This window comes from Ctenocephalides felis, unplaced genomic scaffold, assembly GCF_003426905.1.
Source record: "Ctenocephalides felis isolate EL2017-DRISC unplaced genomic scaffold, ASM342690v1 CF-g0.4_SCAFFOLD_03571, whole genome shotgun sequence".
Lineage (NCBI taxonomy): Eukaryota > Metazoa > Arthropoda > Insecta > Siphonaptera > Pulicidae > Ctenocephalides > Ctenocephalides felis.
Window position 1 is genome coordinate 36,712,909 of NW_020539725.1, and position 72,089 is coordinate 36,784,997.

At 27.6% G+C, this 72,089-nt stretch overlaps 4 protein-coding genes and 1 pseudogene across 7 annotated transcripts; 2 read left to right on the forward strand and 3 right to left on the reverse strand.

Moving 5' to 3' along the window:
* Positions 1–5,189: 5,189 nt before the first annotated feature.
* Positions 5,190–9,246, forward strand: LOC113385273 (dual specificity protein phosphatase MPK-4-like). 4 transcript variants are annotated; one of them, XM_026623113.1, is made up of 10 exons: positions 5,190–5,311; positions 6,581–6,752; positions 6,815–6,946; positions 7,529–7,628; positions 7,693–7,779; positions 7,884–8,032; positions 8,125–8,280; positions 8,517–8,768; positions 9,020–9,076; positions 9,143–9,246. In XM_026623113.1, exons 2-10 carry the CDS (start codon positions 6,659–6,661, stop codon positions 9,244–9,246), a joined length of 1,131 nt encoding a protein of 376 aa, XP_026478898.1. In that variant the 5' UTR covers positions 5,190–5,311; positions 6,581–6,658. The 4 variants fall into 4 exon arrangements, with proteins under 4 accessions (XP_026478898.1, XP_026478901.1, XP_026478899.1 ...); XM_026623116.1 differs by having other exon boundaries at positions 8,520–8,768; XM_026623114.1 differs by having other exon boundaries at positions 5,239–5,342.
* Positions 9,247–10,977: 1,731 nt separating this feature from the next.
* LOC113387072 lies at positions 10,978–41,304 on the reverse strand (annotated as a pseudogene).
* Positions 41,305–43,299: 1,995 nt separating this feature from the next.
* On the reverse strand, positions 43,300–46,639 carry LOC113385134 (cell cycle protein kinase spo4-like). The gene is made up of 10 exons (XM_026622945.1): positions 46,438–46,639; positions 45,866–46,091; positions 45,708–45,801; positions 45,438–45,580; positions 45,250–45,370; positions 44,918–45,163; positions 44,406–44,829; positions 44,065–44,214; positions 43,781–43,890; positions 43,300–43,478 (listed from the first exon to the last, which is right to left on the reverse strand). The coding sequence occupies exons 1-10, from the start codon at positions 46,523–46,525 to the stop codon at positions 43,344–43,346; spliced, it is 1,737 nt and encodes a 578-aa protein (XP_026478730.1). The 5' UTR covers positions 46,526–46,639; the 3' UTR covers positions 43,300–43,343.
* A 179-nt stretch (positions 46,640–46,818) lies between these two features.
* On the forward strand, positions 46,819–47,575 carry LOC113385342 (leucine-rich repeat-containing protein 57-like). The gene has a single exon (XM_026623183.1). It carries the CDS (start codon positions 46,859–46,861, stop codon positions 47,573–47,575), a length of 717 nt encoding a protein of 238 aa, XP_026478968.1. The 5' UTR covers positions 46,819–46,858.
* Positions 47,576–48,434: 859 nt separating this feature from the next.
* On the reverse strand, positions 48,435–52,425 carry LOC113385993 (paired box protein Pax-6-like). Its single transcript, XM_026623808.1, has 3 exons — positions 52,194–52,425; positions 49,540–49,787; positions 48,435–48,932 (listed from the first exon to the last, which is right to left on the reverse strand). The coding sequence occupies exons 1-3, from the start codon at positions 52,423–52,425 to the stop codon at positions 48,435–48,437; spliced, it is 978 nt and encodes a 325-aa protein (XP_026479593.1).
* Positions 52,426–72,089: the final 19,664 nt, after the last annotated feature.

Below are 72,089 nucleotides of genomic sequence, written 5' to 3' on the forward strand. Positions count from 1 at the left end.
TAACAATTAATAATATGACTTCGACAATATTGCTATCGTTTTTATAGAAATTTTATTTACTTTATGAAAATTAACGAGTTTATTAAATACGCACAACGTTTGTCTTCAATCACTAATCTTTACGAATCTTAAAAATCAGAATAACTTGATTTATTTAAAATATAAAATTAAAAAATAAACAATAATTTAATCTATTTTCACTTATCACTACTTAGTCTTCTTGGAGTTAGAATGTCGTAAAAAATAGGCAAAATTATAGTAATAAAAATTTTTTTTTTTTAGAATTTTGTAAACTATGATGCTTTAATCAACCTTACTTTATTCCCCAAAATTATTTCAACTTATTTCTTGTTTGTAATCTTATATTTGAGAGATTCTGAGTAGAATCAATTCTAATTCTCATATAAGATGCAGTAAGAACACATCAGGTGTACTTTTTCCAGTAATTTCATTTGTCCAAATTGGTGGTGTTTGGTGGGTAGAGGAGTACCAAATGGTATCGCTGGTGCCCTCCAGACAGCCACCAGTTAGTTGCTACGACCTGAAAAATAATTAAAAAAATGCATTGTACACTTATTTACATATGACTTATACAAAAAATTAAAATATAATATATAAAAATAATAGATAATAAAATATACGATATTCAGAATAGATTAAAGAACAAATCTTTACTGTATTTACTGTATTTTTTCTCTACTACTAAAGTTAGTTATGAAAATTAAAGTTGAGTAATAAGCTTAAAATTTTCACACGATGATTTAGAAAGTTATATTAGTAACTGATACACAGACTCGTCTTAGTTACTTAGCAGAAAATGACCACAATTTTACATTGAATTATAAAGTAATTGGTGTCATTACCGTTTTCAGTTGTGAAAAAACATGATTACTTAACATAATTTTCCTAGTCATTCTCTCGGGTTTTGTATTTGTATTTTTGGAACACGTTTTGTATTTCAAAACATATTAACCCTCCGTCGGTCGGATATTTATTCACCTTCGAACGGTCGGAGTGGTCTGGCTGGACCACCATTCATTTTACATGCATTTATATATTAACGATTATTAGTAATAAATATTTATAGTTTTGATTTTTTCTTTTTCTTACCGTCTTTTGCATGTGTTGAGCTTGCTTATACTAAAAAAAAAAATATAATAATTATATTATATAAAAAAAATCAAAGAAAATAAAAAAATCGTTGCTTTTTTTATTATTTTTATTTTTCTGTTTTATATCAATGAAAAACAATATTTATTCTTTTTGGGCTCCTTTGAAATGAATGTGAAATTCAAATGAAAACGAAATGAGGTGCGTCGCCTTTGAAATGAGTTGTAAAATTCAAGTTGAAAATATAATTTCACTACAGGTTTTCCAAAAAAGTTTTCGAACGCAGTGGGTAGAAAAATTGTTGATAATGTGCGCATTACTCATCCGATTTTCAATGTTTGCGATGACAAATAAGTTTGGTAGGTTTTCACAGAACTCTCGTCGTGAAAATGCTAACATTCATGTTGCAACATATAGCAAAGAATATATAAAATGCAGTTTGAATAGAAAATACCAAAAAAAAGACAAAATACTGGTTTACATATATCAAAAAGCGTATATTTCATACAAAATGTATGGGTGGTCTAGACAGACCACTCCGACCGTTCGAAGTATAAAAAGTTAATATCCTTATAATTATCCTTCTGTACATTTTTTCGTCCTGATTTTTTCATTGATCGACAGCTAATGAAATTTTAGGGAAAGTCAAGAAATTTCAAGTCGATAGGATTACTAGAAGTATTTTTTTTAAATTGAAGTCGAAAAAAGTCTGGCCAGACCACGCCGACCGACGGAGGGTTAAAATGTGTGAAATTCAAAATTAACATGACTACAACGGTTCATAGAGTAGTCCGACAACCGCCAACTATTGATGCTCAAATTTCTTCATTAACTCGCCCATGTAATTTCTAATTAAGTAATTATATAATCTTAAACAAGTCATTTATATATTCATTCCCAATTGAGTTTGAGGGAACAATAGCGTTTAACCGAGAAACCAATTGAATATTGGCAATGCCCAAAGATCTGATTCAGGTGCAATTGAATCTTTTTGCAAAATTAAAAGTGCAAGATAAAAGTGTTTTCGGGGTTCTAGTAATTAATATTCGTCGTACGCACAAAAATCTGATGAATAAGTGTATGCTGTAAGCCCAATTGCAAAATTATACATATTATACGTCTTGAGAATTTTGTTTTGTTATTGGCTTTATAAACTTGTACAAAATGGCCAAGCATAGTTGTGAAATTCTTTAGATAATGGCCAATGTACAAGCTTACAAAGAAAATAAAAAAAAAATAAAAAAAAAATGGCCAAGCAAAAATTACGAGACGTAATAAAAATTTTGGATCAATATTATCTGTGCAAATATAAAAATCATTACAATAGTTACAACTGTAAGAATTTTAGAATAAGAATTGTAATTTATTTTCTTTAATTATTTAGCAAACATCATTACTAACACTAAAGAGACTGCGGTTTTCTTTAAAATATAAAAATTTCACTTTTTGTGTTATTCATTTGTTACACTTAAAAAAGTTTCAATGTTGAATGAACCAATCTATATGCATAATTAATTAGGTATATATATATATATATATATATATATATATATATATACATATATATTATATACATATATAATTAATGTATGTTAACATATTTTAGTAATTTTGATGTTGTGTGAAATTAAATCATCAGACCCATACATCAATTAAAAATTGTAGAAATTTAACTTTTTTAATTTTTAGGAAAATCGTTATTATTTCCATACGTTTCGACATATTATCTTAAGTCATCTTCAGTAGACTAAAAACCAGAATATAAAATAACTAAACTATGTGACAATGAAACAGATAAATAAAACAAATATATAAAGAAGTAATATGGTGTAAAAACATGTATATTGGAATGTTCCTAAGTATTTTATGAACATAATAATTCACTATAGCACTAATAAAATAATTCTTGTCAGTTTAAATCGGAAAAATATGTATTTTATAATTTTCTACAATTTTCAATTGATATATTGCCCTATATATATATATATATATATATATATATATATATATATATATATATATATATATATATATTGATTGTTTCTTTCCGAACAGTTCGGAAAAGAAACAATCAATATATTGAAAAAATCCAGGACTTATCTATTGAATATATATATATATATATATATATATATATATATTAATATATATTATAGAATTTTGCGATATGAGTGAAACGAATATTAAATGTAAAATATGAACAGATTTTTAACACACTTTATTTAATAATTACAGACGTTTCGAGACCATGGTATGCCTCATCTTCAGTGTAATTTCAGAACTGTAAAAATTATATACTAATACATTATATAATATTTTATTTAAATTATATTTAATTTTTGAAAAACATAAAACGCCACTATCTCTTACAATGCTCGCGAGTACTGTGTCAAGCATTGTAAGAGATAGTTGGTGGTAATTATTAAAAATCTGAGTGTTGTTCATATTTAACATTTCATATATATATATATATATATATATATATATAATAATTAATTATCAAAAATTATTTCCCCTGGTCAAAGTTTTAGCAACAGCAACTTAATTCAAAGCAGGATTCTAACTAGAATCACATTGATAAGTTGCACTCCCAATCCTAATGTGGTACCTGTAATATTTTATAAATATGGCATGGAAATAACCTTGTAATATAAAAAATTACTGATATTTCTAATGCTTATATCATTCTAACAGTGGTAATGAACTAAAACACCAAAAGTACAAACTGCATTAACATATACAGATTTGTTTATATTGATATGCTGTTACATCTTTATTATTTGAAACAATAGAATTGCGTTTTTGTATTTGAATTCGTCATTAGCATATATATCTAAATTTTATTACCTAATAACTGGATTGTTTACATTTTCAATGAAAGTCCAGTATTCCAATACATATAACAATTATTATTGTTAAAGATATTGTATGAAAATTCTTACCTTGAAAGTTTCAAGATTGAAGTATGACTTCAGAAATAAAGACAATTAAAAATGTATTTGGTAATATGTTCTAAGTGAATTCTAGTTTAAATATCACTCATTGTTCGTATTTCGAATAATAATACACTATGGCTTATCCTGTAATCTTGAATAAAATAAACATAATATGAAGATAAGGAGGTGGAGAATTTAAAAGATAAGATTATATAAACAAAAGCATAGTGTCGGGCAATTTCATTTGAAAGCATATATTTAGGGTATGTGCACGCTAGAAGAATATTAATTTTGCAATACAAAAATGGATTGAAAGGAATTTTGTGTCTCACAAATAAAAACCAAGCTAATGGGATCATTTTTTCCTTCCGCATATTTTATAGTCATTTGCAGATTAGCGTTAATAGTTAAACTAATGATCATAATTTCGTATAGTAATTTCCTTAAAATGTATCATTATTCTCAAATTATTTTTGAGGTATTATGGTTTCTTACATGCTGCAAATGCGATATTTTAATAATGCCATTGCACTGTTCCGATTGATTATTTATTACAACTAGTATATCAAAAACCACTGAAAATCTTTTAAACACACTTAAATAGCATTACCAAACATATTGCTACAATAGTTTGGATTCAATCGCACGACGATATACCAAATCCATCTAGAACCACAAAACAATCACAAGCCTAAATCGACCACTTTTTCACTCAAACTCAACCGGTATTTTGTACATTTGAAAAGCAGGAAATAGAACACTACAAATTCTCATGATTTCACCAACAATGAATACAATTTTTTCAACATGAAACAAATTTACTAAGACCATACCTTTTACAACATATCACTTTGAATTTTTCCATGTAGGCGAATTGTAAGACCGCAATTTCGACGATTTAGATTCGAAACATGCTCGGAGTCACAGACGCGTTTTGGAAGCACAGCTTTTAAAAAGCGACATTTGCATAATAAACATTAAAGTCTAGTTCGGACGTCTGACAAGACCAAAAGAAGTGAAAACACTAGCGGCCATTTTTAATAATTACGATGCTTTGTGTGAAAGTTCTAAAGATGGCACCGCCTCTTGTGCAATGTTTTGACATTTCAACAATCGACTGCGAACTTCACGATGACAGTTCAACTCGGATCTGAGATTTGATTTGTAATACAGCAATTAACTGCAATGTGTAATTAAACATCAGTTTGATATTAGTTCGTTAATACATGAGTGATGTTTCTAATTAATTATTTGATATAAATCAAGTATTTCGTTAATAACACTGCATTCGTTTGTGTATTTATCATATCTTCATTTGACTGCATTTCATAAATTACAATTACGCCTGTTTGTTTTTAATTCACAATTATTTTCACCAGTTCTGATTCTAGTCTTAATATTAGAACATCATAGAAATTATTTTGGATCTTTATTTCTTATGTCATTTAACTATGTAGATCTACTCTAAGCAATTTTGATTAAACACCCAATAATTTTTTTAGTGTTGACTCAAAAACTTGCTTTAAAATAAGTGTTTTGTTTAATTTTATAACTGAGATCTGAGATTTGATTTGTATCTACAGCAATTAACTACGATGTGTAATTAATCATTATTTTGATATTAGTTTGTTAAAACACGAGTGATGTTTCTAATTAATTATTTGATATAAATCAAGTATTTTGTTAATAACACTGCATTCGTTTATGTATTTCTCATATCTTCATTTGACTGAGTTTCATAAACTACAATTACGCCTGTTTGTTTTTAGTTCACAATTATTTTCAACAGTTCTGATTCTAGTCTTAATATTAGAACATTATAGAAATTATTTTCTATCTTTATTTCTTATGTCATTTAACTATGTAGATCTACTCTAAGCAATTTTGATTAAACACTCAATAATTTTTTTAGTGTTTACTCAAAAACTTGCTTTAAAATAAGTGTTTTGTTTAATTTTATAACGATATTATAATGAATATTGAAGGAGGATACGTATATACATTCATAAAATTACTCCTTGTAACAATAATTAATCTTGATTATATTCGATAAGATTTTATTATTTAACTCTCCCGAATAATAAAATAAGTATTACGTATTTCAAATAAAAACTAATACATTTATCATATTATTTAAGCACTAGAGATATTTCATTCTGCTTTTAACAAATATTACGTTTATTCAAGTGACTAAATTTGGGCAAAGTTGTAAATTATATTGTTCGCCTTTATAAAACTAGAATACCCAATTGAATGTTCATTTTTTGTGCATAAATAATGAAATTTATATAAACAAAATTCATAAATATTTCATATATATTCTAATAATCAAATATATTGAAAGAATTATGAATAACTATAAAACTAGAATACCCAATTGAATGTTCATTTTTTGTGCATAAATAATGAAATTTATATAAACAAAATTCATAAATATTTCATATATATTCTAATAATCAAATATATTGAAAGAATTATGAATAACTCATAAATAAGCACAAACTATATTAGCAAACTTTAAATGTATGAAATAGAATGCGGCAAAAGATGAAAAAAATACTTTGTCACCTGAAAATGATCTCTTCCTATTTTTCATTAGTATATTAATTGAAATGGAAAAAGTTAGGAAAGAAGCTGTGTTAACTCGGGATGATTTTGATGGTGGGCCGGTTAGCCTTGATCTAATAGAAGAAAATTTATATTTAGGTGTGATAATATATCCCATTATTTCATAAAAGCATGAATAATAAGTTTAGTACTTTCAACAGGTAATGTTACAGCTGCATGTGATATTCCCACTTTAACAGAATTGAATATTAAATATATTTTGACAATAGATTCAGTTCCATTACCTCGACATATAACTGAAAATGAAAATTTTATTACCAAATATATTCAAAGTAAGTAGCACTAGATATCATTTATAATATAAATATAAATTTTATGTTGACTGAAACAGTTTGAGATAATTAAATTTAAATATATAAGTAAATATTGTGAATTTTATATCGAAAAAACAACTACTGAGTTGTTTTTTCCAACATGTCAAAGTAGTATACAATGTACCTTTTCGGCAGACTATTGTAAAACCATTAAATTTACTGAATGTCCTATACTGGACAGTTGTAAATAAAAGAGTTAATAAGATATAGATATACATATATAGATATATATAGATAGATAGAGAAGATAGATATATATATATATATATACATATATATATACATATATATATATATATATACATATATATATAATATATATATATATATATATACATATATATATATATATATATAACAAATAATAATGGAATAATTATTATTTGATATAATTTCACTACACTTACAACATAACGTTAGTTACAATATAATGTTAGTTACAATATAACATTAGTTACAATATAATGTTAGTTACAATATAACGTTAGTTACAATATAACGAATACATGTTGTTTTTAATTGCTATGCATTGAATTTCAGTTACTGATATTCCTAAAGAAGATATTTTATCAGTATTTGAATGCACAAACATGTTTATATCTGAAGCATTGGACAATAATCTAACAATATTAGTACATTGGTAAAGTAATCACATATGGATTTCTGAATGTATGAAATAATAATTCATATTATATTTTATTTAGTTATTATGGAATGTCTAGAAGTGCAGCCATAATTATTGCATATTTTATGAACAAATACAATTTACAATATGAGGAAGCATATCAAAGGTACATTTAGACATATTTTTTTGTAATGAAAGCACACAATTTTCAAGGTGTTTAATGTAAACCTCTTTCATAAAGTCAAATTAATATATATTTGTGTTTATTAGAGTTAAATCAAAAAGAAACCTCGTAAGCCCAAATCCAGGGTTTATTACGCAGTTGAAGCTTTATGGCAGTATGGGTTCGAAAATAGACAGAACGAACAATAAATATAAAATGTATAGGCTTAAAATTGCTGCAGATAAAGTTAGAAAAGGTAAATTATCTAATTGGCTTATCACTGCATGCCATCAAACTGTTCCAATACTTAATATTTATTACTAAAAAATTCTTTTTTTTTTGTTCTAGTTAAAATATTACCTCAAAGTTGTATGGAGCTCATACAACCTGATCCAGCATTATTGCAAGAAAGGCCTGATCCATTAGTTTATAGATGCAGAAAATGTAGAAGAATTTTAGCTTGCCAATCAAATGTAATTACACATAAAAAAGGAAAATCAGTAGGTAATATCTATAATTTGAAACTATGTGCATTAACATATTTAACAAAAACGAACGTTATATTTATTTTTAACTATTAAATAATATTTAGATTTTACCTTCCAAACGTTTTAAGATACTCTCATAAAAATATTTTTCGATATATAAAGTTATAAATGCTATAGATATTAAGTCAAAGTGTTATTAGATTGATAAGCATCAAACATCCTTCTGAAATATGTTGTTTTATTTATTTCAAGAAGATATGAGCAACACATCTCAAAATGATGAAATAAAAACTATGTCAGATATGAGTGCATCAGAAAATGAGATAACTAATTCTTCAATTAGTGGAGATGATGTTGCAACAATTGGTTCTAAAACAAAATCAACATCAGAAAATAGTCAGTCGAATGAGAGCATAAACATTCCAAATATGAGATCAAACTGTTCCCAAACTTATTTCGTTGAACCAATTGCATGGATGAAAGAAGTTACTCATAACACTCAAGGTAATTTTTTGAATGGGCGAAAAAATATGATAAATAATGAAAATTCATGAAATCATAACCTCGCCTTTGATTTTTTCACATTGTCAATTACGGTAATTCTTCTTTACATAAATTAATAACATAATTTGAGTTATATTAGTCTGCATGAATCTTCATCTATTACTATCTTTGCATCTATATTTGAAAATTAAGAACAGGCAATAAATCAAAGTTTTAAACAATATATAAATTTATATGAATATTACTTACAGGTAAACTGTATTGTCCTCATTGTAAAAATAAACTTGGCAGCTTCAATTGGCTTATGGGTAAGATTTTTCTTGATGCTTATTTTCAACCATAATATGTGTTCTTTTATGTTTCCATATCGATAGGATGCCAATGCCCTTGTGGAACGAAAGTGTCACCTGCATTTTATCTAGTCCCTTCAAAAGTAGAATGGTCAAATGTTGTTCAAAATATAGAATCTACAATATAGGCTCTTATTGATGTTGGTTACAGTATTATTACGAAAGTATGAAAATAATTTTAAATGTTTTCATGAGTGTTAATAATTCCTGTAAATTGTTGTTGAAAAATAAAATTATTTGACAATTCTGTGAGATTTAGTGTATTTAAATAACATAATAGATTTATTTATATTTTAAATAAGCTACAATGGAAACAACGCTTCTCATGCATGTCCACTAATCACTTCAATAAGCACACATTAAACAATACAACTTTGTTTTGATAACCCCAAATATTTATTAATAATTCTATACATAATTTATACAAATTATATATATATATATATATATATATATATGAATGTATATATATATATATATATATATATATATATATATATATACATATAGAATGAAATATAATAACAAAATTAAAATAATATGTAATATACGTCGCAAGGCTTGACCAAAATCATTTATAATTCTGATAAAAAATTGCACCTTTTTCCTTAGCTAAAAACTTTGTATTCTTTTTATAGATAATATTATGATATTTTACAAACTCACTTTGCCGCAGCTAATGATCACATTCTTACAAACCTCTTCGATTAAGGTAATTTAAATAGTTTTGAAAATGAATATGTTCTACAATCACTCAATTAACAAATAAAAAACTCTCATCAGTATCTGCGCAAAAGTGATCATTTATTATTTTATAAATGGCTTCTAGATATAATTTAACTACATAAAAATTTTAATATACCCAAAATATAAGTCATTGTCAGACGCAAGAAAATATTAAATCCAACTCAAACGAGAAAATATCGCAATTCACAAATTCTTTCGGGTCATTTCGGAATTCGTGCCAGCGCTTATTCAAGACAAAAGTGAAAAAAACTCTTTACATCTATTTAAAACGAGATTCCTTATAATTATTTAATTACGCTAACAAAAATCTCAAGTATTTGAGCTTCATGTCAACTTCACAATCATATGCTAATACAGTGATTCATTTATTTTTATTAATATAAAAATAATTCAATACTTCAATATTGAATTTGTCACAGGAATGATAAAATATTAAATTGAATGCTCCCGATTTGAAAAATATAAACCCCCCAAGCATTTTAAACACAAGACATTTTAATAAATTAAAAGTTTCTTGTAAAAATAAGATATCTAAATCTATATCTACCCAGTTTTATAAATTAAGATATTTTGGCTGTAATTGTAATTTTCCTAAAAACAATTTCATAAACTTCTAAATATATTACATTTATAAAAATAACAAATATTAAAATTTCCTTCAATATAAAACATGGATACTCTTCATACACATCAACCACACTTAAAGGAAAATAGAATCCAAATTATTAAAATAAGTTATTAATACTCTTGAAGAAAAAAATGATTGGATATACTAGCATATTATCAATAGCTTAATAACATTTTCTAGAGCTGTTTATAGAGGGACGAAGAAAAACAAATTGAGAAGTTCAATTAGTTTAAATTAAATAACTTAAAAGAATCATTGCTTTTTAACTTTATATATATATATATATATATATATATATTTATTATATATATATATATATATATATATATATACATATGTGTGTATACGTTATGAACAAGAATAACATTACACTTTTTGTAACAAAAATATAAAAATTGGAAGCTCTGAATAATAAGCATGATGAATGGTAAATTTATTTTAATTTCTCAAAAAACATTTACATTTTTGTTTTTTTATTCTCTCATTTTTTACTATTCAAGCAATATTGTTCCATGTTTCTTCAAGGGAATTAAGAACTTAATGCAATATATTAAAAATAACAATAAACGATACGTCCTCTTGCACTTAACGTTTATCAGTAAAATTATTATTTACATATACACATATTTATACGCATTAAATAATTATATGCAATACCAATCAACGGCGCATGCACTTACGTGATTGCATATTTAGATATACCAAAGTATATATTATATATTAACAAATTATTGTATATGTGTTAAGATACCCCATACACTCAGTGACAGTGTTCTGTTACATCAACTATTACAGATTTCTTCCAACCGAACAGGAAGTAACCAGTCGAAGCCCGGCGACCACGGCCAGACATAACCAGTAATTGTACGTCATGAACACCAACATAAGGAGAAAGGACACTGTTACCTGGACCGCATGCAGGATCGTTTGTAGGACGTTCATCCAACTCAACATGTGTTGCCTGTTGAAGTCAGATTCGATTAGAATGTGTCAAAATTAAGAGGAATTTTTACGAAATTAAACGCACACTGATATACATATTGTGATCTGATGATAATTTTGGAACTATTAATTTAGGAAGAGACTGCCAATTGGGTAAATGACAGATGTGTAATGTTGCAAGGCGATTTTCACCAGAACTTTAACGAATAGTTTGTTAGGAATTGTAATATGAACCAAACTTTGAAATACTATTGCTTAGAATGAGTCAATTATCAATTAAAACATACATTCGATCATGTTTCTGGATATAGTGACTTTATATAAAATTCAATCTAAATTCAATTTAGAGCAGGTCTCCAACAGCTTATGCTAGACTCAACGATTTATAAAATTCAATTATTTTACTACACTACAAAAATTAATCGATTAGTGTAGCTGCGTTTTTGAGATATATTCAGTTTTCATAATACAAATAATTATGAGAGAGGAAACGGTTTGACCTACCCTTACATAAATGTGAATATATTACCAGACCACGTAAAAGATTTGTTTATTATTATTGTCACTCAAATCAAAGTAATTTACTCGAAGCAACAATAACTAAATTAGACAATAGGCAAAATATGACAATATAGAAAAAATAATAATAAAAAGTATATTCATACCGAATAAAACAAATAACTTATATTTGAACTAGTGGTGCTTTAAGGCAAATATTGCTGGAACTTCCCGTTCCGTAATAAAATATTCGAAGAAGATATGCAAGAATTTTCATTTTCAATTTTTGACTCATTACTAAACTTATCCTGCGGGAAGAAAAATATAATTGCATTTGATTATTTTGTCTTAAACTACAAGTTTATATTTAATTTTTATTCAAATCAATATTATTTTAGATTTAGTTTCTTTCTATCAATTAATATATTCAAATATTTGTCTCTTTTCAATCCAAGTCTTATAAGATGCTTCAAAACGATTAAAATTTGTTTTTCGGGCGCACAAAGATTAAATTCTTCAGAAATCCATTAATTAATTAAAATTTAATTACGAAAAATATATTCTATCATCAGTGTACGTTATTTCGACATATGTAAAATATTAGTTATTAATATTCAGCATATGTTATACGTGCATGTTATAATAGCTTATGAAGTATATACATATGAAAAAATATCTGCATGCAAAGTAAAATAAAAAAATAAACTATAAAAAATGTTAACTAAAACAAAAGGTGCAATCGTGCAAATTGTGACCAGAAAATAAAAACTATGAAAAACTTGATTGTAAAAAAAAATGAAAGCTGTTTACAAGCCTTTTATTTATTAATCAAAGTATTAATAGAAGAAACGGCCACCATAAGTGCATGCTTAAATCTTATGTGATAACTTACGGCTGCTTATGTATAACTTCGCCGACCATGCTGAAATTTAAATATTATATTAAATATATAATATTTATTTACTAATAATTCATCATCGTAAATTCTGAATGAATAATAATTCATTTAATATTCTGAAAGTTGAATCTATTCGAAAAAAATTATAATTCATCATTATATATTACATATTTCGATATTTTGTTGCATTTTTATTGATAAACTGATATTGATAAAATTTTTTTTTTTAATATGGAAAATAAAACTTACTGCACTATTCGTCCGTCTTCTCCAGCCGCTTGTCCACCACTACCCGTTGCACTGGATGCAGCTGCCCCACGTTTACCCTTAAATCATAAAAAGTAAGTATTTACAAGATGGGCATTAATTTATTATAAAATAAACTCACTCCTCCTGCTTCATGTGCGACTGCTCTGTATTGTAATGAATTATGTGTCCTCCAAAATAAGTTTTCCCGATAGTACTTCAGGGATTCATATAAAGCAGCAGTGATGAAGATCGCAATCATTGATCCTATCAGGCCGGCTACGGTACTCGTTTTCCACCAGGAGAATAGAATGGTTTCTGTGCAACCGCCATGAAACTGTTGGATAAATCATTCTTGTAATAAGTATAACAAAATAAAATTTGGTATTAAATAATTATCTAGAAATAATACGACTAATGAATTTGTTCCTGATTTTCTAACAAGACGAACCTACAATTTATTCGCCTGGGATGTTGATGAATTTTACACAGTGATAGAGTAATGAAAACCAAATCCTTAAAATATTATAGCCCTGTGAGTAGTGTATTAATTACAAAAAAATAATTAAAGCTTATAATAAAAGGTTGCCTATCACTTTGTTTTCTAATCGATATCTTAAGGTGGTTAAACCGACACGGACTGACTCCCAATTTTTACATTTAGTTTTGCATGTTGGCATGTTTTTTATATTAAAAATCTTATACTTTAATATTGCAAACAATATTTATGAATACCAATTCATCACATTGAACAAAATCTTTAAGTGAATATATTTGTATTAACAATAAAGCATCTTTTATATTTTAAATGTTTCTGTAATTCACGGCACTAGCGCTTCCCATACTTGCTGAAAAGAATCTTTGAATCTAATCATAGTATATTTGATTCAAAGATTCTTTTATATTCTGATGAATTTAATAATATATTTTAAATTCTTTATTTCTATGTTTAACGGAGTACATGCATATTAAACAACGATGATAAAATATTCAATTTATCTACCTTTACCTAACTTTATTTAGTAATATTGGATAAATCGGTAATCTTATTATAGTGACGAGCAAAAATAAACTTTTATCTTCAGACCAAGTGAGCATAAACTGATATTGCATTAAAAAAAAGCAACTTTATCTATAGAAAAAAGTTGTGGTATTTTGAAGAAAAAAAACCTGCAGGTAAAAAAATAAAATAACGAAGCGAAAATAGTTCGATATAGTTCACAATTCTATTTCTCATTATATTGTTCTATCAACTAAAAGTTCTTTACTTTATGAAATAAATTTGTCTACATGATTGTTAATGTAGAATATTTAATCTAATCATTTCGTTCAAGTCGCATATTATCCAAAACGAATGAATATAGGAATTTATTTTATAAAACATTCTAACATTGTTTTGAGAAATGACTAAAAATACATACGACTAGAATATAATCGATGTTATGCATTTATATAAACTGTCATAATTCAAAAATTGATTGATGAAAATTGGAAATTCTGGCATAAACTGTCAAACTATTAAAAGAACTTCATTTTATCGATTTAACAATACGAGGAAACCAGCGATGAGAAATTGCAGGGTAAGAGTCAACGGTAATCATAATAAGGTTATTGTAACATTTACAAATGTGAAAAGATTTTTTTATTATTATTTATTTGATTTCGTTATACTATGCTAAAAGATAAATAAAAATAATGTAGAAACACTTCTTAATCATTAATAAATTAATTAAAGCACCGTTCATAAATCATGGCCTAATCATTATTATTAGTTTTACGGATAAATGTAGATATATTTTTATTTATTTATATATGTATTTATGTATAATATATATATTATGTATTAATTAGTAACTTTTATAATATAATATGCATATAAATATATATGAATTTATATACCCTGATTGATTTACCTCATGATACTATTGCATTCGCTTGAAAATTTCTCTATTGAATAGCTTGCAATAGGCAGAAGTCTAACAAATGCGATTAAATTTTTTGATTGAATCAATTCAAATCGGTAAAATACTTTTACGACTTAATGTTGTATAGTTCTTTTTAGAAATTAATTCTAAATAATATTTCATTTTTTAAATATTATTCACAGATCATAACATCATAAATATAATCAGCATGAACAAATAATACAAGATATTATTGAAAAAATCTTTAGAGAATATATTTTTGAACCATATTATTGAGCACATAAATGATAAAATTTAAAAATTTCTAATTAGTAAGCCAATTTGAAATATAGAAGAGGTATAGCAGATTATATCACATATTGGTAGTATATTATATATTATATATTATATTTAATGAGAAAAAACTAAATAGAAAATTATACAAGAGATGATTTAAAAATATGGATTAGGCGTCTATTACATGCGTTAAAGACACAGCGTGGCTTAGTAGTTAGAGATTCCAACAAGTTAATTGTCTTATTTGTCTTTAAAATTTTGTCAGAAAACTTGAGTATAAATAAAAAAAACAATACCAAATTTTCTTACCACCATTGACATCATCATGTGATCCACTGAACCACTCCTATGGTCGTGTTCCATATTTGGTGCTGCATCTTCGTGCATGTGACCAGTGTGATCTATCAAAATTAGTAAAGATTTAATATATATTCTTTTCAACTATATATTCTAATTATTACAATTAGCTCATTTTCATTAAAGCTATTAGAATTAGACAATATTAGAATAATCATCCATTCAAGAATTGAAATTATGAAGATAATGACAAACTTTCAAGAGGATTATTAACCAACTTGACAAAGAATGGCAGAAATTTAAGCTCACCGAATACTATAAAATTAGAATGCGAATTGCCGCCGTCAACACCAGTTGAGATTTGATAAAAAAAAATCGTTTCAATTCCATTTAAAATCCATCGTGATTGAAACTTAAACTTACACATTGAAGCAAATAAATAAAACTTTGAACAAACCTATCTTCATAATTTAAACTATTTTATTAGGGATTCAATTATATCTATGAAAATCAGAAAAATCTATGCTCACTAATTTCTCACCTAAACAATGGATAGATTTAACAGATTTATTAAATTTTTGCATAATTCTGCAGGATTACCCATTAATTATAAAAATTAATTCAAAAACAATTACCCATTGGAGGATTATGAACTGGAAGTTCCATGGAAGACTTGGGATCATGTGCCATATGATGACTGTGGTCCATCATGGAATGGTTCATCATCGAATGATTCATCATACCGTGGTGGTGGCTCATTGCATGATCCATTGTTAGTCTACAAAATAATATATTGGAATTATAAATTTATAACATTTTGTATATATATGCACATAGAAACATATTACATATCTATATCAAAAATTTCGGACGAACCTATTATATGAAATAACTAAAAATGAACAAGAGTTATGTTTCAAATATTTTAATAATATATTTAACATATCGATAAAATAGAAATAATTAATAAGTGTTAAGTGTTATTATACTTATTCATATGTCTTAGTAAAGGGATTAATTATAACTAAAACAAATACTAGATATAAAAATATTGGGAATTGTTCAGTATTGTTGAGAATAACATTTTGAGCCATTGTTTAATATTCTAGTAATTTTCTAAATTATAACTTTAATGTTATTAAACCTTAACAATAACCATTTTAATAAAAAAAGACAGTACAGCGATTTAACACAATATATACAATGTACCATAATTGTTATCAACAATAATATCAATTTCTTAAATGCATGCAAACTTCAATGGCAATGCATTTCAAAAGACTGTTAGATATCAAATTGAATGCCCAAAAAATGTCTGTATGTATATAACAGAAAATATTTATAAGCATTGAGCATTATTATTAACTTTAACAATTCATTTCGAGGTTTAAAAGAATTTTAAAAGTGTAATTCTCTTAGGGGGTATGTATACTGCACAAAATTTTAAGTGTACTCCATAACTTAATAATTTAAATAAAAAAATTATAAATAATTAAACTCCAGTTTGATCAATTTTATCGGAGTTAAGAGTGAAAATTTTGAAGTATTTAAAAAAAATGAAATTAAGCACATACAGTTTAAAATGTTTTTTAAAAGAATTTTAAAAGTGTAATTCTCTTATGAGGTATACTGCACAAAATTTCAAGTGTATTCCATAACTTATTAATTTAAATAAAAAATTATAATTAATTAAACTCTAGTTTGATCAATTTTATCGGAGTTAAGAGTGAAAATTTGAAATAATTTGAAAAAAAAATGAAATTAAGCACCTACATTTTAAAATGTTTGTTTAGCTCCTTAATAGCATTAAAGAAAGTTTTTGTATACAACAAGCTGAAGGAGAATAGAAGAAACAATGTTAGGATTTTCGTAAAATTATTTACATGCATGCAATACAGAAGAATATTCATACTGTTCTTTTTAAAAAGACAAGAATCATGCATATAAAATGACTAAATAAAAAAAATGTTAAAAACACTGCTTCTAAAGTAACAGTTGACAGTCACCCAACAACTATTTCCAAAAAACTTTTATTAGAGCTGGATTAAAAGTCATATGTAATATTTTGAATTAAAGTACGCACATATTTTTTACTATCACGGAACACTATGAAAGGATATTATAATTTTAATTAAAATTTATAGTTCAGAAATGAATTATTCGTGCATGTCGATCAAACGGCTTCTATTTATTGACTGTGCAAATTAATACGTCTGTAATAATATAAATGCATCGCATAAGAAACACGCACAAGTCGTCATTATGTTTATGTTTATTAGTTTACATAGTCCAGACTTCTAAAACAATGCAGATTGTTATTCGAGTGACAATAACCGGTATGGCATTTGAAAATGTATGCCGAAAAATCTTAAATATTCCGAAGCGCAGTAAATTTTTAAACAAATTATTATTTTGTATTTCGGTCCAAAAAATAGAACCAATTCATCTAATATTAAAACATTACCCTTTGTTACATTATAATTACTTTCATAAAATTACAGATCATTCTAAATAGCGAAATTTACCGCCTTTCTATAAATCGCACAATTTAAAGACCAATAAATTAGAATTAGGATGAACATCATAAATGTATGACAAATAGTTACCAATTTCGACAAGTATGTTATTTCTTGCATTTATTGGTATCAATATATTATATTTATATATTTTCATATTTTTATGTTTATAATTTCATTTAATGGCGTTTTAGTTCAAATGGTTAGTTTAGTTCTTGTATAGATAATACCAACTTTCTGCTGCCTAAAATACATAAAAAGTAACTATAAACTATAATTAATTCATAAGTTGTAGAGGTAAATTAATTAGACACATTAATTGTATGATCTCCCTGAATATCATATATTATATTTTGAATAATAACGTTAAATTATTTAAATGTTCATAATATTATATATAAGACTATATAAGGGTATAAATAAGACGTTTTTGCAAAAATATTTTACCATGTATCCAATTTGGAATTAGGCGTGCAAAGCGGTTTCATATTTTGAAGTGGAATATTTTGATATAAAATAAAGGAAAATGAAGCAGCAAGGCAAGAGACAAATTTTAGATATGACCAGATATAATATTCAAATATAACTTTGTCTTGCAAATAATACTTTTCAAACATTATTTTACGTTCTTTAATGTCTGTTTAGTTCACAGCATTTTATCTCTATTGCCATACATAAATTAAGTTCCTTGAACATATCATTTTTTCTTAGCTTCGTGAATCAAGTGGGTACTTTCTGTACAATATGGACTAAAACAATTTTACATTTATCTCAAAATCATGTCCGATGACATATAAATTGTATTTTTTTGTAATGAGTATCCTCTATTAATTATGTCTAGAGTTTTGATTTGTTTCTCTTGAGATTTAGGTGCATTAAATTAGATATTGGCAGCACACAATGATTAGATTAGATTAGAAAACCATTGAGTAAATCTTGTGATAAATATTTATTGATCTATTAATATATGTAGATAACAAAAACTACATTTTCACTTTCACAATTTCATAAATGTGAAAAGGATTTGAATCAAATTGTCCAAGTCGTAAACTGCATAATAAAGATGATAGATAACTAAACAAAACAATTAAAACCAAGTATCAGCCTTAATGTATGATTTTATAATTTCAGTTTTATGCTGATGTATAGAAATAATAAAAAATAAATAACCTTCCATTTTGACGATATTGTGAAACACAGTTGAACAAATATAACCGTTTCAAATAAATCTTGAACGTGGTATTCGAATTGTACAATAACATATAATTACTAAAGAATGAAAGTGGTAAAATGTAAATGTTTTTCTATTAGTTTAAATTTGCTCAAGTGATTATAAGGAAAGGTTTTCTATTTTTAAACAACTATATCTTGACATAAATAATATATTTAAATGCGCATTTTATATGAGTAATTCTATATTAAAATCATAATTTTTATAGGCAGTCTAACAAAAAATATTCATTTTCCTTATAAGATTCTTATGAAAAGTTCACCTTTTAGAAGATTGTTGGCTGGAGCCTTCGTAAATAGCGAGATTTTATTTATAACCTAAAAACACAATTTAAGCAAGAGAGAAATGAGCTGATATGAAAAAAGGTTCGTTGAGAGTATGTAACAATAGGTTAGCAAAATTTCCTTTTCAAGTAATCGAATAAATTAATTTGAAACAATAATTAAGTCAATGTTAATAAAAGTTTGAATATCAATTAATACATTTTTATAAATTAAATAAAATTTAATTTATAAAATATAGTTAAAGGACAATATATAAGAAATAAATAATCGGTGTAAACTTTTTCAGAACAATGAAAACCAATTCATTTTGATACAAAGCATTTGCTAAAATAACAACCAAATTATTGAATGGAGCAATCGTCATTGTATTGAACGAAATCAATCAACTATGTCGCGTAAACTATATAAATTCCTGGAAGCAGATTGAAGAATTTACTGTTATGTTATAAAAGTCGTAAATATCAAACAAGTTCTTACAGAACCACTAATTATTGGCTAAACTACATTAAATAATTATATTAATAACCAGATCATTTATAAAGAAGCTACTTATAATTGTATTAAAATATGCACACTGAACAATTTTATCCATAACCTTTGATTTATTTACAATAAATGAAAGAATTCCAACACTTTAAATAATGCAAATAATATATATAGTATATATAAAATATATCAATTTGATAAGTGATTTGAGTGATTTTAATTTGCATAAAGTCCGAGTTGCATGAATAGAGTTATCTGCATTGGCCAAAAATGATTTTTGTTTTTATATAGCCATAAGTTTAGGTATATTTCTAAGTCTATTTGGGAATCAAATAGATCTTTTTTTCCTATCATCAAAATATAAGCCTTTTTAGAAAGCATCTCAACGATTGATGCCTATCTGTATTTAATATATATTTCATTATTAGAATTATTCTCCGATACTGAAATGCGCTTAGTAACATATTTTCATAAATAGATAATCTAGAGTTCTAGACTCTAGAATATAAACTGCTTGACATCCTTGTTCTTTCCTCAAGATCTTAATATTTTAACTAGAGTATAATAAAATCCATAACAACAATCCTACGTTATTCAAAATTATTGTTTCATTAATAAGTAATAAATTTTTCTGTTGAATCATTTCTTGAAAATGTTACAAATATAATAAACACAACGTCATATAATAATTCATCAAAAATTTAAAAGTAAAAGCGTTATTACAGCACATATTACCCAACAGTAGCTAATTAAATTAATAACAATAAGCATGTGTTCAATTGTAGTACATTTGGCAAATAATCATAAGCATTCCAAGTAGTGATTTATGAGTAATTTTAAAATATGTATTACAATATGTTTAGGCTTCGTAACAATACCAAATAATAAACAATTTAATCGCAATTTGAACTACTACCAGAATCAAATATCGCTGGCAATACGATTTATAAGCAAATATAAAATACATAAATAATTATGTGCCTAAAGAATTAAAATAGTACTTTCATTATTGAATAAGAAAATCTCTAATGGATATATGAAACAAATAGAATATAATAAAACATAAATGCAATGACGCAAAATCTAATCTATTTGTTTGGTGGTGAATTCTCAAGAGGTGTTTATCGATCTATAGATATATTGATAAGATAAAGTTTTTGAAATCGCTATAATGTTTACATAAACATAACTAATATTATTAATATGTAAGCTAATGTGAAAATGCGACAATTATTATAATATTGAGCTATATTGAATACATGAAACCATATCAAAGTAGTGATGGTAGTAGAGGTGGTATATAGATAACACCACTACAGATAGTAAAGCACAATATTTGTAAGAGAAATCGTGAAAATTACTCTATACTATATAAATCCGACACTATAATAAAGTTCTTATTAGTGTAACAAACTATAAACAATTTACTTGATCTCAAATTGAGAGACTGAAAAAAAAATGGCCTACCGATTTTTGATTCAATTTACGACTGATTCTAAATCATTTTTAATGATACCATAAAATTCATGGTATTTAATTTATTAATAATTATGGTATTGAATTAATTAATTATATATAAAGTTAATGATAAATGACAAAGTCTGAAGTACATTAATATGAAATAATAAAAGTGCAAAAATATTGACACTATCAGTATTTTAACAAACTTCAAATATATTAAAAGTTTCTGAAAAGTAAAGAAAATAAAGCTATTATTTAATTATCTGTAATTAAAGACACGTAAAACCGGTTCAAATTTTATTAAATAATTTCAGTTGCAGATCATTCAAAATAAGAATTTCTCAAAAATTTGGGACAATACGGAACTAGAAATCCGCTTTAGAGACAAATATTGCTTATATAAAATCCCGGGATTCAAAGTTAAATTGCAGAACTAATCCGAATGGTTACTTTGATGGTTACCGGATTTCATTTTTTGGTGAATTATCCAGAAACCCTTAATCGTTTAAAATGATTTTGTAAATATTAAATAATAAAACTTCATATCCCAGAGCATATAAAACGCGAAAGCAACAGACTGAAAACGGCTTTCTCTGTCTGGTTACATAATGCACATTAAAATGACACGAGCACGATTCTCTACATAAAATTATTATAGACAAGCTCAACGTGAGCATGAAGTAGTATTTTATAAAACAATGATTTTCCTATAAAAAAGCAAAATGCTTTGTGGTATAAACCATTCCCGAGAGAAATCCTAGTTAACCTAAGAATATTCTTCTTTTTTATATATTAAATTAACAATTAGTACTAAATCTTGTTTTCAAGACTGACTCTTTTTGATATGTTTATTATTAGAATAGCTTAGAATTTATTATTATTAGAATTATTACAATTGTGGGAGTCGTAATGATTATGACAATATATTAAATTAGAAACTCCCAACATAAAAAATATATCAAATTTATTGACTATAAAAATATTACGATATCAAAAATATACATGACATATCCCATCGTTTACCAAAACCATCCTGCTTGATATCCCCACACACTCCCTGCCCAGTGTTGATCTCACAGTTTAAAAAGAAAATACAGGGAAACACGTTATAAAAATGTGGTGGGAAAGCAGATTATAGCAGACCAGTGTTGTAATACTGGTCAATTACAAATTTCCATGATTCGTCAGCAGATCCACCGTATGTGGTGATTCGACCTGCCATCAACTCCATATTCTGCATAAGATTCTGACTAAAAAAAACATGTGCAAAATTTCCTGTACCTCGATGTCGGTGAACTTCTAAGATTCAGCCTCGATCTAATTGGTATTAGTTATATCAGAATTACTTAATGTTTAGAATGCATAATTTATGAGTACAGTTTCCATCTCTGCAAGCGTTGCATTCGTATCTGATGAGTTCCGATCAGAGAAAGAAGTTGGCTCTTTATCCAAATCAGGATCATTGGTTTCTTTGACATAAGAGTCCAGAATTGTGGAATCCAATAAATTATGTCAAATTTTGTTTTGACTCGTCGTTGTCACCGATAATGGGAGGTAGCATTATAAGACGATTTGTTGAGTTAACAGAGAAAGACAGGTTGAATTGCATTCCAATGAAAAGTTCAGGCTCCAAATTATTTTTTCTGTCAGCAATAAACACTGAGGTCTGGGTATACCAAATGAGTAACCTCGGAAGTCTGATCCAGATAGTAAGTGCGTTAACTATGATGGATTGGACTGGACGTACCTTATAGGTCGTCTCTGAAGACCAGTGATTGTGGTGCTGCGTCAAAATCAATTTTTCTTAAATCCTCGAAAAATAAAACTCCTTTGTCTTCATCTATCACGTCGGGATCACCAATGTGGGAGTCGTAATGATTATGACAATATATTAAATTAGAAACTCCCAACATAAAAAATATATCAAATTTATTGACTATAAAAATATTACGATATCAAAAATATACATGACATGTCCCATCGTTTACCAAAACCATCCTGCTTGATATCCCCACACAATTATTACTATTACTATAACTGATAATTTTTCGTTGGGCAACGCACCGCCATAAAGGATATTTTCACTTGAAAACATATTGCTATCCGCTATCTATATTATCAAGTGAAAACTGATGCCAATACTTGACATCAGGCTGTCCGAGCTAGTCATGAAACAACTAATCCGAGCGGGGAACCTCAACTACTGATTTAAAGTCCATAGCTCTATCCGTAATCCGTGGGAGAGCGCCTATTCTTCAAATTAAGTCACATGTTTAAATTTAAATTTTATTTGTTAATATTATTTAGTTTAGTTTTTTATCTGTACAACATAATAATTCTACCAATACTAATCAACTGATCCGTCGATATCAATACTTGCCACAACATATATAGAGATACTGATGAAGGCCATTTAACAAGAAATATTTAAAAAAATATATAAATTATCCGTATTTGTTATATTTCCATATCCATAATACATAATTTGATATTAGCCAAAGAAATAAATGCACAAATAAAGATATTTACTTTAGAAGTGGTTTCATTCATTGTAGCATTTTAAATTTAAAAACTTAAGTGTAATTTTCTAAATCAGAAGGAATTTATTTCATTTCATTATCTCTTTTAATGAGTATTGAAATTATTTTACAGCAATATTCTCAAAATTACTTATTGGTGTAACAATTAAAGCATCAAGTAATAGACTTTTGCCGTTATAGCGTGTTTTTTGCTAGATTTTAGCCGTTTGCACTTATGTATGGTTTTAGCCGTTATATTTAGCAGTTCAGTCAGTGGCGGATCCAGGGGGGGGGTCACGGGGGTCATGACCCCCCCCTGAGCCTGTTTTAGGACTTAGATAAAACACTAATTCAACAACAAAATTACTTCATATTGATCTTATTTATGTATTTTGTTACCAAACATATTTTACAACTCGAATATTTAACTGATTGTAGACGAATGGCGGAATCAAAAACCCTAAAATTTAGGGATTTTCTAATCGTATTGCGAATATATGTTTTATTACAGTTTAGGAAAAAAAAATCATTCAAAAATCAAAAAAATAAACTGATTGTGAGTGGCCCTTATGCATGAACTTTCAGTAATCCTATTAATAGACGACTTAATCAACATATAAAATAGTGGTGTATGGCATCGTGCCTTAAGGCAAATTGCTGAAACTTCCCGTACCGTACAGAATGTTCAAGGAATATTAAATGTTTTCAAATAGATTGTTAAAATTACTGTAACAATGTCCAATATTTATAAAAATTATATAAACTGAATTGCAAAGTTAATACTATTTATTTAAATTGAAACAATTTTTTTTCAAAAGCAATTATTTTGTCAAAACATGCAGAAAGTTCTTTGAATCATTCAAATCGGTCGCTCAGTTCTCTCAAAAACTACCATTTTTTGCACATTTGTCTCTGTATCTTCGAAATGGATGGACACCTGCCTTTGCCAAAAACTAATCATATCTTCTCCCAATCATTACAAATTGGATGTTTTTTATGTCATTCAAATCGGATGCTCCGTTCTCTCAAAAACTCGATTTCTAGTTTCTGCACTCTTTGCTCTTTATCTCCGTAACTGCTGGACATGCCTTTGCCAAAAACTAATCAGCTCATCTCCCTATTAATTCCATTGAAATCGGTTGATATGTGCGCCCTAAAACGTGGACAAAAAATGCGGACATACAAAACACACACACACGCACATCTATTTTTTCTGAGGTATGCCAGAGTTCAGATATCTTCAAAACGTCGAGAAATGCAAAAAATCATTTTAGATTTGAATGATTTTTTTTGCATTTCTCGACGTTTTGAAGATACCTGAATACTTTGGCATACCTCAGAAGAAATTGATATGTGTGTGTGTGTATTTTGTATGTCCGCATTTTTTTGTCCACGTTTTGTCCATCGCTGTAAACTATTTTGAAGTGAGAAACTATTGCAATTTTTTTCAAATATAGTAGTGATTTTTGAAAAATGGTTTGAATAATACACATTGATGGAAAATAATCCAAAACTTTAATTATCATAAGTAAACTACTTGTCGCAGGCCTAGTTTAGTACGTTCATTTAGAGCAGAAACTCTATCGCCATGTAAAGTTTCACTTAAATCGCAAAAAAATGACAACCTATTATGAAAAAGAAACGACTTGACCGATCTTCGCCAGAAACCATTTATTTCTAAATGATATCAATCGAATAGTTTAAGCAAAAACGGCTAAGAATTTTTGACAAAAACATGGACGATAATTTTAGCACTTTTCTGCCAATAGTAAAGAAACGGATCGACCAATTTTCTCAAAAAACTAATCAACGCAAGCGCTTATCCAGTTTCATTTTATAGTTTTTAAATTTTAACATCGGTTCAGACGAGAAAACGTCGAGGAAAGGTCAAAATTTGACTTACGACAAAGACGCAGATTATTTATAAAAAAATACACATATATAAGGTTAGGCGGATCCAATTTAACTTTGAGCAATTATATTGTGAAAACTAAACAAAAAACATAACAACCAATAGGACACATCAAATAAAAAGCATCTGACTATGTTTTAGTCCAACTTCCAGCTAATTCATCACTGTAAAAATGTGTTTTTTTCTGTTTTTTAAAAATTTGTCACTTGGTCTTTTTTACCCCATAGACGGGGTAAAATCGAACGGCGAGAGGACAAACAATCCAATTTACTATTCTTAATTTTAAAGGGGTTTAGCTACATTATTCAACCAATGAAAAATATGAATTTTATAGATACATTTTTACAGAGATAACTCTATATATAACCTTAATTTGATATTTTGTCCAAAATATTCACCAGCAAAGTTGAAATAAATATTTATTTAATTTCTCTTGTAAAAATGCTTCTTTTAACGTCGTAAGAATCAGGGTGATGGCTGGTTGTACATTTTTCCTTCCACTTTCAAATATTGTTGTTAAGAAATCCTTAACTTTACTTTAAGGGGGTATTCTACTGTAGAATTTTGAAAAAATCGAAAAATTTTTTTTTCCACATTTTCAAAGTTTAGTTATTCAAAAATATGTCATTAAAAGGATTTTTCAAAATTACTATTATTTCCTGAGTTATAGCCGTTTTAGTGACGTGGCCTCGGTTCGGGTCCGACTTGTCTCAAAACTTTGAACGCGTTTTTCTCGGAACTACTTTTTTCGAGCTGGCGGTAAGGATATCTCGAGTTCTAATGAACCGATTTACTTCAAATTTGGAGAGGATCTTCTCTATATATCGCTTTATCGTATGGACCTTGCCGAAAACTATAACTTTTCATTTAGTATTTTTAAAAAAATCGGAATTGTTAAAAAAACATGAAAAAAAATATTTTTTTTTTCAAACTGCCGCCATTCAACCAAAAAAATTTTTTTTAACTTATCCAAGGTTCATACGATAGCGGCATCTATTATAATTAAGAATCCATCTATTTTTTATGTTTCAAATCACCAGGAGGGTTGGAATCATGTACGCCAGGACACCCTCTTTTTTTGGGAACCCCCACTTTGACTGCTCATAACTTTGTGAATTTCAATTATTTTTTTTTAATAATTTTTTTATGTAATAATAAAATATCAATAAACAAATGATAAAAAATCGATAGTAAAAATATTATTTGTTTCCTTTATACAGCGCTTCAAAAATCGGGCGAAATTCATGCGTCTACAGTAGAATACCCCCTTAATCCTTAACCTCCTTGAGATATCGGTGGTGGACCTTTTTACCCGCGAAGCCCCGCTCTATCTTATATGTATATATATATATATATATATATATATATATATTAAATTTGTTACATACTCATTGAGGACTATAAAAACTTTTCAATTATGACCCCCCCCTGACGCCGAAGCTGGATCCGCCACTGAGTTCAGTTACCTACTAAAACGAAAATTCACAATATCAAAAAATTTATGACACCGCACAGAATGCTATATGTGACCTACACCAACTTTTAATCAGTTAAAACTTGAAATAGTTTTAGACTGTCTTTTTAATAATAATAAACTCTGATTTGTACCGGCGACGTTTTAAATAGGCCACGTCCGCGCTGATAACGAACTCATGATACAACCTCTTGTTTTATTAAAATTGATTAAGATTGAATTGGGTTTGAAGTCCCTATTGTTTTAACTGAACTATTTGCGCATCATATCATATGTATAACATAAATGAGACAAAATAAATTTATGTATTTTATTAAACAATTCAATTTTTACAATGCTCTATTCTAAGGTATTTTATATTTTTATTTATATATGTTGTGCGTTTTGTGCATATTGAGTATAATTTTTTATTTGTTGAAAGGATTTAGTCACAATTCAGTAAAGCATTCCCAATATAATTCTTTACTAAAGTAACTACAATATCATTATTTTAGTAAACATCGTATGATTTTTATACATAGAGGAAAATATATTTACAGTAATGCGTCTCCATGAAATTAATTAACAAAATAGGCTTTATAATAGTAATTCACTAGTAATTTTCTCATAATAGGTAGTTACTAGTGAAAAATGTTTATAGAGACTATATTTATTATAGAGACTATTTTGTCTATTAATTTCATGAAGTCGCTTTATTGTAAATAAATTTTTCTCTAAGAATAAAAATCATACGATTTTTACCAAAATAATGATATTGAAGTTACTTTACTGTGTACGTGTTTATAATAGATGGTTAGACAACTTATTTTTTGAGAGTTTAAATGGCATATGAGTTAAAGGGTTTTATCTAAACCAATTGATCATATGCACTAATTTTTGTTAGGTTTCTTCTATACTGTGTAAAATGTTGATCAGACCAAACCGAAATATATGTAAATAAAATAATGAAAATGGTGAAGTAGTAAACCATTCACAAAATTTTGCTCCAACATTTTTAATATCGGAGATCACGTTCTGGAACGCCGTAGCTCCATAGCAAAAGTTCTAATTATAGGGATGAACCAGCTCAAGATTCTTTAATATCTCAACATGTTTTGCCACATATTTCTTTCAAGAAAAAAAAAAGATAATGATCGTGTATTCGAATGTTGCTAATTAAACGTTAATCCAATAGCCCCATATGAAATGAAAAAATATTTCAAATTTTTAGGACTAATAACCTTTATACATTATAACTTATAAGTTGAAAAATTATTCAGAACATTAAACTTCACACATAACTTCACATCTAATTTAAATCAGTGAAAATTCCACTTTTTTATTTTTTATTTTTGCTAGTTTTACCAATCAGATTACAATATAATCTGTAAGTTAAAAGTGATGGAATGCAACGCTATTTTTTCGACATCTACGAAGATGAAAGTACAATATGTTTATAACAGATTATAATAGATCTTTATGATTCAAAAAACTCTTTCCAATAAAAACTGATATAAAATAGTTACTTCAACTTAAAACATTTGAGTTATTTCGAATCCTTAGATTTGTATTTTAGTAATTATAAAATTTCGGAAGAGGAGATCAATCTTCATCCTGTTATGATAACATATGACTACAAAAAGATGTGATGATGGTTTCTTCGAAATACCATTATCAACTATAATAACATGTAATTCAAAACTTACAATTATCTTATAAACACCGAAATATAATTCGTTAATCAATTGCACTTAATTGAATTAATTAAATTAATTTTATTTATTTTGGATAACATATAAATATAGTTTAAATATAGAACCAAAAAGAATACTATGTCGATTATCGAACAATCGAATAAGGCCTTGAAGTGCCAATATACGACATAAAAATGCAATTTTGTATAAATCAATCAAAGTTTCCAAACATGAAAATCAGCAATTCCAATCAAAAATAAATTGAAATCCATGACCATTATAAAAAGCAAATTAATTTTTAATTACCAACGAGCTATAAAATTAATGTTTCATTTATAGAACTATTTGAATATCGCACAAAGGTATTAAATATGATTAAATATTGCCTTCAATATTAGGGAATGCTATGAGAAAATTACTCCAGCTCTGCAGATCAAATCGATTGCGACCACAATAATGCTCTTAAAATATTCGTCTGTAATGTGAGAATTTCCGTGATGGAATGCCAAGAATTTTTTCATAACAATACGACTATTGTGAGCATATCATATTGATTATGAACATGGGCATAATTGATTGAATAAATTAATAGAATTAAAACTAATATATCACATTTCAATATAGAACAATTGTTCATATTCAAGCCATTATTAATAACAAATATTATTATTGTGATAATTCTACACTACATAAAGATTAGAACAAAGCGTCTATAGTATTTTCCAGACAGTAGTATCAGCGTTAATGGTAAATGGGATTTTATTGTCATTTATATATATATATATATATATATATATATATATATATATATACAATTAAAAATAGTTTGACTATATCAAAAATATAAATTACATACGTTACCTAGTTTTTTTAACATTTTTCATATAGCTTTCAATAATAATAAAATTATCTAATATCATCAATAGTATTCAATGCTAGACTAAAAGCTAAATGCATTTACTGCAGAAAATTGTAATATTGAACTATATAAATTCAAGAAACAATATACACAATATTGAATACTAGCGAAATATTATGATTAAAATGCATGTGTACTCGAAGCAAACTACAACACCTGGACCTGGACAACTACACAAAATTGAATCATAGATGATAGATTATTAAATAACACAAAAAATCTTAAAGTTAAATGGAAGAAAAATAGTTTATTAGTGTAATGAAAAAAAAAACAGAATTAAAGCTCCTATGAGCTTTTGTGAAAAATTTCTTACAAACTAGGTTTGTTTTTTATAGATGGAAACCCAAACAGTTGTCCCATCTCTATGTTATGATTTTTATTATTACAATTATTGTAATAGTGATGACTTTTTTTCATTGATGCAGCATGCGTATCAAGGCTATTTTCACTTGGAAACATATTGCTATCTAAATTTCCAAGTGAAAACTGTGGTCACTACTGCTTGACAACAGGCTGCTCGAAGTGGGATCGAACCCGGGACCTCTGATTCTTACAAGCCACTTACCTACGAACAAGCCCTAATTAAAAAATATGTTGCATTATCCATAATTTAATATGATGCAATGGCTGTTAAAAGAATCGTATATCATAACATGATATTATGTACAATTCAAAAAAATGTTCTCAGGCGTCACCTAAAACCAGATCTCTTAAGTTCCAACGAATGCGAATAAATGAGTCCTTAATGATTAGTGCAATCATACTTATATTCCAGATTCGCAATATTTTTTTTAAATAAGATTATCACATTATTATTTATTACCCATTGCAAATATTTGTAGCTAATTAAAAATAACCTAATCTAGGGTTACACAAATTATCTTCCAATTAATAATGTTAATTTTGATAAAATATTCTATTAGGATGTTATGCAAAAGCAATAATAATTATAGATAGAAAATATTCATTTGGAATACTGTGCATTGATTATTCTATGCAACTTTCATTCGAACTCAAATTATACTATCAATATATTAATTAATCATATCGCAAACGATGACATACAGTTATGTATAATCATATTCAGGGGTCACAAAAATTGCCTTCAAATTAATAAATTTAAATTTCCAGCTTATTTTTATTTTGCGACGACATATTTGATATGAATGAAATTAGTGCTGATAAAAGGCCCATTAGAGGAGACTGTGCAAAAGCAATAATACTAGAAGATAAGCAGCCATGCAAACAAATATTAAATGATAATGTAGGTAACATGCACGATGTTGAAGTCAAAGTGCAATCTTTATTGATAAATTTTCTCATTTTTAGTTAAACAACAAACTCATATTAAATTTGAAAAAAAGGAGAAGAAATTAGCAAGCTTTCAGAGCATCCTTTCAGATAGATCATTGATTATTTTTATTGAAGGTTCTAATTTGAATAATGGGTCGCTTTGACGCTGAATTGTCATTAGAGATCATAGTCAGTTATGATCGGATTTAGAAATAACTCTATTGCAATTTAAAATATGCAAATTTTAAATTATTTAGAGAAAACTACAAGAATTATGCTATTGACGCATAAAAAACGATACAAAACAATTTTGTTTCGAGCCGATTTCAGCGCAAACGATATGCATATTTGCATACCATGTCAAGAATCATAAACGATAACATACGGCTTTTGATAAAGCAACAAATACGAAAATAACTACTTTTGTTATTTGTTAGAAAGAATAAAAATTACAGAAATATTTGCTATAAATATTAAGTAAAAATATAATATCTAAAAACATTTTACTAGTTATTTCAAATTAAGGAGCAGGCTGTGGCTTTCTGATAAAAAGTGATCTAGCAAGCAATGGTTCGATACCCGGTAATGATATATTTTCAATTACGATTATAGATTTAAAATATGATATTACGAAATTGTCTTCCTGGCTTTGCTACAAAAATAATAAAAGGTAAAAAATTCTATTTATATGTTAAAAATATGCCAAAACTAGAAAGGACAACTACTGGGTCGCGTTCTAAACACCCATCACCTGTTAAAAGAGCAAAGCAAAGAATGTCTTTGTAATAGATAGATTGCAATTAGAAAAAAAATCGAAACCGAAAAAAATACCTAAATTAATCAAAAGCAGTAATAATTTGAAATGAAAATAATTTTATTATTTTAATAAAATAACGTTTTAAATAAAAAAAAGTTATAAGAAAATGAAGAACACTAGCAAGTTTTTAGAAAAGAAATTATTGTAAAATATTTTGCAACGCTCCTAAAATAAAACTAGGAGATATGCAAATTTTCGTATGTTTTTTTTATATTATTGACCTCGCTTACTCGAGCATTTATTTACCTACAACATATTTCAATTTCATTACAATATTTCAATTACAATACAATATTCATGCTCATACTATTTTCCTTATATAAATCCTACTCTTCTTCCTATTTATATATTCTATCCTTTTCTATGTACTCTTCAACTGATTGAAACTGATCAATTTTCATTGGAAAATTTTGCAGTTTGCCCTATTCACTGTTATGAATGGCTCAACATAAACAACGTATTTATTTATAACTAACTTCGTATAAAACGTCATCAATTTATCATCTATTACCTAAATTAAATAATTGAACATTATAATTAACACTGTATATATTTAAAAGATAAGTTTTCTACGAATCAGATATTTGTATGTAAACCCTATTATTAGATTCGTATAATATATTAATTTAGCAATCGCATTTCTTTAGTCACAAATAAAATATGAAAAATATAAATAAATGCATGCAATAGATGTCGATGGCAAGTGGCCTTCCAGAATGTTATACTCAATACAAAGTTGCAGTAACGGAATCTTGCAAATCCATTTCAAAGAACATACTCTTGTCGCATATGTGATTCGTTACAAAAATGGAATAAAGGAATTCGTCTTCTATAAAAAGGTATGTACTTATCATTAATAATAAAAAAACTGAATAACAAAATAATTTACTCCAAAGTATTATTACAATTAGTACTCTCTTTTTGGCTTTGCTTATGCATTTAGTCGCATACATTAGTTTCTATTCTTAATTGCCTAAACTGTAGAAGTGTAGAGTCACATTAAGTTCAATTAGGAGTCTGGTCTGAAGAACACTTTCGCGTATTTGCATATATATATACAAATCAAGAAATTAAAAATATTATTTGCAAATCCTTTATATGTAATTGTTCGTAATGTATGATGTGTTCATATTAATTAAGCATAACTAAATAAGTATAACATGATTACGAAAGTCATGAAGTAACAGTATATTAAAGAACCATGTTTGAAAATGAATATAAAAATCTGTAATTTTTTATCTATGCAATTTGTCTAAGTTTTTATGCAACTTACTATATTACTACACTGCTAAGATTGCATTATAATGACATTACTGATTTAAACATGTACCTACTCTATAGTAAAGTATAGAGTCTGTGCTTGAATAAAATTTACAATCGGTAAGAGTAACTTTTACTCAAGTTGGATACCCGAAACGTATTTTAGAGAAACTATTATTGTCAAATTTACACATCAATGCATATTGATTTTATAACAAAGGCAAAATAAATTTTACATTATGTTCAGAAGAAAGTTGAACTCATTATCGCAATTTATTTTTTATTGCACTTCTCAATAATGCGTATACATGACTTTCTAAAAATAAACGCGTGGTTTTAAGTAAAATTACTCTTGCAATCTTAGAATGCTCGACTTTAAAATTATATATATATACCAGCTGACCCGGCAAACGTTGTTTTGCTAAGTAGGGTTTATTCTAAATAATTTCTAGAGAATCAAAATTATTAATACTTTAAGTTTATAAGGATGTGTTATTTGAATGCTATATACAGTGAGGTATTATAAACCCCATTAGTTTGTCTATATTTTGTCAATACAATCAAACTGGAAGTTTTATACACTTACTATAGAAAACGTGGTATAATCCAATCCAAGACTTTTTTGGTCTTTCGACTTACGTTTCAAGTTTTTCAGATTCTATTTGGACTCTGGATTTCGTGTATAATTGTAAATAATACTACTGAGCTTTAAAAAAAAATCAAATTTCTCCGAGGAGAGATAGAAAATGAATTAAGAATTTCTTCTTTGGCCTACTTTTTGAGAAGTTTCAAGTAACATTCGATGAATTAAAGTAAATTTAATAAAAACTATATATGTAGAGCAGGGCGAGACTCAAAGGTCCAATTTGACTTTGCGCAAATATTAATGATATTATATAAATCAAACCAATTATATCACAACAAATAACACATTTCAAACGAACAATTATCTGACTACGTTCAGTAAAACTGTCAGCTACTTCATCATTGTAGAAAGATGCTTTTTTGCTGTCTTTAAAAAATGTATATATATATATATATATATATATATACAGATTTTTAAACATGCCAAAACAAAATATTCATGCATATTCATATAAACATAATCATGCATGAGCTGCAAATTTAACATTTCGAAATTAAACTGCTTAATTTGTAATTTTTTCAGATCCAAAATCATCATATTTGACAAATTCATTTACTGAGTATTTTTAGACACAGGTCTAATTATTTTTTTTAACGGCAATCAGAACATAGGCTATTTTATATGTTACATTTCTTTTAACTACATTGCAAACCCAAGGGTTGGCTTATCTTTATTTGATATAATGTATAATGTACAATTAGAAATCTTCAATACTGATGATTTTTATTCATTTATTATTTTATTTGATTTAGCACTTCCGGGAACAAGCTATATTCACTTTAAAATATTGTACATATTTCTAACAAGATAAATAATGAGTATTTTAAAGTATGGAAACAAGCTACAAATTAATGAACTAAATCATATATATGTATATGTATATATGTATATGTATATATGTATGTATGTAAATATAAGAGATAAGTTGGTATATGTAAATATTTTTCTTATACTTCGTTGTCTATTTGCTATTACGTATGTTCAAGGACTACTACTTTTACATTTGTCGTTGAAAATGTTCGAATATCTGCCAATAAAGGTAATACAGCCATTATTTCTGAATCAATAAAAAATCTGTCTTTATATAAATGATTATAGAGAAAATTGTTTTTGTTATGATAGGTATTTTAAATTGAATTTCATATCTTTCATACGCCACAGTTTATTAGTGTGTCTCCTGCCCTTCTACTAAATAAATCCAGAACCCACAATATGATATTTTATAAAAAATCTTAGGATAATTTTTACTATTGATTGGTGTAATAATATAGTCATTCTTGTATCAAATCTAAATAGAAACTCTCAAGTAATCACTGAACACACATTAGAAAGCAGTCATTAATAATAGTATTTGCCAATATAGTTACAAAGAGGTATTGAAAAAAAAAACAACCAAATTTTCAAATTACAATGTTATAATAGTTGATCAAATAATTGGAAACATATTTTGATCAAAAGAGATCGAATATAAATGACAGTATGTATGTACTGTTTTGTCAGCAATTCAAATAGCAATGAGACAAAATTATTTTCTATAAACTATTGTGCTGATAGTTTAAAACTCCAGTAATAGTCCTGGGTAGATACTGTGTTTTAAGAATATTTTCGAAGATAGTTTAGATTCAGATAGTTTTTTTTTTGTTACAATTTATTTTTGTTAATCAAGACATCAAATATAAATGACAGTATGTATGTACTGTTTTTTTTCAACAATTCAAATAGTAATGAGATAAAATTATTTTTTATAAACTATTGTGCTGATAGTTTAAAAGTCCACTGATAGTGCTGGTTAGGTACTGTGATTCAGGAATATTTTCGAAAAAAGTTTATATTCTAGCTACATATGTTTTCTATATACATATGGCCATGAAATTTCTTAAACTTAAACCAACAAGTTTAGTAGATTTATTTAAATATATATTTTGAGGATGTCATTTAATATAAGAATGTACTCAAATATAAATCCCACACCTCCAGTAGTCAATCTTATTATTAGTAAATATTACTTTGACTTAATTTAGCTAATGCAGTAGTAAACGACTACAGTACATATTATTAATATATAACAAATTGATTATACGGAAAGCTACATATGAGATAAGACAAAATTTTATATCTCACTATCTTCGAGTTAAGTGGTAAACGGAATTGAATTACATTTTACATCATAATATAGGTAATAAAATATATAGGTTTCGCTATACGCAATCTATTTTGGTACCATAGTTCGCAATTGAAAGAAATTGATTTAATTGAAACGGATGAATCTCTTGTATTGTCAACACAAGCGCTGATCAATCAGTGAGCACCGCCTGATTACAGTTATTTATTGAACGTGATCAGTCGCAGGAAACAATTTTAATTAAAACAAACGTTGATCAAAAGTGTGCGAAAATAAATTATTTAATAATGATTAAAAGTAAAATATAAATGATACAACCACGTGTGAGACAATAATAAAATACAGTGCAGACATTATTAGCCTATGATAATTTTATAACATACTAGCAAACCGGGCGAACTCCGTTTCACCACCAGATGGTTTCATTTTATGTAACATTTCGTTTGGTAATTGAAAGATGAAGAAAAAAATTGCCTAAAAACCCGACTTATTTTTATGTAATAGATTTCATGATATGCTATTTACGGGTTTCAGAAGAAAAACCGAAACCATGTCAAAATTCTGCTTCAAATATTTAATGTTTGCATATTTCATCTATTTTAAATAAATACGATTAGGTAGTAATAAGTTAGTAAGTAAGTTACAAGGTAAGGGGGTGTCCATTAATCACGTGTGGGTTTTAAGGAAAGGAGGGTTTGACAAAAAATCACGAAATATTATGTGGTGGGTGGAAGGGGTATAGTAAGATATCAAGTGTATTTATTCTTCACTTGATTTTTTTTACAAAATACAAACATTTTCAAAAAAAAATTTAAAAATTTACTATTTTTTCGTAATAAAAATACACGTAATGTTTGGTGAGGGAAAGGGGGTAATTTTGAATATCATCACGTATCACCAAGGGGGAGGAGGGTCCAAAAATCCTTAAAAAGTCGATCATGTAATTAATGGACGCCCCCTAAGTTGAGTTTCTACTATAATAGAATCGAAAGTCTATAATTCGAATAAAAAATCGCATTTGGATCATTAATGGAAAAATAAGATCTGATTTGGAAATAGTAAATAATAATCGAACCGAAAGTAAATTTTACCCGTTTTTTTAATCTATTTTTTTCCATATTGCACTTTGAACAATGTAAAAATCTGCATCAATCGATCTTATTGTTCTTAAATTTATTCTTCTGAACAATTGAGTCTATTTCTCATGTCTGGTTTATCAAGCAACTTATTAAATAAATAAAGCATATATTCTAATTTGGGCTTACTTATTAGACGAATTTTCTGCAAATAACTTAAAAAAAACTTGTATTATGAAATTTTAAAGACTAGTTTTACTTAACTTTTTCAACGTAATGTTTACGTTCGTTTTACATAAAATATCGTAATTAATACACTTTCTAATAAAAAATGTCATAAAATATAACTATTACAAAACATTTTGCAATATCTTAAACGGAACAGTATCAGTCGCATTTCATTGAAAATAGAAAAATATTATTATTAATAGGAAAGGGATATAAGATCTTATAGTTATAATAATAATAAAATCTTATAGTAAATAATAATAAAATAGTTTATAATAGTAATAAGATCTTGTAGTTATAGTTATAGTGATGAGGAATAGACAAAAAACGTTTTTAGATAATATTCAATAATGAAATATCATCATTTAGAAACAGAAATATAAAATGTAAAGATATAAAAACAATAAAAGTCGATGTTCTTAGATATTCTTAATATTATGTTAAACTAGTTGATAATAAATCATGTATTTGTACTACATGACAAAAGTACAAGCATCGTCGTCACATAAAAATAATTATAACATTTAAATATTGTTATAGAGTCGCTTTGTAAAGAAAATGAAAAGAAGAGCGGGTTTAATAATATATATATATGCATATATATATATATATATATATATATATATATATATATATATATATATACAGTGCTGGATTTACAGTAGGGACAGTTGGGGCTAGTGCCCGGGGCGGTAAATTTTCTGGGGCGGCAAAATTTGGAAATTAGGAAAAAAATTATATCCATACATAGAACAAGTTTGGAATGCATAATAAATTTTCTGCAATAGAATAGTTATTTTAATTTTAGAAAAATGAGACATAAAAAATGGGGCTGCATTTTCGACAGTGCCCCAGGGCGCCAAATTTCTAAATCCGACCCTGTATATATATATCTATTCATATATGTAGCACTTTCAGATTGTATAAAGCCAGATAAAAAAATTTCATTTGCAACAATGTATCGAGCACCAGTTCCATTATACGTAAATTTGCTGATATAAATTAATTCTGATAAGTAAATACATTGTAATCTGATAAGTAACATAGATAAAATTGTAAGCACGTGAACAAATCTGGAGCGATACTTTCTAATTTTACATTTATTGTACAAGCACAATGCCTTTCATAATGTTTATGTAATGGTAATTGTACGATTTGAAAATAATTGAAAACGTTAGCGTAATGATTCATTGTAATTATTATGAAACAAATAGCTATAAAAATATATACCGATCAATAAAACTGGTATTAATCAATATTATCCAAATACGCACGTAATACCTATTAGGTAAAAATACCTTGATAAGAACGAATATTTTACACACGAAGTGTTCATTACAAAAAAATTTTATCTGGTACCCCACAACTAACATTACAAATTCAAAAGATATATAAATTATTTGAAGAGTTTTCAAAATTTTCTGATTTTGGGTAATATAATTATGATATGTTGTTTTCTATCTTTACTTAAAGTTATTTTGACTTATCTAATGTAAATCAAAAAAACTTGTAGAATATAACTAAGTTCTGACTGTTATTAATAAAAGGAATAAAATAATTTACTCACAATTATAGTAGAGTAGTGAGAATATATTACCGTAAGAGTAAATATTTAAAATCAATTAAATTAATAATTTTATTATGATGGTAATTTTATTTTAATATAGTACATTTATAGAAAATGATACAATAAATTGCAAATATTTTAATATATAATCCAATATATAATAATATATAGTCCAATATTACATAAAAAAATATTTTAATATAAAATGTCATTGCTAATTGTAGGTGCTAAAACTATATATCAATAGGTAATGTGTTATACCTATTTTTTTAATATTGCTAATTTAAATTATTAGCATGACTTTATAATCACCAATTCAACATGCATTATCTCAAAACTTAAGAATATTCTCTAATAATATTTTAATTTACTTACAATTATCATGAACATTTATTTATTTAAGACGTTGGGTAATTCAATTACACGAGGATTTAAAAAGTATGAAATGATGATTTACATATAAATCTTATTTAATAAATGACACTAATATTCATCCATTACAGATATATTGTAGTCAATGGGATTTTACAATACTACTTTGAATTGAAAATAGAATTTAAGATATAGAATTTAAATTGAAATCTAAAAGAATCTAAAAAAATTAAGTTCTGACTTAGAGAGAGGCTATTAATCACGTGAAGCTTAAAAGGTGAGGAGGGGTTTGACAAAAAATCACAAAATATTACGTGGTAAGAGAAAGGGGTCTAGTAAGGTATCTCGTGTAATTATTTTTTACCTGATTAAAAAAAATCCTAAATTTTTTAAAAAAATATCCAAAAATATACGTGATGTTACTTACGTTGGGTAAATTTAATTCCTTAGAATTTATGAACTTGCAGCCCTATCACTCATAATTTTGAGGAATGTTATAATAATTTAATAGCGCTCAAAAGATTATAGAGTTTTATGCAGTAACTGAGATTTTATATTTTAATGCAGTACTGAGTAATTATTCATATCAAATATATGTAAATAATAAGTACTTAGATACATATTATACTGTACAATGATTAATTAAATACAAATGTAAACAAAACTTGATTTGCATCATTAAAATTTTGGGTTTGGGAACTCCATATCGCAGTGTAAATTAAATCTGGTACATTCTGCGTTAAATTGAATGTAGAATGTAAATCTTGTAGGCAAAGAGTTTCGTGATTGAAATTAATATACGGATATTAATATACGGTACATACGGATATTTTCATTTGTTATACTTTTTAGTAATTTTGTAATTTCTTTAAACTTTGTAAAAAAATTATTTTATTCACTTATAGATTTTTTTATATACGTTTTAGTACAAGTTTTTGTTTTGATGTCATAGGTCAAAATATTTTTAATCATCTGTTTAGTAATAATAAAGAGTGCTACGTTTCGGCACGGCATGTGTGTCATCAATCAGCACGTTGATCAAATTCTAATTACAAGGTTTAAAAGAATTACAAAATTACTAGAAGAACAAATGAAAATATGCAAGACTACTCGTTTTGTTTTTTTGCGAAGAAAATTGTGTGTTCTGTTTTTTTACTGGTTTGGCATGTATATAAGGATATATTCATTTGGTATATTTTCTAGTAATTTTGTAATTCTTTTAAACTTTGTAAAAAAATTGTAGAATTTGTTAAACATGCTGAATGATGACACACATACTGTGTAGAAACGTACATAATAATTAATTATTTATTGTTTTAATGTTGTTTGTAATGAAAAAAAAAAAACAAATTGAAAACCTACTAAGGATAAAATATACAAACAAAAATAAATCATTGCAAACTAGATATATGACACTTATCGAAACACCACATTCACTTTGAAAAGTATTCTACTGGGCCACGATTATCTAACCCTGAGAATCATTACGCCATATGAAAGTAATTCTTAATTATCAAATGCCTAACGATAATGACATTTTAATCTTAAATAAATTATATTGCAAACAGATACAATTTTGCTCTATAATAAAAAAAAAACTTATCCACTTACATCTTCAGTTGTTTTTCCCTTATGTTTATAGGTTAAGTTATCACAGATAATTACAAAAATATTGTCAATTTTCAGCTTTCCATTTAATCACTTTTTGGTAGCAAAACAAATTATAACATAACGAATAAAAAATCACAAACAAAACGTCGTAATAACCGCAAAATAAAATTATTTTTTACACAAATTAACGAACACTGTGACCACTACGAACAAAATCCTGCTACTACTCTGACATTTGCCATGCGTTAAATGTGCGCTTGCGCTGCGCTTTGGCAAGTTCATGCAATCAGCAAAAGATGCCATGTGTTGTAAAATACACTGTAAAGCAAAAGATAACATTTAAATCTTAAATCCAGGCGGTAGATTCACCCTAGACCTAGATACAGTCAAATATCTAGGTTTACACCTGGATAAGAGACTAACCTGGAAAGAACACATTAAGAAAAAAAGGAAGCAGCTTGAAGAAACCAGAAGAAGATATCATTGGCTTCTTTTATCTATGATTATATTCTTTATTATACTCCTCTTTTATCTATGATTGGCTCCTTGGACGAAAATCAAAACTTGACACGCATAATAAAATTTACCCTTAAAAAGCCATCATTAAACCAATTTGGACATACGGCATACAGCCATGGGGATCAACTTCCAACTCAAACGCTTTAATAATTCAAAATTTCAAAACAGGTTATTAAAAGAAATTTTGAAAGCACCATATAGTATGTTCCAAATTGGTTAATACACAAAGACACAGCCACTAGCACAGTTAAGGATGAAATAATCGCTTACTCACACAAATTTAGAAATCGCCTGATCACACGAACTTGCTCGCGGGAAAACTTCAGAACAACTCTACCAGGGCCCGATTAAAAAGAAAATTTCTTCTGCATTAATCAACAATAGATGAGACCTTCGACAAATCACTGGCAATTTCATGTCAAATATTTTACTTGTTGTCTGTTTCAGGACAGTTGTAAAAGTTATTAAAATAATAAAAAAAAAGATTCACCCTAGACAATATGAGAATATAATATATTCAAATAATATAGTAGATTCACAATATACATACTTCTCCCTTATACTTTATGATGGCCGCTACACAGGATACGATTATTTGTGCAAATTCACGATGTGTAGTATGTTTGAGCAAACTTGCGCACCAATTTCGTACGTTATGTTTGAAGGTATTTGCGCAAACACAGATTTGCACAAATAATCGTATCCTGGGCTTATAGTATACTAAAAGCTACGTTGAAAGATAACTGAGACAATTATCCAAAATTCCAAGATTCCAAATATCTCCAGGACCGTTAATTTTGCGCAAGATTCAAGCAAGAACATTTTGAGCAAACTTCGAGAAGATTATCCTAGTGCTGCTCTTTTATTTGCAGCTTATATTTTTATGCTTTTTATATTTTCATTATTTATATTTTATATAAAATACAATTGAATTGTTTTTATCTAAGGAGAGAGAATGTGTTTACATTTTCTTTGCATTTACCCCAATCCAAACATTACATTAATGACACTGTACATGTTGATCCTATCGTTACAATGATAATGTTCCAATTTAAAGTTTTATCATAAAAAATAGATAAATCATTGAATGCAAATCTTAAAAGTACATATTATGTTATACTTATTTCATAAAGGAGTAATACGCAATATTTCAATCTAAATTATTTGAAGCAGACTTTAACGTTATAGATCAACATAACGTTGAAATTACAGTTTTCAGTTAAAACAGTGAACTTTTTTTTTTTCAAATAAGTAAAAACATATAATCGGAACCAAAAATAAAAAATCAAGACGCACAAATTGGTTTGTACATATTTTTTATCAATTATTGATAGTTGAAAAAATAAATTGATATCGAATTCGTTTTCACTTCCACATATCCAAAGAATTCAAATGAACTATATCATTATTACTTTGTCAATGACATACAATTATTTGATAATAAAACAGGGGAAATCTAAAGCTGTGAGAATTTGAGTTTTCAAGTTGTCAAGAACATTACATGGCTATTTATGAAAAATTTTAATTATATAATAATCTTTAAATGTACTCTGCAATTTATTCCTCTTCTCATTAAGTGAGCGAATATGCATGAATTCAAAAATGTTGAAGTTTTATTATTTTGATAATTTAAAGTGACTCATAAATTTCCTTCATTCAAATCCTTACTAAAATTTCTAAAAACAACTAAATTTTTAAATAATATAATAAATATATTAAAATGTATCTACATCTTTGTACTTTATTCAATATCGAGCTACTTTGATAATAAAATATCTCTAATCAACAAGCTAAATTTTCACTAAAGAATTTGTGATTAAGAGCTTCTGCTGCTGTGATTCTAGTGAAAGGGTTAACATCTAACAGTTTTGATAAAAGATCATATGTTGAATCAGGAAAATCTTCTGCGCTCCTCTTCTGAAAATTAATGCTTAACACATTAAAATTTAATGTAATGTAATTAGAATATTTATAACATTAAAATTAAATCATTTGTACAATCAATTACTGTAATTTGTTTTAAAATTTACATATGCTAATTATGACATAACTTCTAATCAATAAAATGGAATTTTCATTAAGCCATGCAAAACGATTTCAACTATACTACATTCAAATCCAAAGATAAAAAAAAATTGAAATAAATAAAAGAAGTGTTTCACTCAACATATGTAGTGTATAAAAAAACTAAATGTTAAAACATCAGAGAAATAACTCACTTTGAACTTCAAGTAGCTTTTATTGAAACAATCTCTTTGCCTTAAAATTGTGCAGACTTCCCTCAAATTACTTTCTTTTAAATGTGGGCAATCCATAGTAATTGATCTCTCTGAAAAGTAATTCAAAATAGTTAATATACTGAAACAAGTATATTTAAATTGCACTAATATGTTATAATATCTTTCAAAACTTTTATTAAATATAAAAAACAAACATTTCCATTTTCAAACTAATACTAAATTATATATAATATAATATTAGTATATATATTAGTAATACTCACTCAATAATGTAGCTAAGTTCTTTATTTTTGTTGTACCAAAGAGAGTTATTTGTTCCGCTAATGCTGTCAAATCATCAGGAGCATCAAAAAAGGGATAGCATCGTGACAAAATACATAATAATATTATTCCAACTGCCCAAATATCCACAGCTTTTAACAAATAAAAGAAGAATAAGTTACATAGGATAAAAAACAGGTAAAAGATTAGTTACATAAATATTAATTGCACATATCAGGAACAATTTTAACTATGTTATAGATAGTGATTTTTATTCAGGCTGTTAATTAAGCCAATATATTGTAATAGTTTTTTTTAATAGTAATCAACTATTGAAACATACCTGTAGTTTGATCAGTATATTTTAACAAGACTTCAGGTGGACGAAACCCTCTAGTTCCATTTCTATTGGCTGGAATAGGTTTTCTGCTTCTACAAATTAGACAGACACAAGACTTTCCAAGGCATTCACACATTTTTTCTGCTTTGATTTTATTTTTATTATTATTCTGAATACTAGATTTTAATGCTAGTAACGACTTTCTGCTATCTCGCAGCCTGGCATTTGTGTTATATTTAACTTTACTACTGGCTTCTACATTAGTTGACACTTTTTCTATATTCTTGCTTGACAATGAGTTTGCTATATTATTTTTTTCATTTTGCAATTTTTCCGGGATAGGAGAACTAACTTGAGTATTTGATTTTGTATCAAATAAATTTGATACGCTATTTCTTTTGGGTAAGGGAGATGTAAATGTAAATGCCTAAAAGTATATAATTCTCTTGAACAATAAATAAAACTAAATATACATATGAATTATAGCTAAATTTTAAAGATTAACACGAAATTACCTTATTTTGTTCTGAATCCATTAAATTACTTCTTAAACCCAACCTAAGCATGGTACGTCTATCATTTGATACCAAAGAGTTTCTCCTATTTTGGGTTAGGCTATTACTATTTAAATTATTTGATGGCTTTAGTGGGGACTTAATTAAGAATTTATCTAATGTCTTAGGTGTTGTAATAGTTTTATTAGTATCCAATGCTACTTTTTTCCTAACTTGTGCAGGAGATGCTTCGCCTTTGTGATCATTCTAAATAAATATAATCTCAATAATAATTATAAATGGTTATGACAGAATTAGTTTATATAAAATGCATTAAAGAAACTGACATATACCTCACAGTCACTAGCACGCTTTCTTTTATGATCAATGGTAGGAGTAAGGGGGATCAATTTTGGCATTGAAGACATTTTATCATCCACATGATGTGCTAAACCCATATCAACTAACAAAAACCTAAAATGATAAAATGATAAAGCAAAAGTCAAATGATTTATTGATCCTCATAATTAGCAATAATTACTCTTTATTTTTTCTGTCATACAGAAAGTTATCAGGTTTAACATCACGGTGTATTATATTAAATGTATGCACTCGACATAGAGCAATCAGTAAATTTCTAAGATATAATTGGGTCTCTGCAGGTCCCATATCTAGTAAATAATTCTATAAAAAAAAAAAAACAAAAAAAAATTGTTTAATAACGCAATTATGATTTTACGATTATATATATATAATATATGAATACATTTATCTATATATAAATATAAAGTTCCAGCTAATAAATACAAACCGTAAAATCATCATGTTCTAGATACGGCATAACAAATACTACAGAATCCAAATTTCGCATACAGAAATGTAATTTTACTACATTGTCACACCCACTGCAAAATTGATAAATTATTAAAATGAATACAAAAATTGTCAATAGTCTTCTTAATACGGTACCCGGCTTTCTGCAAACACATCAATTCTCTTTCAATTCGCTTGGGGTGAGATGTTGGTAATAAATACTTTATTGCAAACTTTTGTCTCTCTGCAAATGCTAAATCATTCTCTGATTTTAATGTAGATAAGTAAACTGAACTAAAGGTTCCAGAACCTATGCAATTGTGTATTTCAAATATTTCATCCAGCCTTGGTAATGATTTTAACATAATTTCTATTCGTGGATCTAAAAAATTAAAATATTTTCTTCAGATTTTACATTTACTTCCTAGCAGATTCAAATTGAATTAAAAAATGATTGACTATATAAGGCATATGCTTTAGGCATATGCATATGCATACTATAAAAGGCAATGCTAGATAATAACGACATGTTTTCAACTATTAATTAATTGCATCTTTTTGCTCCCAATCTTATTAATATGGTAATGTTATAAAACTTATTTGAGGCATTTCCAAGAAATTTATAAGACAATTGTCATAATAAGGATGTTGAATTAAAATTAATTAGCTCAGAATAAAACTAATATTACTACTAAATCAAATATAAGAGTGTAAATTTTATGATTTACCATGGCTAAAGCGCTTTTCATTATCGTCTGCTGAACTAGAATATTTATCATCGTTTGCATCTTGGGAATTCACTATTAAACTCGACATTTCTAATTTATAACATGAATTGTTTTTATTAATTTAAAGTAAATATAAAAATTGCGATACGTTTATTATAAAATATATGTGACTGCATCATCTTAAGAATAAAAGCGGGAAGCAACAGATGTTTCAATGTTATTACAGAATACAGATGTTTTTGACATTTAGCGATTGTTTCTTATGTTGGCTTTCTTATCATTCCCCAGCCAAGTTCACTCTAAAAGCAAATGTCAAATTATTTGTGTAGAAACGTCAAAAACAGTTTTATTAGAGAAGTTGAATTTTATAGAATTTTTTTTTGATTTATAAATGTATTTATAGAAAATAAAATTTTAAACTATGGGTAATTCTAATATGAAACAGCATTATGAAAATGCACGAAAAACTGGTGTATTAAAGATTTCGAACAGTAAATTGAAAGAATTTCCTCCTCAGCTCAAGCCATTGAATAGTGTACTGAGATCACTTGACTTGTCTGATAACAGATTTGATGCACTGCCCTCTGATATAAGTCATTTTCAACATTTGAAACAACTAAACATAAGTTGTAATAAATTAACACATTTACCAAATGAAATCGGTCTCATTATTAAATTAGAAACTCTCAATGCCAACAACAACTTCATTAATTCCTTACCTAATTCATTGTCTAAATTAAAAAATTTAAAGCAAGTAACATTAAGTGATAATCAATTAGAATCTTTTCCTACTATGCTATGTGGTCTGAAGCATCTTGATTCTCTTGATTTATCCAGGAATAAAATATCAATGGTTCCTGATGAAGTATCAAAGTTATATGTAATGGAATTAATACTCAATCAAAATCAGATATCATTTTTATCCGATTCAATTGCTGATTGTCCTCGACTGAAAACTTTAAGACTAGAGGAAAATTGCTTACCCGTGGAACAAGTTCACCCTAAAATATTGATCGAGTCTAAAATATCTACATTGTGTCTTGATGGAAATTTATTCGATAATAAGCAGCTGCAAAATGTGGAAGGATATGAAAACTATATGGAACGATACACTGCTGTAAAAAAGAAAATGTTTTAATTTAAGGTATTATTAGTAATATTGTTCTATATTTAAATTTGTTTATTATTCCATATATATTTAGTTATAAAAATATTTATTGTATATATGTAGAAATTTTGCTATTCACTTATTTATAGTCATATAATATAGGTCATGCATATTCACATTATGATTAAAAGTGTACATAACTGAGTATTGATGTTAATTTGTTATTAATAAAACTTACTTTATGGCACCTTGAACATGTGCTATTTCTTTTTATTTATTACTATTAAATATTAATCGAATTAATTATTAATTACTGTAAACATGTGATCAAAAATTTTCTAAAATATGTATAGAAATATTACCACAATCTGCCTAATTTTATAAACCTAATTTAAGACAATCTTTTCAAATAATATAAAAATAATTTATTGGTAAAGATGTGTAATAATTGTTTTATTCCACAATGGTTTAAATATTTATGTAGCTTACATTTTTGCAAAACAATATTGACTTTGTCTCGAGCTAGTGACTCGAGCATGACAATAATAATTTTGAAATTCATTTTTATATAATCAGTACATTGCTGTATGGAAAAAATCTCACAATTAAGAACATTCGTGTAACATGTGACTAGAATTGAACGTTCAATAGATCCAAGGAAATTTTTATATAATTTTGCGTTTTATAATCATAAATAACAAGGTTGGCACATTATAATAATATATTTTATAAATTATGTTGATTAGAAATATTAGAAACTTCTATAAGGTTAAATAAGAAAGTATTCCAAATCTAGTTTTATTTAAATAAATGATTGTTTTTTTTAAGATTAATAAGATATGGATGATTTATCAACAGTTTTTTAAAAATCGCAAAAAAAGGAATAAATTTAAAACTGCGGATGATGCATTGGATATCCTTGTGCTCTAAATCGTAGACTAGCAATGCTATTTGTGATACCTCCATAGTCATTTTGTAGATTATTAGTGTAATAAGGGACAACAGTCTGACTATGAGATCCATTTGCAAAACTACAAGATTGGGTCTGATAGTGATTTTGCGACTCATTTGTACTAAACCCAGGTGAATTATAATTATTATTGTAATATGGAGAAGTCTTTGCAAACATACCAGCCATCATGGTTGGATAATGATTAAAATTTGCTGTTTGAGATTTCCAATCAGAATAATGAGGAGCTATGCAATCTAATGCTTGCCGATGGTTAGGAATTGATGGGCAGGTTGAGCTGTCGTTGGTTCTCATTGGTGTCGCGGTCGGTGGTACTGGTGCGACCACCGTTTCGGGTGCAGAGGCATTGGAGCCGCGGGAAGAAAGCGCACTGCGTTCATTACGTCGAAATTTTGCTCGTCTATTTTGAAACCATACCTGAAAAAAAGATTATTAACACATCATAATATTGTCTAATATGTATTAGAAATTGTAGTGTAATTGGCATGTGAATACAACAGAATATAAAAGCGAAAAAGCTATCAGTTGGTAACGAACACTGCAATATAATTAGCAAAATGGTATAAATTTAATTTATATTTATAAGAAATGTAACCATAACATCTCAGGTTTGACGGGAGAGTACCGCATTTCTATTTTACGTTTCGGATTTTTTAGAGGCAATATTTGTCTCGAATTTGCTTTTTTTATACCGAATTCTCTCGAACTTATTTTACTACAAATATTTTTGATATTCTGAGACATATGAATCAAATCCCATTGGTCTAACATAATAAATCTTTCCCCTTTGGCAGGCTCTCTTGCTGTTAGATTATCACGGTAGGTTACAGCTACCTTACTGTTAGATTACCTTATTATGAGATTTTGTTCAATTAATATTAAATACAATATTTTAAAAAACCTTCAATTGTTTGTTTTGCAAAAGAACACAAAGCTATATCGAATGTGAAGAATGATCAATTTGATATCACGATGAAACCTTCATTTCTTTAATTATTACTAGTAAATCTTCTCTAATTATTACTTGTACTCTAGCTTCGCTGAGTCCAACCCGAACCGCCAATTCTTCTCTAACAAACGCATCAGGATAATGAGTGCGTTCGAAAACGCGCTCCAGGGCAGCTAATTGACCTGCACTAAATGTCGTTCGATTTCTGCGCGGTTTTTTTGAACTGCTTCGAGGTATATTTTCAGTTCCGATTTCTGTTAAACCAGCAGGCGAAGGCTCATTGTCTTCACTTCCATCGTTGACGCTGCCGTCGGATTCGTCACCTGATAATAATTTGAATTAATTATTAATGGACCCATTTACAGAATATAGAAATGAACAATTTTTTGCATTTGAAAATAGATTGATTTTTTAAAATGTGCTCAAATTCATAAATTATATTACATTATTGCTTGAACAGTAAAGGGTGTCATATCATGAAAATATACATACAAAATTTGAAATTACTTCGACTAATATAATTAAAAGCTAGATACTATTTGCCGTATGACTTAAATACTAAGAGAATAAATATCATACCAGTGGAATAATTAGATATTCTATACTTTAGGAATTATATACTTTATACAATTAATTACTAAAACAATTTTTTCATAAGCGTTTTTTTCAAAACTCTGAAATGATGCCCAGTCTGAATTTTATTTTGAATTTATAAAGACAAACATTTGCGGCCAAACCGCAAAATGTGAAATTTGTGATTGAAAGAAAAATCTTCGAAATTCTAAAATAAATAATATAATTGATTGTTTCTCAAAATGAAATATACTGCTTGTTTTGTAGCAACCGCTGTGGTGTTACGCTAATAGCTTAGTCCTAGAAATTAATGAACCAAATACACAAAAGTAATTACCGCCGAGAAGAAAACATAAGAATTCCAAACTCAGCAATTTGTTAGATTTATTTTTATACATTTTGTGTTTGGTCAATTAACTAAGTAATTAGGACATCGCCTATAACCTATCGACAATTAAATTTTATACTAAGAACACAAATATATTAAATATTATCAATTCAAATATTAAAATAAAAAAAATTTTTTTTTGATAAATATATGACATTAAATACGAAAATAGGATAATACAATAAAGAATATCAAATACGAATGGAACGAATACAAAAAAAACATTCCTTAATCCTGATATGCATATGATGCTGTACATGCTAATCAGGCAATTTTTATTCCTACCCAATTCTGATATGTTTAAAAAAATGAAAATATTTTAAAAATTCAAGATTTTAATATTTAAATAATTATACTGGAAGCGACCATATTTTTTTAAATAAATAATATTTTAAACTATTTATGGTTTGGACAAATCCAGTAATCGCGAAATTATATCAAAATTATATATAGTAATCGCAAAATTATATCAAAAGACAATTTTTATTCCTACCCAATTTTGATATGTTTAAAAAAAAATGAAAATATTTTAAAAATTCAAGATTTTATTATTTAAATAATTATACTGGAAGCGACCATATTTTTTAAAATAAACTATTTAAAATAAACTATTTATGGTTTGGACAAATCCAGTAATCGCGAAATTATATCAAAATGTATTTATTTACGCAAAGAAAAATTATATAGTATAATATTATGATTAAAATAAAATATAATGGTATGTTTACAACATGATCTTTAATAGGAACTATAATAACTAGCACAATTAAGTAAGAAAGAGTCGCTCAGAACCTTTAGTGCTTATAATTATTCAATAATATATATTACTGCAATTATAAATATGTTGTCAAACTTATTATTCATTAAATGTCTGAATTGACCTCTCATCAGTGCATATTCTTATGAATATTATCGATCTATTATTAAAATAATTAAAACAAATAAAAATCATTTTGAAAAATAGCCTTTTTTCAGTTTCAATAAAATTCTAGTTTGATTGAAATCTTTCGAACAAATCTCATTCATCCTAGTACTCATTTATTACTACTGAGCCGCTACTTCTACTTTGCCGTAATTTCACAATTATGATGGGTTCAAACTACAAAATTTGAACATAAAATGCGAAAAATGGGATATAGAAATTGAATTTCATAATTATTGCAATCAAAAATCTGTATATAAACTGCAAATAGCAAAACCTATAGATAAAATTCAAAGGGCACAAATAAAATTTTTATATCGTTAGCTGCAAAAATATCTTGCTTAATATTTTTTAATATGTAAAATGATATTTTGAAAAGAATATTAGTAGATAAATTATTAATAATATTACTATTGAAAGTGAAAAAGTTACACTAGATACTTATAAATTCATTTTTTTATTATAATTAGTTAGCTTCTTACTATATGTTTAGTATTTCGGGGGTTAGAAAATAAGAGTTTACTTTTGTCGAATTAAATTCAATTATCTTCAAATTTTATCAATTTTTGTGAAATATAATATAAGATGATTGAATGCAATATAGTAAAGGGTCCGCCATATAACTTTTTTTTATTGGTAGCAATTTAGAATTTTTTGACAGTCATTTAAAAGTTAGACAGCCATTTCAATGAAATTATTTTCGAGTATTAACCAGATGGATTGCACTTTCAAATAGAAAAGATTTAGATTGAGAAAACATTTAGTAGTTTATATATAGCATTTTCAAAAAAAAAGTTAACTGACGGACCCTATAGAAATCAAAATATCAAATCATCAAATATTTACCATCAGTTATCCTAAGATTTTTGCTGTTCTCAAGCTGCAGCAAATTATTAACAGTAAATCTTCGTGAATTTTCACATGTACTATTGGCATTCGCCACCAAAGTTTGCATTAATTCCATATTATTTCCCGAATTTTCCGCAAGTCCATTAGTTTGTAATGAATTTATTTCACGCGACGCCTGTTGATTCGGCATTGGCAGATATGCATCAGGAGGAAAACCGTAACCCAACATATTAAATATATAATTAAATTTTGTTTTTAAATTTAATTATGATAATGGCTATTATTATCCACAAAAAATTTCTTCTTTGGCTAGAACAATGGAAACATGCCCAATGGCAGAGAAGAAAAGAACTTTACAGCACAAATGATTAAATTTATTTAATTAAAATATTTTAACAATATTAAAATATTAAATTATTATTGTTTAAATGCACCAGAATTATAAATTATTAATTTCACAAATATTATCAGAACATTTTTATTAAATGTGATTATTTAAAAAAAAATTATTTAGCAAAATGTCTTTCCAATAATAACTTTAATTTATTCCAACTATGCAGTTCAATTAATTCGATAGGTCACTGATGCATGATTTAGTTTTTGTTACTTTATTTTTCAAACAATTTCTTAATAAACTTTTCAAATTTAACAATATTAAATTTGTTTATTGTGTGTAAAAATTATTTAATAACTATATCAACTTAATCATTTAAACTTTAACGTTGTCAATTTCATTTACAGTTATCATTTTAAATTATACATAAAACCACACAATTGACAATTCACTGTACACATTGCACAATTTATTTTATTTTTTATTAAATCGTCCTCCAAATTAAATTCAATTTCATTATCGAACGAAAACAATTTATCAACATTAAAATAATCTCGGCGGCGTTGTTTCAAATTAAAACTGATTTATTCAACTTATTAAGTCGAATTAACGAATCGTGTTAACTAAGTTAGAGATTCAGCACTTGACTAATAGACGGTTGACAATTTCGAAATTGGAACTCTTCATTTGCCCCCACTTTTCCGAAAAATCTTTTGGGCGGATGCAAATGAGTTAATTTTAGCTCAAGTTTTATGAAAACGTTCATATGTGATGCAGGTTGTTTTCCTTCAAATACGCCCATAGGCAGATCTATTGGTCCAAGGAAGGAAAACAGGGTGTTTAAGATGCACTAATAAATATATCAAAGTCTTATTAGATTAGGCGATGATTTCTGGTACGATTGAAATGTGGTAATCGAAATTAGTTCTAATTTCTTGTTGGCACGAATAATAGGTATTGTAAAATTTAGAGAGTTTAATTGGAAAAAACTTATTTTATTAGAATAGGTGTTAAATTGAGATAAAGGTGTTAAGCCTTGTTGGTTGAATAAATAGAAAAGATTTGTCATTACAAGATCACATATTAGCTACATTTTTAGGTAATTTCGAATTAGATATTGTGATATATGTCAGCGTTAAGTAAAGCTCTGACTGAAAATTATTTACTTATCATATTTGAAGAATCTTCAAAACATAGGCAATTGATATAAGATAGATTCATATAGAATATAGAATAAAAAAAAACTGGGATAAAAAATATCGCAAATTATCGACGGTTTATATAGTTAAAAGAACGATATTAGCTAAACGGTATTAGCTAAAAGAAAAATATAGGATAAAACATTTACCTACAAGTGAGACGTAAAAGGTTTTAAAAAAATGCTCCTATACCGAAAACTTTCCTTCGGGCAGACAACCAATAATAACATATATTATAATAAATTAATAATAATAATTTATATATATATATATATATATATTATTCTCAACACAAAAAACTAAATCAATTAATCAAAAAGATATAAGCATAAAAAGCCACTTAAATGTGATTATTGTTTTACTTAATATTTTATGTCAATAAAATATTAAATTTTTTATGCTATAATATTTCAGAATTGTTGCAAAATATTTCACATATAATAATATTTTTGGTAATTTGGAACGGTTTGATTCGGCCATTTCTTTACCTTGGAGGTTGCACAGGCATCGCAAGCAATTTAAAAAGCTTAAAAGCTCTCTGTGCATATATAAACTTGAAAAGCTCGTTTAAAATTGTTGAAGGTTATAATTATAAAGCCAAGCTTGTGAACAAGTGTCTTATTATTTTTCATTATAAATATTAACATTATCATAAACATATCTTCGAAAAAGTGCTTCGAAAAATATTATATTATTTAGATGCTTTAGTTACGCAAAAATTAGCATTAGCAATCGGTCATAAAAACCATTTAATTTATTAATTTATTTTCAAGTTACTCAAGAATTAAGTTTGTATATAAATTTTATATCAGAATAAGTAGTCATCACTAGTGATAGTATGAGAAAAGCATCAAAATCAAAATTGGTTTTGATATTTTGCATATTATTCTCAATTGATTTTATTTATCACACAAATCAAATTATTTTATATCTTTAATTTACTCCTAAATTATTTAACTCCGCCTGCAGGATGCTCTTTGAGATCGTATGGGCGGAGCGGAAAAGTTATAAATAAACATCTTTTTAACTCACACACTAAGAAATTATTTTCTTGAATGTGAAAATGACAATGTGAAAAGATCTACTATAATATATTGTTATTTAAATGTTATTTGCTGAAAAATATTTTGAATTTTTTGCTTAGTGTTTTGGATATTCAAGCCCGCAACATTGATTGGACAACTTGATTTACGAAATAGTGTAGTTTGGTTTCTTGAGAAATACAGGGATCCTAAAAAATTATGGACCTACCTAAAGAAGTTGAACTACTTTTAGGAAGAAATCTATATCAAACAAAGTAGAATGTTGATGAGTAGTAATTAATAGACAAATGATAAAATAGTGAAATGGTAAAGATTGTTGAAAAAAATTGAGGAATAGTATATTCGCACCTTTTTTAAAAAAAAAATCAATTGAATAAACAGATAATTTGCTTTAGATATACTGGTGTGTATGGCCATATTAATCAATAAAAAATACCCTGTTAAAACTAATTATTACTTTATTAAATTATTATTAGGTATACCTCACTATTAAGCAAATTAAATATTTCACAAATCTATCTATACGTATCGAAATCAACTATGATTAACTAATTAGAGTAAAATATTTATTTCTGCAAAAAACGAAGCCTAAACTCATTGTACATAATATTATGCATTATTATATTATAACTGAAAACATTATATAATGATTAATTAACTTTAACAATTATTAAAAAAATGTAAAAAATATTATAAAATATTAGTTCTATATGCAAAAAAAAATCAAATAAAAATATCAATAATTTATATTTTTTGTATCTTATGATATAAATATCATACATACATGTACATACATTGTAATGCAAATCTCCAAAAGTAATATGTCGTTAAAAATTTAATTGCCTCATGGAGTATTTTCATTTTACTACAACTGAATACTCGATGTAAACATAAGCTTTAACCACAGTTTTATGTTATGATTTATATTTAACCTTTTGAGTTTCGGGTGATTTTCAACAAATCGTGAATCATTTTAATGACTCTTATTTTAAGAGCGTCGCTTACTGGAAATTGATGTTCATCAGACAGGAGTTTGATAAAAAAGACATATTTGAAAAATATTTTAAAACCTACATAAAGATATAGCTTAAAAACTCTTATAATACAGATAGTCAAGACAATTACGTATGAATTACCATAACTAATATAGAAATTAAAGAAAAGGCCACGCTCCTATAAGGTCTACTCAGATCAATCTTCACAAATTGTTTTCAACAAATTGCTATTTTTTATATTGAATAATTGCTAATTTAAATATACTTCAAAACTTGCATTGATTTGAGATATAATACTTGTTCAGGTTCAAGAAAAATATGTTTGTGCTAAACAAAAATATTGTGTGTAGTCAAATAATTAATATTTTCAATTTATGTTCCTAAATCCGCAAATACCTGCAAATGCAAAAATATATCATCATGAACTCAAACATAAGTTTGTTGTTATTTATTATATACGAGTTTCATTATCATAAAAGTTTTTCATACAATCTAGGCCAACTTTTAAATCGCTTATGTTAGGAATCTAGTCAGAATCCTATAAGAATCACTCAAATTCTTTGTGTTTGTAATTCCGTTATAAAACGCTTGTTTTCTTTTCGTTTCGCTAATTGAGATTTGTGTGAAATGTCTCAGAGTACAAATTAACTCGTTCAGATGTGACGCGATTTTAAAATAAAGTCCTCACATTAAGCGACTCCTTTGAAAGCTTTTGATGACTCTTTAACTAATAGAGTCAGTGATCTTTATCAGAATATCACAGTCGAAAAATTGTAAGAGAACATTTTTATAGACAAGCGTACAAGTTTCTGCAATTTATGTAGTTAGTTATATAATTAAGCTAATATTTCATGGCACACCATTTGTTGCTAATTTGCAGTTCTAATTTTATGTACTAGGTTAGAAAAAAATGTACAAATGCAAATTATTAACTTTCTGAAGGATATGATTATGATTTCGCCAGAAAATTTAATTTGCTTATAGTAGGTTTTCTCAAGGTTTCAAGTCATTCTGATTCGTTTGACACCAAAATGCAAGAGGTCTATGTATAAGTGCGTATGTCTTCCAAAATTTGACCTTTTATGTACATTTTGCCAAAAATGGCTAGCAAAAATAGCTTGAAAAATATCAGTTAATAACCATGGTGATTAGTTTTTGGTGATGATAAGCCGGCCATTTCTTTGTACTTATTTGTGGATTTTTCTGGCGATTTTGATGAAACTTTGTATGAGGATAAAGTTCATGGTTTAAAATTTAAAGTGATTCCCAAAGTGGTCCATATGGACTCCCATGGGTCCATGGCAACTTTCAAGGGGTCCGTGGCAGGGAAAACAAAATTTGGGGGTCCACCCATCAACCTCGCATATCTCCGAAACTGTTGAATGTTTCAACTTAAAAATTTGTCAAATATTTAGTAAAGTATAGTAAAGTGTTGATGTGTAGCTCATCAATCTTGCATATCTGAAAACTATTGCTTGTTCCAACTTTAAATTTCTATCAAATATTTAGTAAAGTGTAATAACAATGTGTGTCAAGTTTCATCTAAATCGAATTATGCATTTTTGAAAACGTACAAACTGTTTTAAAACTAGTATTGAGAGCGGAGCCATCAGCCACTCATCGACCTGGCATATCTCAAAAACTATTGAATGACCAACTTAAAATTTTGATCATAAAAAATAACAAAAAGAAAAATATGAATTGGGCTCCTCAGCGTCCATATACAGATCTCAGATCTCTTGCTGAATTTTGTGGCAAAGTACAAATCGTACTAAAAAAAATGGTTTCGAAAAGTTCCAGCAACTAAGCCAGCAGTGTTCAACATTTCCTAAATCTGGAAGATCACACTAATTCTGTAATCATTGAAAAGTAAGATTCTAGGGAAGGCTAAAAAATAAGATTCCAAAAGACAACAATCAAGACATGTAACTTTGGACATACCAACTACATCTTTGGAGAACTGAGCTGAATTGGTGTATCACTCATTGGAGTAACATACGAAAATTTTGCACTATATTTCTATTTGTTTATTTATAATTGTGATTGAAGGAATTAAGATATTGCATTCTGAATTACAATTATAAAAAATTTGTTGGTTGACACTCGGTGTACGAGTTCGAATTGCATTAATCGTTTCCAGTCCATTCACGCTATCCTGGTAGTATTTATTTTCCTGGTTTATTTTCGTGGTGACGCGATATCAAAACGATCGCGGCGTTCGTTCATCCGCTATTTCAGTTGTCAGTCGGTAATTTTATTTACAACTTGGGACTCCCTGATTCATGACTTCTACTCAATGATGTGACAACCTTACAAGGCGGACTAAGACTTAGACTAGTCGTGCATGGCATTGTGCCTTAAGGCAAATTCCCGTACATTTCCCGTACATTTAGCCACCTACATTATTCTATATAATCATATATCCTATACAATCTTCAATATCATACTATCTTCTTTATATCATCATAAACTTTTTAACTTATCTTCATTCTTCTTCTTTATTCTTTACTATTACTATCTTCTCATTTCATCTTCTATACACTTTCTCTTCTTCTACTATATTTCTCATTTTATCTTCTAAATTTTTCTTACTTCAATTAATTTTAATTCTAATTCTTTAATATTTATACATTTTTGATTATTTTATATACATATTTCTAATCACAAAAGCAGACGATGATTTTTTGTGTGATAAATTTGGAAAAACAATGTTTTAGTCATGAATAAACAAAAAATCATTTATGTATACATCCACATCTACAGGTATGACTAAAAAATTGTATAACCCTTGGCATTAAAATAAATTGAGCTATTGGAAATAAATTTGTTCTATAAATTGCAGTGTATAATTTTTAATATACAATTTTATTGAACATATTTTAATATTTGTTAAAGAGATAATTAAAGTGTTAATTGTGGGAATTGAAAATCATCATTTTATTTGAAGCAGTTCTACATTTAACATCACTCATATATAGGTGTAAATAGTAATTCGAAAAACAATAATTATTATTTTTTACTGAACGGTAAATATTAGTATAGGATATTAAAAAAAAACGTAGATGTGGGTACAGGACCAGGTCTGTCGGGTCATCTAGTATATATATATATATATATATATATATATATATATATAAATTGTTGAAAAATATTCTTGGAATCACACTTGTTCCTCTAATAAGCTTATAATTTCTAATTCTTAGGAAACATAAATCAGCAAACATATGAACACGCGTCACAACTCAATAATCCAATTATGCAATTAACTCAGCAGATTCCGAATAGCTTAAAGAAAAAAAAACTAATATATCTTACACGAGTGTCATCATATTTTTTTCTAGTATAATAATTTTCTTCTTTCTCCAACATTTGTAACAACAAAAAAAATCCGAGGATATCCTTATATGCGTAATTAGGAGCTTTCGAAAATTAAATGAGCAAGCCATTAATCTTACAGAGATGTCAACGCCACCGCAATGGATAAAGAAAGAAGAAACTGCTTAAATCAAGGCAGACGGCTTGAAAACACTAAAAATATTTGGTAAAGGCGCCTAATTTAATGAAGATATTACAATTTAATTCAACATTCAGTATTTAGTAGCGGATTATAAATTTTGCAGATTTTATCAAAGTGTTTTCAAATAAATTATTTGCTATTTCGAATTGCACCTGTATTGCTGTCATGTATTTAATCATATTTCATGGAATGTATGGCTAATATTTTTTTAGATTTTGTTATAAAGGTAGTAACCAGTAAACCAAATATGGACTTATGGCATAGAATTGTATGGCCGTGCGAGCAAATTCAACATAGTGCTAATGCAACGTGCCCAATCGAAATTATTAAGGCAGATTACTGATGCTCCGTGGTTTGTTAGCAATAAAACCTTACACTATGATCTTTATATTGAATTTATAAACATAATTATACAAATCATCAGTGTAAAACATTTTCATAAACTAGAACATCATATAAACTATATAGTCACTCAGCTTCTTGAGACTCAAACTTCAAGAAGATTGAAGAACAAGCTGCCCAAAGATAATATGAAGGACTCTTAAAACTATCACAACCTAATATAAACAGAATAGTAGAATTACTTATTGAAGTGATTATCTAACTATCAATATTATATTTATCAGATTAATTTATATGTGTGTTTGAAAGTGTGTGCGTATGGGTGCGAGTGAATGACATAAGCCAAATAGCTCATAGAATTGTAATGTATTCTGATTGCTATTGAAAATAAAATTAAAAAAAAAAGATTTTGTTATCCACACGGTTTATATCATTATTGAACATTTGTCCATTTGACCATCTGCTAACCCATTTCCCTCCAAGGGATCAACTTCCTTATTACTTATTTTCCTAATGTAGAAGCTTTAATTTGAAACCAAATGGTAATTAGATTACAAAATTAGAGTCGACAAATCATTGACTGATTATAGATTTTTAGTTTATCTTTGATTTTTGGGGTTTATTATTCTATGTTAACTTACTTAACATAAGATTAACGAATCAAAGAAAATTTTGATTTCAAAGGATTCAAGCTAGGATTTCTTTATTTATTCTGTTACATATGTTGAACAATAAAAACTTCAAGTTCATAATCTTTTGGAAACAAATTTTGATACTCCTAGAATGAGTTTTAGTTTGAAATCGTACATTTTATATAATGTTAGTCGTTCAGTTTGGTTGAAAGAGCCTATTATTGCAATATTTCCAAATTGGTTGTTTGAATATTTCAATTGCTATTATAGCAATTGCCATGTGATTTGTGATAGTAGATCTGATTATCTGCCTAATAATCACCGTAATAAGCATCTAGGAATCTTTTCTTATAGATAAACAGATTATTATTTGGCGGTTATTTTTAAAAAATTATAGTTTACATCATGCCTACAGTGTAAAAACGCTTAATATTTTTAAAAATATCCCCCAACAATCGTTGCCTTTTGTAACATTTCAACTCTGTCTATGGAAATGAATAGTGGCGCCTGAATTTCACGTCGGCGTTGCAACTGAACATATGTGGGGTCCCTGGTTATGCTATTTTTCGGGTATAACTTGAGCATGAATTTATATCCTTATTAAGACATTTCTTGATGACTTGTTGAAATTCGTGAGAAGTTATTAATAGAGTTGCATTTGAAGATAAGTATTAATTGTCAGAGTAATACCATGTTTGCAGTAATGGATTAAGATATTGTTGATAGTCTAATTCGATTGTTTGTTACTGAATTATTCATGCTGATTTAAGGACATAAGATTAATCAAACTTACACTAATATTTTACGTTCAAGGTTGTGATTACTATTAGCTAATAATATTTAAAGATTATAGAAGCCCGTTAATACTAGGTATGTTATAACGCTATTTAATTTAAATTGTGTATGGAAATAATTGAATTTAAATTTAATTTAATTGAGAAAGTGTTTTTGCAACCGGTATAGCTTTTTGATACAATGCCTAATGTTTCGGGATTAGTCGTCCTGGGAATAGTCTCAGAAAATTTTCGTATCCATTTCCCATTACACAAATTTAAAGTTACAATTTAAGGTTTTTTATAATAAAATTAAATTATGAATAAAATGAATGAAAAAAGTGAGAATAAATATTATGTGGTTTTCAAGTATATTCTTAAATTTTTCAAAAGTAATGATCTACGTTTTAATTCGAAACCATAAAAAATTTCACACGAAAACCGAATTAAATATTTATCACCATTTACAACGTAGTATTTTAGTATAGTTGAAGCTTGTAAAAAAGTTTTATGTATTATTTTATAGCGTGTACATAAGTGCAGAGCCTATATACAAATTAAAAGAAGATATTAAATCCACAACATGCCAAACGAGTGACCCTTTCCCTGACCCTTTACACGTCAATCAAAACTTTTTAACAAAACTGTCAATGTCCGAAAAATTAACCCTATCTGATGCCGACTGTCCTAGTTTACATAATACGCCCAGCTCAATCACAAACATGTACCCGCGTGTTTACATAAAAACAAATTTTGGAAATATACCAGGAAAAGGGTTGCATATCTAAACTAAGCTGAAGAATAATTTTTTTTCTATTTGAATGACCCTTAAAATTTGCATAAACGGTCCGATGTCCCAGGAGCGTCCGTTATTGTGCAGAGGTATCGACCTAACGAAAGCTAACACTTTCACAAAGTTTTTTCTATCGGATAGCGTATTGTTGTGTTATGAAATTATTAAAAAGGTATTTGACTCCAATACAAATCTTTGTAGCAAATGGTGGTTTGTTTATAATTTTAGAGAGGGTTTATGGTCGGGACAATATTTTAATCCGCGATGTAGGTCTGCTAATTGTATTGTGATTTGGTTGGATTTGATGTTAAGTTTGAGGCTTAGTAAAACGATATGAATGGTTATTGAATATGTAATTGATAATGCGATTTTGGGAAGTTGTTTCAATATGAGGTGGTGGTTAATTATAGTGGACCCTTCATTCATAGCGGACATGCGCGGTTTTAGAGATTTAAAATTAACAATATGGTTTTAGTGTCGATTTTTAGATGATGTGTATAAATTCATTAATTCGGATCTTATAGACGGCAGCATAATTGCTTAAACAAACAAATTAGAAAATTTTATTTTTCAGCTGTAATTAAATGAAGCTATAAACTTATACAACGAACTGGCTTTGCTTGATTTTCCTTCGAGCATAAAACTTAGTCTTAGACAAAACTGATACGATGTCTAATGCAAAATACCTTTATTATATATTATATTATTAGAACCATTTCCATCCACACTAGTTTTCCGGCCAAACGTATACTACTTTCATTGTTAAATCGTAGATGTAAAAACGCATATTATGATAATACAACAGGCTGATATTTGAAATATTTTTTTCAATGCTGGTAGAACGTGGATTAGCAACTACTTCTAGAAACGGTATCAAGCAGTAGTAATACTTGCTGCAATAAAAATTCACGTCACTAATAATAATATTTTATGCCTTCTAAAAACACTAAATTAAAGAATATACATCATAACAACTTATAGAACACATATAGTTTTGATTGTTGCTCAAGTATAAAAAAGGTATAAAATGTAGGACGGGGGCTTGAAGATCCACAAGTAAAAAGATGGAATCTCAAAAACAAGTAAAGTTAAAAAAAATTTAACAACAATATTTGAAGGTAGAGAAAAAAAGATGTATAACCAATGATATCCTTGATTCTGACGAAATACCAGATCAAGGTTATATACAATGCTACCTATGTAAAAAATGTACCCATGGAGTTTATATTTTGCATTGGTTTAATAATTTAGCTCTTATTTGGCAAAATCTCTTCAAATCCCTCTGCTCATGGGGTAGAATGTACCAGATAACAAATTTCTGAAAAACAGCGAAAACCATCGGGAGTTATAATGAAGATAGTCTGATAGTCAGTATGTTTGATATGTGTTATTTGTTGTGATAAAACTGGTATGGTTTTCAGTGAAAACTTTTCACATTATAACTGCTTAAAGTCACATTGTGTCCGCCCTGCCCTATTAATAGAAAAACTTGAGACTCATTATCAGTAAAAATTCAGGATGAATTATGTTTATCGCTCACAATTACACAATTTATTGCATTTTGAGTTTTATTTTTTGAAGTTGTTATTGAATATTTTCTGTCTATTGAATGAGTCAAACGTTATGTAACTTGTGTAATAGCGAGTTCAAACATATCTCAATTAAGATTATAAGCTAAACGAGTATATTTAAAAATTCTTGCATATCTTCCCCATATTTAGTCGCCGACTAGACAGTGATCGGTTACGCATACTGCTCAGCCAAACGGCGGCGCGGCCGTAATCCGATACTTTTTATTTCAAAACTTTTCAGACTTATTACGAATCGCGACAACCTCAAACAAACGAGCCGCTCAGACAGAAGTCAAGTAACAATTTCTGAGGTAACTGATACTCTCTTCTACTCACAATCATTTTGAGTTCTGATTTAATTTTTCCTGCTAGCATATATTCATTCAAAATCAGCGTTGCGTGATCCGCTCATATTGCGATTTGCTTCAGTTGCATAAGCAAAACTGATGACTGTTAAGTATGCAAGTTGTGCTATTTGTAATGAGCATGAGAAAACAGATTGGATGCATGGGAACATCCTTTGGAAACAAAAAAAAAATAATCTGGCCTGAAAATTACAATATTTGCAAGTGCAAGAAAAGGTTGCAAACTTAAGCAAAGACAAAACTCAAAATAGTATATAATAATGTTGTTACGGTTTTACACTTTTCTTGTGTTACTGTTAAATAATAATGCATTCGGAAACATTAAGATAATTGGAAAGTTATCTCCTTGGCCGTTTTTCTGCTGATATTTGCTAAAAATAAAATTTGCAGTTACAAACCGTATTTCACCCGCAAAATAGGCAGAATTTTGGACATTCAAAAATCCTTTGATGTCCTGATATTACGTAAAGACCTGGTCTCACAATTTGATGATAAAAATTACCTGAACGCTTCTACTGAATGCTACTCTAAAAAATTGAGCAAAAAATTGCAAAATATGAGAAAACTAGTGGGGTGTATGGCATCGTGCCTTAAGCTAACAAATTGCTGGAACTCCTGTACCGTAATAAATTGTTCGAGGAATACTGAATGATTTCAAAATAGATTATTATAAATATTGTAACATTGTATAATATTTATAAGAATTATATAAACTGAATGCAAAGTTGAAATTATTTGTTTAAAGTATATTAGAACTTTAGTTAGAATTAAAAATAAAATCTGAATTATTTTCGATACATAATTTTTTTTTTTGTAAAAAAAAATGAAAAAAAAAATTGAAACAAAATTTTTTTTTACCAATATCTATTATTTTGTTAAGACAAGCAGAAAGTTCTTTGAATCATTTAAATCGGACGCTTAGTTCTCTCAAAAACTGCCATTTTTTGCACATTTGGCTCCGTATCTTCGAAATGGCTGGGCCTGCCTTTGCCTAAAACTAATAAACACTTCTCCCAATCATTACTAATTGAATGTTTTTAGATTATTCAAATCGGATGCTCCGTTCTCTCAAAAACTCGATTTCTATTTTCTGCACTCTTTGCTCTTTATCTCCGTAACTGCTGGACCTGCCTTTGCCAAAAACTAATCAGCACATCTCCCTATCAATAGGAATGGAATGTTTTTTGAACCATTTAAATCGGTTGATCCGTGCACCCGAAAACGTGGACGAAAAAATGCGGACATACAAAACACACACACACATCCATTTTTTTCTGAGGTATGCCAAAATGTTCAGAAACCTTCAAAACGTCGAGAGATGTAAATATTTTCAATTTCGATTTTTGGCCCATTACAATAACTTACCCTACGAGAAGTTAAAAATACAAATTCAACCAAATTCAACGGGATTTAACCAGACTGATACAAGAAATAAAAGAATGGAATAAATTGATTGAATCTGAATTCAACTAACTAGCGCCAGAACTGAAGACGGTTTATTGAAAAACTCCTTAAAGGTTTGTTCTAGTGCTTCAAATTCATTTGATTGTTATCATTTACCATTTAATCGCTCATTTATTCACCATTTTTCTCTCGACTTGCAATTCAAACCCAGATTCCAACTAGAAATAACTTTGCCCACCTATAATTTCAAACTAGAACCATAACCTGTCGCCATCGTCAAAGTATGTTCGCATTTTCTTATCTGCCAATCCTATTTGTGAAATGCGGAGTTCCTACAAAAGACGGGAAGTCTGCGTTCGGCCGTCGACCATGACACACGTCACTTGGTGTCACCAGATGTCACGTGTCACAAGGTTGTCAGCGGCTCCTGAGAAGATAGGTCTTTTGGCAGGACCGCCCGACAAGGATGTTCCGACAAACGAATCCGCCTGAATATATGTGAAATACCAAATACTTTGTTCTAAAATGAGGTAGCGATTTGTTACTATTTAGTTGTTTTGTGAGCAAATGATGATCTGCCAATTTCGTTCTGTGAAATGGTGAAAATCTGATAGAAGTTTATTGAAATACACGTGAAATTTGTAAATTTTTGGGAGTGCGAGTGAAATTTGAATATTGTGTAAAATGATTATAATTTCAATTACACAGCAATTTATGAAATACACGTGTATTTCATGTTGGAATGTGACGAAAAAGTAAAATTCTAGTTAAATTTAAATTTAGTAAATAAAAAATATTCAAGAAATTGTATTCAATTCTACTATATAAAAATATTGATGATCATTATAATAGTTTTACTATATTATTGGAATATCGTTATAATAGTTTTACCATAATTTATTAATCTATTGCTAAATAATTAATTTGTTATAATTATATTTTTATGAAAAATATTATGAAAATAATTATGTATTAAATCTGAGAAAGAACTCTTAGTCAGAGCAAAACCAAACCAAACAGATGAAAAACAGTCGATTATAATCTCAGAACAGATTTTTTTTTATATATATGAAGAATAATCACTTTCTTCGTTTCCTTAAACAAGTGCTTAGAAAAGGAAACCCAGGGGTTGACCGTTTAATTTTTGGTAGGATTATAAAAGATATATTTTCAATAGTGATATGAATATATATTGCATCTATGGACCAAGGAGCTTTTTAATTAACCTATTCTTAAATATTTAATTCATTATAATTATATTTGTATGAGAAATATTATGAAAATAATTATTTATTAAATCTGAGAAAGAACTATTAGTCAGAGCGAAACCAAACAAATGAAAAGCAGTCGATTTTAATCTCAAAACAGATTTTTTTATATATTTGAGGAACAATCACTTTCTTCGTTTCCTTAAATAAGTGTTTATAGAAAGCAACCCAGGGGCTGACCGTTTAATTTTTGGTAGGACTATATAAGATATATTTTCAATAGTGATATGAGTATACATTGCATAAATAGATCAAACGGTTTTTTACATATTTGAGACCTGTAATCTCAGTGCAAATCTGATATTCCTACTGCTTCATATCACGCTGGCCAAGGTAAATATTAAACCCGGAACTGGTAGATGCTAATCCACTATGGCCAGGTATAAGTTCGAAATATTTTTTGTGAATGATATGACATAGGACTTACGTACAGAAATGATTTTAATAAAACAAGTAATACTTTCGTAATAATAAAATTCATTAATTAATTTAATACAACTTACAACAACTTAGTGTTGCTAGAAAAATACTTCGCATTAATAACTTCACAAATTAAGTTATGACTCCAATTAGAATTAATTTAGTGCTTTAACTTTACTGCAAATAATGAAGATACTAAAATGCGATACACTATATTTGATAATTGAATAATATGACATACAATTTGATTACCGCATCTACTAGAATATTAAATTTATCATCACTTCCGCAACATCACATATCTTATGTAATGTCTAAGTAATCAAATAAACTCCTAGAAATCTGTGAGTAAACCAAAAGAACTAATGTAAGATCTATCTGTGCAAATCTAATTACAAGACGGCAAATGCATGTGCTGGATTCCATTCAGCAAACATGCGTGAATTTTTGATGCGCACATGTGCTCCTTTGAACGATTCTCCGATCTGAGAAAGAAAAGTATTTGAAACTGTAAGAAATGTGTTTACTATGTTGCAAACAACTTTTAAATATGAAGATGAAAATATCTAAGCAAAAATTATCAAAAATATACTTTATTTTTAAATTTAAGCTAAATATATTCCTAAAGCTGATAAAATAAAAATAATACCTACTAATTTTTTGTAATCGAATTTTTGCTTCATACAAATTTCAAATTTTTCTCAGCTCATATAAAGCCTAAATTTTTAATTATCTTGAAAATACTCAATATTTTGATAAAATTGAAAAATCCTATGTATATAAAAGTACATATATAATTCTTAAAATAAAAACTTGAAAATTGTTAAGTGTCCTTTTTTTAAACTGTGAAATACTTGAGCAATATTTGAATCATTTGATTTTTAAATTTCTGAGAATATTTACAAGTTTTGAACATCTTTATGGGTCACCAATTATAGACTTAGTGCGTCTATATTATTCACAATGAAATAGTAATAACACTATAATAACATGAGTTTATTAATAACTCCAAAACACTGACAATATAAATTATGATTTTAAGTCATTGTGATTTTCATCAACAAATCAAAATAAAAAATACAAAAACAGCAGTTTAATATTATAAAGCACTTTATTACATTGTAAACACAATGACTTGCCTCCTGCTGAATTTTATTATCCTTTATACTTTCGCCCACGCATATCATATTTTAGTCTGTTTTCCTACTAACTTTTCATTATCTGTTTCGACTTTATGTGTGGCCTGTTCGTATGACATTTTTGTCATCGTGTAAAATAAAAAAGACTAAACTTCCAAAAGTAAGATACAAACAAAACGACAGTTTTCAGTCAGCGTGGTAATGCTTGGATGGGTATTCTTAGCCAGCTAGTGTCCAACCCAATTATCAGCGACGAGTTTATTCCAGAACTTCAGTGAACTATGAGAAAAAGAAAGTAGGGAAAAATATTTTTTTTTATTTTTACCATATATTGCTATAGTGAAAATATTTAGATTTTAGTCCGGTTTCTGGATATCGTTTAAACGGGCTTTTAATGTATAGGGAATATAGGGGTTTGTTGTAACACTTTTGTAAATTGATATTTCTTGGGGACCACTATTTATCTATCTACGAAATAAAGGTGGATGGATGCTGTAGCTATTTCTCGACCGATTCAAGTAAAAATAGGTCCCTAACCATTGCTCGTTATTTCACAATTAAACATTTTCTAAAAAAAGTGCGGTGTTACAACTTAACCCATGCTTGCCGTTATTTGTAACATCTACCGGGGCAAGTAGTATTGCCAAAAAACGACAATAATACCTCTGATCTTCATTCTTTACTAACCCAGTGACTTGAGCGGCAATAGGAATCTGAAATCCACAAGTTTGCCTTCAGCGCTGTGATATCTATGTGGAATTTATGTGGATTTCAGATTGCTACCGTCGCTCGGTGTTTACTGGATATTTTTTTTGGAAATTGACTTGTTTCTATGTAATTCTTTTCATACATGAAAATATAATTATAGATTAATACACATACAATATATAATGTCTCCTGTGGATATTCGTATTATAAAACAACGTAAACTAAAATTAATACCATAGTACAAATAAGAATTATATAGTGTCTCCTGTAACATAATCTAGATGCACTCACATCCTACAAACTATACATATTATTTACTTGAATCTCTATATAGTTTTTGTATGTTACAACTAACCTCAAGCATTTTGTTTCAACTAACCCCATATGCGATTTGTATATTGCATTATTCGGTATGCGAGATAGTAGCTATAAAAATATTATGCAGAACGATTTACATGTTCAATCAAAAGCAAAAAAAAACAATATTGGAAAACGCCTGTTACTACTTACCCCTGTTACAGAAAGCTCTCTATATGTATATATACAGTGGAACCCCGTTAAGACGATTATTCTTAATTCGATTTTTTGCGTAATGTCACTTATGAAGGACTTCAAAACATATTGTACCTGTTCCGCGTAATACGTTTTCTCGCTTAATACGCGTGCTTGATTCGCTCAAATCATTTTACTGTATATTGTGTGTATAAAACAATTGAAAACTAGTGGCTTTAAGGCAAATTGCTGGAACTGTCCGTACCGAAACAAAATGTTGAGGGAATATTAAATAATTTCAAATAGATTATTATAAATATTATAACGTTGTCAAAAACTAATCACCAATCATTACAAATTAAATGTTTTTTAGATTATTCAAATCGGATGCTCCGTTCTCTCAAAAACTCGATTTCTATTTTCTGCACTCTTTGCTCTTTATCTCCGTAACTGCTGGACCTGCCTTTGCCAAAAACTAATCAGCACATCTCTCTACCAATAGAAATGGAATGTTTTTTGAACCATTTAAATCGGTTGATCCGTGCACCCGAAAACGTGGACGAAAAAATGCGGACATACAAAACACACACACACATCCATTTTTTTCTGAGGTATGCCAAAATGTTCAGAAACCTTCAAAACGTCGAGAGATGTAAATATTTTCAATTTCGATTTTTGGCCCATTACAATAACTTACCCTACGAGAAGTTAAAAATACAAATTCAACCAAATTCAACGGGATTTAACCAGACTGATACAAGAAATAAAAGAATGGAATAAATTGATTGAATCTGAATTCAACTAACTAGCGCCAGAACTGAAGACGGTTTATTGAAAAACTCCTTAAAGGTTTGTTCTAGTGCTTCAAATTCATTTGATTGTTATCATTTACCATTTAATCGCTCATTTATTCACCATTTTTCTCTCGACTTGCAATTCAAACCCAGATTCCAACTAGAAATAACTTTGCCCACCTATAATTTCAAACTAGAACCATAACCTGTCGCCATCGTCAAAGTATGTTCGCATTTTCTTATCTGCCAATCCTATTTGTGAAATGCGGAGTTCCTACAAAAGACGGGAAGTCTGCATTCGGCCGTCGACCATGACACACGTCACTTGGTGTCGCAAGATGTCACGTGTCACAAGGTTGTCAGCGGCTCCTGAGAAGATAGGTCTTTTGGCAGGACCGCCCGACAAGGATGTTCCGACAAACGAATCCGCCTGAATATATGTGAAATACCAAATACTTTGTTCTAAAATGAGGTAGCGATTTGTTACTATTTAGTTGTTTTGTGAGCAAATGATGATCTGCCAATTTCGTTCTGTGAAATGGTGAAAATCTGATAGAAGTTTATTGAAATACACGTGAAATTTGTAAATTTTTGGGAGTGCGAGTGAAATTTGAATATTGTGTAAAATGATTATAATTTCAATTACACAGCAATTTATGAAATACACGTGTATTTCATGTTGGAATGTGACGAAAAAGTAAAATTCTAGTTAAATTTAAATTTAGTAAATAAAAATATTCAAGAAATTGTATTCAATTCTACTATATAAAAAATATTGATGATCATTATAATAGTTTTACTATATTATTGGAATATCGTTATAATAGTTTTACCATAATTTATTAATCTATTGCTAAATAATTAATTTGTTATAATTATATTTTTATGAAAAATATTATGAAAATAATTATGTATTAAATCTGAGAAAGAACTCTTAGTCAGAGCAAAACCAAACCAAACAGATGAAAAACAGTCGATTATAATCTCAGAACAGATTTTTTTTTATATATATGAAGAATAATCACTTTCTTCGTTTCCTTAAACAAGTGCTTAGAAAAGGAAACCCAGGGGTTGACCGTTTAATTTTTGGTAGGATTATAAAAGATATATTTTCAATAGTGATATGAATATATATTGCATCTATGGACCAAGGAGCTTTTTAATTAACCTATTCTTAAATATTTAATTCATTATAATTATATTTGTATGAGAAATATTATGAAAATAATTATTTATTAAATCTGAGAAAGAACTATTAGTCAGAGCGAAACCAAACAAATGAAAAGCAGTCGATTTTAATCTCAAAACAGATTTTTTTATATATTTGAGGAACAATCACTTTCTTCGTTTCCTTAAATAAGTGTTTATAGAAAGCAACCCAGGGGCTGACCGTTTAATTTTTGGTAGGACTATATAAGATATATTTTCAATAGTGATATGAGTATACATTGCATAAATAGATCAAACGGTTTTTTACATATTTGAGACCTGTAATCTCAGTGCAAATCTGATATTCCTACTGCTTCATATCACGCTGGCCAAGGTAAATATTAAACCCGGAACTGGTAGATGCTAATCCACTATGGCCAGGTATAAGTTCGAAATATTTTTTGTGAATGATATGACATAGGACTTACGTACAGAAATGATTTTAATAAAACAAGTAATACTTTCGTAATAATAAAATTCATTAATTAATTTAATACAACTTACAACAACTTAGTGTTGCTAGAAAAATACTTCGCATTAATAACTTCACAAATTAAGTTATGACTCCAATTAGAATTAATTTAGTGCTTTAACTTTACTGCAAATAATGAAGATACTAAAATGCGATACACTATATTTGATAATTGAATAATATGACATACAATTTGATTACCGCATCTACTAGAATATTAAATTTATCATCACTTCCGCAACATCACATATCTTATGTAATGTCTAAGTAATCAAATAAACTCCTAGAAATCTGTGAGTAAACCAAAAGAACTAATGTAAGATCTATCTGTGCAAATCTAATTACAAGACGGCAAATGCATGTGCTGGATTCCATTCAGCAAACATGCGTGAATTTTTGATGCGCACATGTGCTCCTTTGAAC

Coding starts and splice junctions, on each gene's coding strand:
- LOC113385273 (XM_026623113.1), top strand. CDS start 6,659: ATGGAAAAAGTTAGGAAAGAAGCTGTGTTAACTCGGGATGATTTTGAT. Junction 6,947..7,528: donor TATTACCAAATATATTCAAA/GTAAGTAGCACT, acceptor ATTGAATTTCAG/TTACTGATATTCCTAAAGAA. Junction 7,780..7,883: donor TATGAGGAAGCATATCAAAG/GTACATTTAGAC, acceptor TGTGTTTATTAG/AGTTAAATCAAAAAGAAACC.
- LOC113385134 (XM_026622945.1), bottom strand. CDS start 46,525: ATGTCGAGTTTAATAGTGAATTCCCAAGATGCAAACGATGATAAATAT. Junction 46,092..46,437: donor TGAAAAGCGCTTTAGCCATG/GTAAATCATAAA, acceptor TTAATTTTTTAG/ATCCACGAATAGAAATTATG. Junction 44,215..44,405: donor ATATACTGATCAAACTACAG/GTATGTTTCAAT, acceptor ATTTGTTAAAAG/CTGTGGATATTTGGGCAGTT.
- LOC113385342 (XM_026623183.1), top strand. CDS start 46,859: ATGGGTAATTCTAATATGAAACAGCATTATGAAAATGCACGAAAAACT.
- LOC113385993 (XM_026623808.1), bottom strand. CDS start 52,425: ATGTTGGGTTACGGTTTTCCTCCTGATGCATATCTGCCAATGCCGAAT. Junction 49,788..52,193: donor AAATCTTAGGATAACTGATG/GTAAATATTTGA, acceptor AATTATTATCAG/GTGACGAATCCGACGGCAGC. Junction 48,933..49,539: donor TCAGCGAAGCTAGAGTACAA/GTAATAATTAGA, acceptor TCTTTTTTTCAG/GTATGGTTTCAAAATAGACG.